This window comes from Electrona antarctica (assembly GCF_951216825.1).
Source record: "Electrona antarctica genome assembly, chromosome: 18".
Classification (NCBI taxonomy): Eukaryota; Metazoa; Chordata; class Actinopteri; order Myctophiformes; family Myctophidae; genus Electrona; species Electrona antarctica.
This window is the reverse complement of record NC_136799.1, coordinates 593,912-666,000: the sequence shown is the minus strand read 5'-3', so window position 1 is coordinate 666,000 and position 72,089 is coordinate 593,912. Positions and strand designations below refer to the sequence as shown.

Here is a 72,089-nt window from a genome sequence, read left to right as displayed (position 1 = left end):
TATATAATACGCTACTGTTAGCTTCACTCCCCGTCCCCCCTCCGATCCTTGTAGCAACGTCATCATAACCACGCGTTGCTTCAGTAAACGATGCATGTTTGTTCTCCGTCTTTGTAGACAGTAAATAAAAGGAGCGAACATTACTCTAAAGATCAGATCGCCTATAAGGCACGCTACAATATAAAATACTTGTACTACATTTGTACTGCACCAACCAACCGATCGACACCAACCCCCCCCTCCAGCCCTTAGCCAGCACCAATGCACCGACCAACACCATTAGCCAGCACCTTCGGTGCTGGCTAATGGCTGGGGGCCATCGTGGTGAGTCATTCTGGCGTCATGATCTGACTAGTAGTAGTAATTATCCAAGCATCTATTTGTAGCGATCATCTTATGATTTCTGATCACTATAGAAGGGCATTTTCTACAATAAGATTACCTCAAAACATTCCGGGTTGATCGTCTTCTTCAATGGTTTCCCGGTATAGCTCATCGGACGACGATGGGGAGACAATGAAAAAAGGAGGGAGGGAGCAGCGAGTCTCGCTGTAAGCACTGGACCAGGGCTACTCCGCCTGGAGAAGGCGACTGGGACGCGTATGGATCAATACTACTACCACAAAACTCGCTCAAATAAATAGTACTGCTTTCAACTTTTTCTGCTAGAAAATCGCTCGGGCGAGACGGCAAACAGGCAAAACAATGAAAACTATGAAGACTCCCTCTGCCCCCACTGTTTACAGGGGGTGGGACCAGCTTCCAATGGCAACACGTACACGTGTGTCACGTGACACGGGTTTTCTGGGTAATGTAGTTGGAATATAAGCTCAGGAATTTAAACAGCGCTTCGGAGCATATTAATATGTTTAGATTCATCAAAAACTGTGAAGACGCCAATTGGCGTCATTGATCATTTACGGAATTCTGATGAAGACGCCAATTGGCGTCTTTCATCTTCTAAGGGTTAAAAACGTTTGCTCTGAAAGAATATACATTTGCGCCACATTTTCATGATTTTTCCAAAATAGCAGACCTACAAGCGACTGCTGCGCTATGAGCTTGTAGATCTGCTATTTTTCAAGTTTAAAATAATGGTAAACTCACATCAGAGCTAAGGAGGAGCTGCAAGGTGAGCGTTGGTGTTTCTGAATGTTTCTAAACTCATCAGAGACTGTAATGAATCTGAATGTTTCTAAACTCATCAGAGACTGTAATGAATCTGAATGTTTCTAAACTCATCAGAGACTGTAATGAATCTGAATGTTTCTAAACTCATCAGAGACTGTAATGAATCTGAATGTTTCTAAACTCATCAGAGACTGTAATGAATCTGAATGTTTCTAAACTCATCAGAGACTGTAATGAATCTGAATGTTTCTAAACTCATCAGAGACTGTAATGAATCTGAATGTTTCTAAACTCATCAGAGACTGTAATGAATCTGAATGTTTCTAAACTCATCAGAGACTGTAATGAATCTGAATGTTTCTAAACTCATCAGAGACTGTAATGAATCTGAATGTTTCTAAACTCATCAGAGACTGTAATGAATCTGAATGTTTCTAAACTCATCAGAGACTGTAATGAATCTGAATGTTTCTAAACTCATCAGAGACTGTAATGAATCTGAATGTTTCTAAACTCATCAGAGACTGTAATGAATCTGAATGTTTCTAAACTCATCAGAGACTGTAATGAATCTGAATGTTTCTAAACTCATCAGAGACTGTAATGAATCTGAATGTTTCTAAACTCATCAGAGACTGTAATGAATCTGAATGTTTCTAAACTCATCAGAGACTGTAATGAATCTGAATGTTTCTAAACTCATCAGAGACTAATGAATCTGAATGTTTCTAAACTCATCAGAGACTGTAATGAATCTGAATGTTTCTAAACTCATCAGACTGTAATGAATCTGAATGTTTCTAAACTCATCAGAGACTGTAATGAATCTGAATGTTTCTAAACTCATCAGAGACTGTAATGAATCTGAATGTTTCTAAACTCATCAGAGACCGTAATGAATCTGAATGTTTCTAAACTCATCAGAGACTGTAATGAATCTGAATGTTTCTAAACTCATCAGAGACTGTAATGAATCTGAATGTTTCTAAACTCATCAGAGACTGTAATGAATCTGAATGTTTCTAAACTCATCAGAGACTGTAATGAATCTGAATGTTTCTAAACTCATCAGAGACTGTAATGAATCTGAATGTTTCTAAACTCATCAGAGACTGTAATGAATCTGAATGTTTCTAAACTCATCAGAGACTGTAATGAATCTGAATGTTTCTAAACTCATCAGAGACTGTAATGAATCTGAATGTTTCTAAACTCATCAGAGACTGTAATGAATCTGAATGTTTCTAAACTCATCAGAGACTGTAATGAATCTGAATGTTTCTAAACTCATCAGAGACTGTAATGAATCTGAATGTTTCTAAACTCATCAGAGACTGTAATGAATCTGAATGTTTCTAAACTCATCAGAGACTGTAATGAATCTGAATGTTTCTAAACTCATCAGAGACTGTAATGAATCTGAATGTTTCTAAACTCATCAGAGACTGTAATGAATCTGAATGTTTCTAAACTCATCAGAGACTGTAATGAATCTGAATGTTTCTAAACTCATCAGAGACTAATGAATCTGAATGTTTCTAAACTCATCAGAGACTGTAATGAATCTGAATGTTTCTAAACTCATCAGAGACTGTAATGAATCTGAATGTTTCTAAACTCATCAGAGACTGTAATGAATCTGAATGTTTCTAAACTCATCAGAGACTGTAATGAATCTGAATGTTTCTAAACTCATCAGAGACTGTAATGAATCTGAATGTTTCTAAACTCATCAGAGACTGTAATGAATCTGAATGTTTCTAAACTCATCAGAGACTGTAATGAATCTGAATGTTTCTAAACTCATCAGAGACTGTAATGAATCTGAATGTTTCTAAACTCATCAGAGACTGTAATGAATCTGAATGTTTCTAAACTCATCAGAGACTGTAATGAATCTGAATGTTTCTAAACTCATCAGAGACTGTAATGAATCTGAATGTTTCTAAACTCATCAGAGACTGTAATGAATCTGAATGTTTCTAAACTCATCAGAGACTGTAATGAATCTGAATGTTTCTAAACTCATCAGAGACTGTAATGAATCTGAATGTTTCTAAACTCATCAGAGACTGTAATGAATCTGAATGTTTCTAAACTCATCAGAGACTGTAATGAATCTGAATGTTTCTAAACTCATCAGAGACTGTAATGAATCTGAATGTTTCTAAACTCATCAGAGACTGTAATGAATCTGAATGTTTCTAAACTCATCAGAGACTGTAATGAATCTGAATGTTTCTAAACTCATCAGAGACTGTAATGAATCTGAATGTTTCTAAACTCATCAGAGACTGTAATGAATCTGAATGTTTCTAAACTCATCAGAGACTGTAATGAATCTGAATGTTTCTAAACTCATCAGAGACTAATGAATGTGAATGTTTCTAAACTCATCAGAGACTGTAATGAATCTGAAAGTCCAGAGAAGTGTTGTGAACCACAATCACTTATTTATTATGCTCTATATGTAAAGTGTCTTGAGACAACTTATCAAATTAAATGGGAGTTAAATGCTGCCATTTGTAAAAAATGGCAAAATATGACTCGTTGAAGTGGGACTCATAAAATGTCCCTGGGACTCATTTCTAAAAGACCATCCCTGCATCCTGGATTCCTGGCACTCATTACACTCACACGCACACACACATGCACACACACGTATTTGAATAAAAGTTAGAATTGTAACAAATTGTTTTATGTGGTCGTGAAATAATAATCTTCCTTCTCTACCTTGCCTCATCTGTCCATCTCTCCATCCTCCTCGTGTGTGTGTGTGTGTGTGTGTGTGTGTGTGTGTGTGTGTGTGTGTGTGTGTGTGTGTGTGTGTGTGTGTGTGTGTGTGTGTGTGTGTGTGTGTGTGTGTGTGTGTGTGTGTGTGTGTGTGTGTGTGTGTGTGTGTGTGTGTGTGTGTGTGTGTGTGTGTGTGTGTGTGTGTGTGTGTGTGTGTGTGTGTGTGTGTGTGTGTGTGTGTGTGTGTGTGTGTGTCCAGATGGCATTAAGGACATGGAGCGTGAGAAGTCTTCTCTACAGTTAGACTCAGAGCATTATAAAGAACAGGTACCTGTCTGTCTGTCTGTCTGTCTGTCTGTCTGTCTGATATTCGCTTAAAAACAAATCATAATTTATGTAATGACAGATCTAGTCATTACGACCACAAATGTCCCAAGAAACTAGCTTTAGTTGACTAAAATCCACATGTGTCCACAGGTCTGTTGTTCCTACATGTATTTAGTTTTAGTAACGTATTTAGTAAATATGTGTACGTCTCTCCAGGTCCAACCATAGATATATATAAGAAAGCTAGATGGCTCACCCGCGCTGCTGGCCAATGGAGAGCGATGTTATAGAAAGGCTAGATGGCTCACCCGCGCTCTGGCCAATGGAGAGCGACGTTGCTACGTGGCGGCCATCTTACCTCGGGGCAGCATAACATTGTGTCTATGGGGCATGTACTTTTTAAATAACCACAACTTGCTCAATTTTCAACCGATTCTCAAACGGTTTGGTTTGTTATAAACGTCAGAGACGTCCGCATACTTATATGCTTTTATACGTTCATATAAAAAACAAAATTAAGCAAAATTAATGTGGATGATAGCCACATTGACAACGTTTGTAATAAACCAACCAGTTTGTAAATCCGGCAAGATTTGAGCGAGTTATGACCGTTTCTGTTTGAGCTGCCATTGAACATACTGTACTGTAGCCCCGAAGTAAGATGGCTGCCGGATGAACGACGTCAGAGACTCCGCCTTAAGCCATCTAGACTTTATATATGTCTATGTGTCCAACGGCTCCAGCAGTACATGTATTTAGTATTAGTAAAGTATTTAGTAAATATTTATTTTGTACATCTCTCCAGGTCCAACGACTCCAGCAGAAACTGCAGATCATGACAGAGATGTACCAGGAGAATGAGCTCAAACTACACAGGTACACACGCACACACACGCCCGTACGCAGGCATGCACGCATGCACGCGCGCACGCACCAGCATGCACACGCACGCACGCACACACACACACACCAAGACAGTGCCACAGCAGAGGGGCGATACACGTGTGTGTGTGTGTGTGTGTGTGTGTGTGTGTGTGTGTGTGTGTGTGTGTGTGTGTGTGTGTGTGTGTGTGTGTGTGTGTGTGTGTGTGTGTGTGTGTGTGTGTGTGTGTGTGTGTGTGTGTGTGTGTGTGTGTGTGTGTGTGTGTGTGTGTGTGTGTGTGTGTGTGTGTGTGTGTGTGTGTGTGTGTGTGTGTGTGTGTGTGTGTGTGTGTGTTAGTGTTACACGTGAGGGAGTTCTGTGTGGAACGGTTAGTGGAATAAGAACTGAAAACCAGGTCAACTTCCAGCTGTAATCCTGGTAAAACCAGGTCAACTTCCAGCTGTAATCCTGGTAAAACCAGGTCAACTTCCAGCTGTAATCCTGTAAACCAGGTCAACCTCCAGCTGTTATCCTGTAAACCAGGTCAACTTCCAGCTGTAATCCTGTAAAACCAGGTCAACTTCCAGCTGTAATCCTGTAAACCAGGTCAACCTCCAGCTGTTATCCTGTAAACCAGGTCAACTTCCAGCTGTAATCCTGTAAAACCAGGTCAACTTCCAGCTGTAATCCTGTAAACCAGGTCAACCTCCAGCTGTTATCCTGCCGCAAATCAACGTCCGACAGAACAGAGACGTGAAGAGACTTCACAACATGACACTAATGATGAGGGTGATTTATCACACCTGGACAGGGCTCTCCAATTTATCACACCTGGACAGGGCTCTCCAATTTATCACACCTGGACAGGGCTCTCCAATTTATCACACCTGGACAGGGCTCTCCAATTTAGGTCGTGCGGTTTTTCGGGTTTTAACGGTTTCGTACGGTTTCATTCAATCTTTACGATCTCGTCGGCCAAACCGTGTCACGTTACGTTGTGCTTCGCGCGCCCATGATTATTGTTTACGGAAGCATTAGAGAGAATGTCTGCGTCAATTCGTCAAAATAACACTAGTTTCCATCCAAGTTGTGTGTGTGTGTGTGTGTGTGTGTGTGTGTGTGTGTGTGTGTGTGTGTGTGTGCGTGTGCGTGTGTGTGTGTCTGTGCGTCTGCGTGCGCGCGTCTGTGTGCCTTACGTCAAGTCACAAAAACACTTGTTACATTAGGTCGGAAAAATCATTGCTGTGAATACTGCCTCTATAGAGCGTCGCAGTCCCGCCCCCTCGAGAGACCCGGAAAATAATTCCCCGTTCATTTTCCTCATAGACTTTTCAAAAAGTATTTATTTAAAGACGAACAAATAATTACAAATGACTTCTTTGTAATTATTTGCTTGGTCCAAAATATTGTGTTTGTTGTCATGATTTGTCACGAGTCGAGTTGGCTTTGTACGACGCTTAAAAGGTCTTTAAATAAATACTTTTTGAAATGTCAACGTTAAGTTCTTCTCTTAGCGCTATGGACCAGAGCTACGCTGTGGAAAACATTGCTGTCAGCCAACTGTCTGCAGTCATTCCTAGTCATTATATTCATATATAATATTAACGTATACGTTGTGTGTGTTGTCAGACTGCTGACGGTGGAGGAGAAGGAGAGGATGCAGAAAGAGGAGAAGTTGACCAAAGCAGACAGAAACATCTCCCTGGCCATGGAGGAACTGACCAACTACAGGTAACTACCATGGAGGAAACATCTCCCTGGCCATGGAGGAACTGACCAACTACAGGTAACTACCATGGAGGAAACATCTCCCTGGCCATGGAGGAACTGCACAACTACAGGTAACTACAGGTACTACAGGTACTACAGAAACATCTCCCTGGCCATGGAGGAACTGCACAACTACAGGTAACTACAGGTACTACAGGTACTACAGAAACATCTCCCTGGCCATGGAGGAACTGCACAACTACAGGTAACTACAGGTACTACAGGTACTACAGAAACATCTCCCTGGCCATGGAGGAACTGCACAACTACAGGTAACTACAGGTACTACAGGTACTACAGAAACATCTCCCTGGCCATGGAGGAACTGCACAACTACAGGTAACTACAGGTACTACAGGTACTACAGAAACATCTCCCTGGCCATGGAGGAACTGCACAACTACAGGTAACTACAGGTACTACAGGTACTACAGAAACATCTCCCTGGCCATGGAGGAACTGCACAACTACAGGTAACTACAGGTACTACAGGTACTACAGAAACATCTCCCTGGCCATGGAGGAACTGCACAACTACAGGTAACTACCATGGAGGAGGAACTCCACAACATGGAGGAGGAACTCCACAACATGGAGGAGGAACTGCACAACTACAGGTAACTACAGGTACTACAGGTACTACAGGAAACATCTCCCTGGCCATGGAGGAACTCCACAACTACAGGTAACTACCATGGAGGAACTCCATCTCCCTGGCCATGGAGGAACTCCACAACTACAGGTAACTACCATGGAGGAGGAACTCCACAACATGGAGGAGGAACTCCACAACATGGAGGAGGAACTGCACAACTACAGGTAACTACCATGTGGAGGAGGAACTACAGGTAACTACCATGGAGGAGGAACTGCACAACTACAGGTAACTACCTCCACAACTACAGGTAACTACCATGGAGGAGGAACTACAGGTAACTACCATGGAGGAGGAACTCCACAACTACAGGTAACTACCATGGAGGAGGAACTGCACAACTACAGGTAACTACCATGGAGGAGGAACTCCACAACTACAGGTAACTACCATGGAGGAGGAACTCCACAACTACAGGTAACTACCATGGAGGAGGAACTCCACAACTACAGGTAACTACCATGGAGGAGGAACTCCACAACTACAGCTAACTACCATGGAGGAGGAACTCCACAACTACAGGTAACTACCATGGAGGAGGAACTGCACAACTACAGGTAACTACCATGGAGGAGGAACTCCACAACTACAGGTAACTACCATGGAGGAGGAACTCCACAACTACAGGTAACTACCATGGAGGAGGAACTGCACAACTACAGGTAACTACCATGGAGGAGGAACTGCACAACTACAGGTAACTACCATGGAGGAGGAACTCCACAACTACAGGTAACTACCATGGAGGAGGAACTCCACAACTACAGGTAACTACCATGGAGGAGGAACTCCACAACTACAGGTAACTACCATGGAGGAGGAACTCCACAACTACAGGTAACTACCATGGAGGAGGAACTGCACAACTACAGGTAACTACCATGGAGGAGGAACTCCACAACTACAGGTAACTACCATGGAGGAGGAACTCCACAACTACAGGTAACTACCATGGAGGAGGAACTGCACAACTACAGGTAACTACCATGGAGGAGGAACTCCACAACTACAGGTAACTACCATGGAGGAGGAACTGCACAACTACAGGTAACTACCATGGAGGAGGAACTGCACAACTACAGGTAACTACCATGGAGGAGGAACTCCACAACTACAGGTAACTACCATGGAGGAGGAACTGCACAACTACAGGTAACTACCATGGAGGAGGAACTCCACAACTACAGGTAACTACCATGGAGGAGGAACTGCACAACTACAGGTAACTACCATGGAGGAGGAACTGCACAACTACAGGTAACTACCATGGAGGAGGAACTCCACAACTACAGGTAACTACCATGGAGGAGGAACTGCACAACTACAGGTAACTACCATGGAGGAGGAACTCCACAACTACAGGTAACTACCATGGAGGAGGAACTCCACAACTACAGGTAACTACCATGGAGGAGGAACTCCACAACTACAGGTAACTACCATGGAGGAGGAACTCCACAACTACAGGTAACTACCATGGAGGAGGAACTGCACAACTACAGGTAACTACCATGGAGGAGGAACTCCACAACTACAGGTAACTACCATGGAGGAGGAACTGCACAACTACAGGTAACTACCATGGAGGAGGAACTGCACAACTACAGGTAACTACCATGGAGGAGGAACTGCACAACTACAGGTAACTACCATGGAGGAGGAACTGCACAACTACAGGTAACTACCATGGAGGAGGAACTGCACAACTACAGGTAACTACCATGGAGGAGGAACTGCACAACTACAGGTAACTACCATGGAGGAGGAACTGCACAACTACAGGTAACTACCATGGAGGAGGAACTGCACAACTACAGGTAACTACCATGGAGGAGGAACTCCACAACTACAGGTAACTACCATGGAGGAGGAACTCCACAACTACAGGTAACTACCATGGAGGAGGAACTCCACAACTACAGGTAACTACCATGGAGGAGGAACTGCACAACTACAGGTAACTACCATGGAGGAGGAACTCCACAACTACAGGTAACTACCATGGAGGAGGAACTGCACAACTACAGGTAACTACCATGGAGGAGGAACTCCACAACTACAGGTAACTACCATGGAGGAGGAACTCCACAACTACAGGTAACTACCATGGAGGAGGAACTCCACAACTACAGGTAACTACCATGGAGGAACTCCACAACTACAGGTAACTACCATGGAGGAGGAACTGCACAACTACAGGTAACTACCATGGAGGAGGAACTGCACAACTACAGGTAACTACCATGGAGGAGGAACTGCACAACTACAGGTAACTACCATGGAGGAGGAACTGCACAACTACAGGTAACTACCATGGAGGAGGAACTGCACAACTACAGGTAACTACCATGGAGGAGGAACTCCACAACTACAGGTAACTACCATGGAGGAGGAACTCCACAACTACAGGTAACTACCATGGAGGAGGAACTCCACAACTACAGGTAACTACCATGGAGGAGGAACTGCACAACTACAGGTAACTACCATGGAGGAGGAACTGCACAACTACAGGTAACTACCATGGAGGAGGAACTCCACAACTACAGGTAACTACCATGGAGGAGGAACTCCACAACTACAGGTAACTACCATGGAGGAGGAACTCCACAACTACAGGTAACTACCATGGAGGAGGAACTGCACAACTACAGGTAACTACCATGGAGGAGGAACTCCACAACTACAGGTAACTACCATGGAGGAGGAACTCCACAACTACAGGTAACTACCATGGAGGAGGAACTCCACAACTACAGGTAACTACCATGGAGGAGGAACTGCACAACTACAGGTAACTACCATGGAGGAGGAACTCCACAACTACAGGTAACTACCATGGAGGAGGAACTCCACAACTACAGGTAACTACCATGGAGGAGGAACTCCACAACTACAGGTAACTACCATGGAGGAGGAACTGCACAACTACAGGTAACTACCATGGAGGAGGAACTCCACAACTACAGGTAACTACCATGGAGGAGGAACTCCACAACTACAGGTAACTACCATGGAGGAGGAACTGCACAACTACAGGTAACTACCATGGAGGAGGAACTCCACAACTACAGGTAACTACCATGGAGGAGGAACTGCACAACTACAGGTAACTACCATGGAGGAGGAACTGCACAACTACAGGTAACTACCATGGAGGAGGAACTCCACAACTACAGGTAACTACCATGGAGGAGGAACTGCACAACTACAGGTAACTACCATGGAGGAGGAACTCCACAACTACAGGTAACTACCATGGAGGAGGAACTGCACAACTACAGGTAACTACCATGGAGGAGGAACTGCACAACTACAGGTAACTACCATGGAGGAGGAACTCCACAACTACAGGTAACTACCATGGAGGAGGAACTGCACAACTACAGGTAACTACCATGGAGGAGGAACTCCACAACTACAGGTAACTACCATGGAGGAGGAACTCCACAACTACAGGTAACTACCATGGAGGAGGAACTCCACAACTACAGGTAACTACCATGGAGGAGGAACTCCACAACTACAGGTAACTACCATGGAGGAGGAACTGCACAACTACAGGTAACTACCATGGAGGAGGAACTCCACAACTACAGGTAACTACCATGGAGGAGGAACTGCACAACTACAGGTAACTACCATGGAGGAGGAACTGCACAACTACAGGTAACTACCATGGAGGAGGAACTGCACAACTACAGGTAACTACCATGGAGGAGGAACTGCACAACTACAGGTAACTACCATGGAGGAGGAACTGCACAACTACAGGTAACTACCATGGAGGAGGAACTGCACAACTACAGGTAACTACCATGGAGGAGGAACTGCACAACTACAGGTAACTACCATGGAGGAGGAACTGCACAACTACAGGTAACTACCATGGAGGAGGAACTCCACAACTACAGGTAACTACCATGGAGGAGGAACTCCACAACTACAGGTAACTACCATGGAGGAGGAACTCCACAACTACAGGTAACTACCATGGAGGAGGAACTGCACAACTACAGGTAACTACCATGGAGGAGGAACTCCACAACTACAGGTAACTACCATGGAGGAGGAACTGCACAACTACAGGTAACTACCATGGAGGAGGAACTCCACAACTACAGGTAACTACCATGGAGGAGGAACTCCACAACTACAGGTAACTACCATGGAGGAGGAACTCCACAACTACAGGTAACTACCATGGAGGAACTCCACAACTACAGGTAACTACCATGGAGGAGGAACTGCACAACTACAGGTAACTACCATGGAGGAGGAACTGCACAACTACAGGTAACTACCATGGAGGAGGAACTGCACAACTACAGGTAACTACCATGGAGGAGGAACTGCACAACTACAGGTAACTACCATGGAGGAGGAACTGCACAACTACAGGTAACTACCATGGAGGAGGAACTCCACAACTACAGGTAACTACCATGGAGGAGGAACTCCACAACTACAGGTAACTACCATGGAGGAGGAACTCCACAACTACAGGTAACTACCATGGAGGAGGAACTGCACAACTACAGGTAACTACCATGGAGGAGGAACTCCACAACTACAGGTAACTACCATGGAGGAGGAACTCCACAACTACAGGTAACTACCATGGAGGAGGAACTCCACAACTACAGGTAACTACCATGGAGGAGGAACTGCACAACTACAGGTAACTACCATGGAGGAGGAACTCCACAACTACTCCAGACTTCCTCTCCAGAGCAACATTAGTGACTTCATTCTCTGGGATCCCGAGGCGTTCTCAGCAGATATTGGAGATATAAACCCTCCAAGTGCCCCAGGGGGTCTCCTCCCTTCTCGGACGTGCATCTAGGACCTCCCTAGGGAGATGCTCAAGAGACATCCTCACACACACACACACACACACACACACACACACACACACACACAGAGACACACACGTCTTGAAGTCCTTAGACTAGTCATTGGTTAGACCAGTCATTAGTCCTACAACCTATCTCAAACCCTCACTCTAACCTCCCACGGGGCAGCACACCTAAACCTATCCTTAACCCTCTCCCAACCCTTAACGCACCCCTCACCAACCTTAATCAGGTCGTCTTAACGCACCCCTCACCAACCTTAATCCGGTCGTCTTAACGCACCCCTCACCAACCTTAATCAGGTTGTCTTAACGCACCCCTCACCAACCTTAATCAGGTCGTCTTAACGCACCCCTCACCAACCTTAATCAGGTCGTCTTAACGCACCCCTCACCAACCTTAATCAGGTCGTCTTAACGCACCCCTCGCCAACCTTAATCCGGTCGTTTTAACGCACCCCTCACCAACCTTAATCCGGTCGTCTTAACGCACCCCTCACCAACCTTAATCAGGTCGTCTTAACGCACCCCTCACCAACCTTAATCAGGTTGTCTTAACGCACCCCTCACCAACCTTAATCAGGTCGTCTTAACGCACCCCTCACCAACCTTAATCAGGTCGTCTTAACGCACCCCTCACCAACCTTAATCAGGTCGTCTTAACGCACCCCTCACCAACCTTAATCAGGTCGTCTTAACGCACCCCTCACCAACCTTAATCAGGTTGTCTTAACGCACCCCTCACCAACCTTAATCAGGTCGTCTTAACGCACCCCTCACCAACCTTAATCAGGTCGTCTTAACGCACCCCTCACCAACCTTAATCAGGTCGTTTTAACACACCCCTCACCAACCTTAATCAGGTCGTTTTAACGCACCCCTCACCAACCTTAATCAGGTCGTCTTAACGCACCCCTCACCAACCTTAATCCGGTCGTTTTAACACACCCCTCACCAACCTTAATCAGGTCGTCTTAACGCACCCCTCACCAAACTTAATCCGGTCGTTTTAACGCACCCCTCACCAACCTTAATCAGGTCGTCTTAACGCACCCCTCACCAAACTTAATCCGGTCGTTTTAACACACCCCTCACCAACTTTAATCAGGTCGTCTTAACGCACCCCTCACCAACCTTAATCAGGTCGTCTTAACGCACCCCTCACCAACCTTAATCCGGTCGTCTTAACGCACCCCTCACCAACCTTAATCCGGTCGTTTTAACGCACCCCTCACCAACCTTAATCAGGTCGTCTTAACACACCCCTCGCCAACCTTAATCCGGTCGTTTTAACGCACCCCTCACCAACCTTAATCAGGTCGTCTTAACGCACCCCTCACCAACCTTAATCAGGTCGTCTTAACGCACCCCTCACCAACCTTAATCAGGTCGTCTTAACGCACCCCTCACCAACCTTAATCAGGTCGTCTTAACGCACCCCTCACCAACCTTAATCAGGTCGTCTTAACGCACCCCTCACCAACCTTAATCAGGTCGTCTTAACGCACCCCTCACCAACCTTAATCAGGTCGTCTTAACGCACCCCTCACCAACCTTAATCAGGTCGTGTTAACACACCCCTCACCAACCTTAATCAGGTCGTCTTAACACACCCCTCACCAACCTTAATCAGGTCGTCTTAACGCACCCCTCACCAACCTTAATCAGGTCGTCTTAACGCACCCCTCACCAACCTTAATCAGGTCGTCTTAACGCACCCCTCACCAACCTTATGTTTAACCAATGACTTGTCTAAACTAAGTATGCACCCCGTATTCCCCTCCCCGCAGGCAGAGGGCAGTAGAGATGGAGGAGGAGTTAGAGAAGACATCTCAGTCCTACCAGACGCAGATCTCTGCTCACGAGAAGAAGGCTCACAACAACTGGGTACGTGCACGCTCACATGCACGCTCACACACACACACACACACACACACACGCTCACACACACACACACACACACACACACACACACCAGGAGAAGTCTTAACTCTTAAGCCAGTCTTAAAGTCCAGAGTAAGGTTTTACGACCAGCCTAACGGGTTGCAACCTGCAGCCACTCGCAACGGAATCCCAAAACTGTGTGTGGAGGTTTGGAATGTTCTAAAACCAGACCAGACTGGTCTACTACAGTACCATGTGTGGGCACCTGGTACTGTAGTAGACCAGTGGGTTTTCAACATCAAGGTCCATTATTTATTCAGCATTTGAGCCACGGACCACCATTTGATGACATTTAAACTCTCAGACCCATTTGAGCCACGGACCACCATTTGATGACATTTAAACTCTCAGACCCATTTGAGCCACGGACCACCATTTGATGACATTTAGCCTCTCAGACCCATTTGAGCCACGGACCACCATTTGATGACATTTAGCCTCTCAGACCCATTTGAGCCACGGACCACCATTTGATGACATTTAGCCTCTCAGACCCATTTGAGCCACGGACCACCGTTTGATGACATTTAGCCTCTCAGACCCATTTGAGCCACGGACCACCATTTGACGACATTTAGCCTCTCAGACCCATTTGAGCTACGGACCACCATTTGATGACATTTAGCCTCTCAGACCCAAAACTAAAGAATATTTTGTTATTGTTGGATATGAGTTTGACCACAATTCTGTATTGATTGGTACCATTAGGAGAGATAACAGGCAAACATTGATCAAAATTGCAATTCTTCTACATTCTCTAATTGTGTCAACTTCTTGTAAATTAAGTAATGTAGATGTTTAACTGTAATTTAACTCTTGGCAGGATAAAATGAAACCGGTTTCATTTTACGCTGCCAAGAGGCAAGGTAAGGTAAGGCAAGGTAAAAAAATATTTTGAAATTTGAAGAAAAAAAAACATTTTCCAGTCTTGGAAAAGGTTTGGAATTTATCAAGGGTTCTGTAAAAAATAGTAGGCTATTGTTGCTACATTGGTTTTGGCGATTTTGTTAATGAAAAACCTTTTTCCAAAACATGTATAACAAATATGTAACATAAGTCGTTATTCACCAAACGGGCAGCATGAATGCAGCCTAATGTGTACCAGAAATAACAGATCTACAAGCTCACAACGTGCTGCGACGCGTTGTGAGCTTGTATATCGTTTATTTTCAGCAAGTGTAAAAACAGTCATTACGACGGCATCAAGGCCCGCCAAAACACATTTTAGTCGACTAAATCAACTGTAGATTTAGTCGACTAAAATCTTATGATATATAGTCGACTAAAACTAGACTAACACTAAAACATTCCAGGTGACTAAAATGTGACTAAAACTAAGTGAAAACTGTTCAAGAGACTATGACTAAAACTAAAATGAAAATCTGCTTCCAAAAACAACACTGGGTAGCAAAACATTTGGCACCACATTTGCTATAGAATTCTAGCATTCTATATTCTATATTGGCACAAACAAATCTGAATAAATATGTATATATAAATAATATATAATAATTCTATGCTTTATTGTTGCTACACTGGCTGTCGTTGGAGTTACTGACTCATTATTGAGCTGAATTATTGTTCTATAGGTCTGGAAATTGGGTTAAATATTCCGGGAAAGGTTTTGGAAATTCATTGGTAAAAATAAAAATAGTGTGGAAATCCTGGAGATAGAGAATAGCAAGGTTAACAATTTACAATGCAGCTATTTACCGTCTGCTAAATGCCTACATTGTAACGTGTGTGTGCGTGCGTGTGCGTGCGTGCGTGTGCGCGTGTGTGTGTGGTCGTTGTACAGCTTGCAGCACGAGCAGCGGAGCGAGACCTGACCGATACCAGGAGAGAGAACGCCCTCTTCAGGCAGAAGTATGTATGACAGGTTGATTAGAGTCACTAATCTGATGATGAACTTGAACGTGAACTTGACGCTGACGTTGGTTGGTCGGAAATTCCACTAAAAGCTGCGCCAGCTCTCATGGTCGTGTACGGCTTGCGTAGATTTATTAAGAAGGCTTTAGTCTTCATGCTGAATCAATTAAAAGTCCCCAAACCTCAGTCATCCTTTTGGTGTTTTAAGCATTATGTTATACTTTTAGCTATTGAAAAATAGCAGACCTACAAGCCCGTAGCGCGGCACCGAGTGCCGCGCTACGGGCTTGTAGGTCTGCTATTTTTTTTTAATCTTGAAAATTCAGAGTGATAGTTTTTAGCTCAAATCTTTGCTTCTGGGGGGTCCCCTGCTTCTGGGGGGGTCCCTGGAACAACATATTTTCAGATGGGGGTCGGCGGCCAATTACATATAATTGTTGGGGTCGTTGACATGAAATAGTTTGAGAACCACTGACAGAAACATGATTTAGAAGACATGTGTAGAATCGTCCTCAGGTCTAAATGGCTTAAAAAACAAATACAAAAAAAAGTACTGTCTCGTTCCATAGCGGTGATGGCACTATTCTCTCTGTGTGTGTGTGTGTGTGTGTGTGTGTGTGTGTGTGTGTGTGTGTGTGTGTGTGTGTGTGTGTGTGTGTGTGTGTGTGTGTGTGTGTGTGTGTGTGTGTGTGTGTGTGTGTGTGTGTGTGTGTGTGTGTGTGTGTGTGTGTGTGTGTGTGTGTGTGTGTGTGTGTGTGTGTGTGTGCTCGCGCAGGATTACAGACACCCAGTTTAAAATGGACACCATCGGTAAAGACCCCTACGCTCTGGACAGCCTGGCTAGACCACTACCCTACAGAGGTACGCAGCACGCACGCACACACACAACACACGCACGCACACACACACACAGTCAGATCTTTTACTTCACTACAACGATGTGATGTGTGTTTTATCACGCGTGACCTCTGACCTCTGCTCCCAGGTGAAAGGTCACCGTACGGCCCCTCCCCTCTGGGACGACCTGGCTCAGACACCCGCCCCTTCCTGTCTCCACCCACCCTGTGTGAAGGACCGCCCCTCAGGCTGTCCCCGAGAGGTACACACGCATGCATGCACAGCCGCGCACACACACACACACACACCTACACACACACACAAACACAAACACAAACAAACACAATATGAGGATTAGGAATACTTGTATTCAGGTTCCATGTAAACAGTTAATACATTTTGTGCATGTAACTGTCTCTCTCCAGCGCCTCGTGGTCCCATGGAGCCCCCTGGTGGCCATGGGGAAGCAGAGCGTCCTCATTCAGACAGTGGCTCCATCTCGCCCACCTGGGAGAGAGACCGCAGGGGACCCCCTCCTCTGGGAGCCCCTCCTCCGCTGGGACCCCCTCCAGGACCCCCAGGTGTGAAAAACAGAAACCCTAACCCTGTGTTGTGTTCGTCGACTAATACTATGACGAAAAATGTTCGTCGACTACCTTTTTTCACTGGCGAAAACTGAATAAAAACTAAATGAAAATGAAGCTATGATGACTAAAACTAAGAATAAATATATTGACAATTTCCTTAACAGATAAAAACTAGACTAAAATGTTATGCTATTTTCTAGCTTGTAGATCTGCTATTTTCAGATCATTACGACGGCATCAAGGCCCGCCAAAATACATTTTAGTCGACTAAATCACCTGTAGATTTAGTCGACTAAAGTCTTATGATATATATTTAGTCAACTAAAACTAGACTAACACTAAGACATTTCGTGTGACTAAAATATGACTTAAATTAAGTTTTATTCCAAAGACTAAGACTAAAACTAAAATAGAAATTTGCTGCCAAAAACGACACTGCCCCTAACCCTGTGTGAGGAGGAGAAATTACCCTAACCCTGTGTGAGGAGGAGAAATGACTGAGTAGAGATGGAGAGAGACCCTAACCCTAACGGACCCTAACCCTGTGTGAGGAGGAGAAATGACTGAGTAGAGATGGAGAGAGACCCTAACCCTAACGGACCCTAACCCTGTGTGAGGAGGAGAAATGACTGAGTAGAGATGGAGAGAGACCCTAACCCTAACGGACCCTAACCCTGTGTGAGGAGGAGAAATTACTGAGTAGAGATGGAGAGAGAGTTGAGTGTCAGTGTTGTCATGTTGTCACCACATGTGTCATCACAGGCTACATGTACCCGGACGGAGGTCCCATGTACAGGAGACCCCCCCCAGGGCCCCCCCTGGGACCCCCAGGGCCCCCCCGGGGTCTGCCCCCCTTCGGGCCCCTGCCACACCCTGCAGACAGAGCCGGTGAGTCCGTCCGTCCGTCCGTCCGTCCTGTCCATATTGGGTTGCGTCAGAAATAAGGTCTAATTAGCCCTTTCTCTAAGTCCCTCCCCAACCCGTCCTCGTCCAATAGGCACGTTAGCAGTGAGGAGACAGGTCAAGCTGTCCTTTTCCCCCATTGAGATGCATGTTTCTCCATATAAATAATCAATCATTTCAGTTTCAGTAGCAAGAGCATCAAAATGTCTTCTAATTCTAGTCAACCAGGCCTGCAGGAGGCTATGCACTGGACTCATTTGCATGACATTATTTAAATAAACTAGAAATACGAGGAAATGACAGAGGGAGAAATCAACTTTTAACGACCGCCCGACCGTAATGCACGGTCAGACTACGGTCATTAGTATTATTGCCATCACCTGGGTGGCTCAGTTGTGTAACTTTCCTGACGTTAAGCTGTGTATGTGTTCAACAACACAGCCATGCAAAATAACACTTAACATAGAATGCACTTCCCATCACAATCAGAACTGCAACCTCACTCCCAATCTTCCGCCAGTCTGAAAACCCACTCCATCATGGCCCGTAGCACTTTCCCTAGCCTTGACGACATTACAGGCATATGCAAAGGCTCAACTTATGTAACTTAGATAGCACTAGAATAGCATTTTATGTAGACATAGCACTTTAAAGTATATAGTATAGTTTCATTATATAGATAATATTCCATTGTTACGTTCTTAGCTTTCGCATGTGTCATGATAACAATTTGTTATGTATGTGATGTATTGCCATGCTTTTTGTTCTTGCTTAATGTAATTCGCTCTCGTCTGCTAAATGCCAAAATTGTAAAGTGTGTGTGTGTGTGTGTGTGTGTGTGTGTGTGTGTGTGTGTGTGTGTGTGTGTGTGTGTGTGTGTGTGTGTGTGTGTGTGTGTGTGTGTGTGTGTGTGTGTGTGTGTGTGTGTGTGTGTGTGTGTGTGTGTGTGTGTGTGTGTGTGCAGAACCTCCTTATCTAGGACCTGGAGACCACGAACACAGAGAGGTAAGACACGTGTGTGTCTAAATCTCTCTTTTATGGAGCAAAGATTACTATTAAAATATTGATCTTTAACATTTCACCATCACGCGTAGCTTTCATGATGTTGTGTGAATGCGTGTGGTGTTGTTGCAGCCCTTGGAGCGGAGGACCCCTCCTGAAGGTCTGGGACCCCCCATGGGGCCCATGGACGGGCCCTTCCCTCGCAGACACCCCTATGGACCCCCGCATCCCGACTTCTACCCTCCCAGGGGCCCGGGCATGGGCATGGGCCCGGGCATGGGCGGGCCCCCCATGATGCCCAGTGAGTATAGCCTGCACTGACCTCTTGCTAAAGGCACAGTCATGGAAATTCCTGGAAATGTATTGAAATTGGAAAAAATACTTTTTTCCAGTCCTGGAAGTTATCAAGGGAAATATGTAGCATGAGTTGTGCCCAGGAAAGGAGAAAAACTGTTAATCCAAAAGGAGTTAATAGCAGTAAATATGAAATAAATGCTTAAACATGTAGCTAGGTGTAATGTTAGAGACCACAGAAGACATGTAAATATGAAATAAATGCTTAAACATGTAGCTAGGTGTAATGTTAGAGACCACAGAAGACATGTAAATATGAAATAAATGCTTAAACATGTAGCTATAGGTGTAATGTTAGAGACCACAGAAGACATGTAAATATGAAATAAATGCTTAAACATGTAGCTAGGTGTAATGTTAGAGTCCACAGAAGACATGTAAATATGAAATAAATGCATGTAGCTAGGTGTAATGTTAGAGACCACAGAAGACATGTAAATATGAAATAAATGCTTAAACATGTAGCTAGGTGTAATGTTAGAGTCCACAGAAGACATGTAAATATGAAAAAGACATGTAAATATGAAATAAATGCTTAAACATGTAGCTATAGGTGTAATGTTAGAGACCACAGAAGACATGTAAATATGAAAAAGACATGTAAATATGAAATAAATGCTTAAACATGTAGCTAGGTGTAATGTTAGAGACCACAGAAGACATACTGTAAATATGAAATAAATGCTTAAACATGTAGCTAGGTGTAATGTTAGAGACCACAGAAGACATGTAAATATGAAATAAATGCTTAAACATGTAGCTAGGTGTAATGTTAGAGACCACAGAAGACATGTAAATATGAAATAAATACTTAAACATGTAGCTAGGTGTAATGTTAGAGACCACAGAAGACATGTAAATATGAGATAAATGCTTAAACATGTAGCTATAGGTGTAATGTTAGAGTCCACAGAAGACATGTAAATATGAAATAAATGCTTAAACATGTAGCTATAGGTGTAATGTTAGAGACCACAGAAGACATGTAAATATGAAATAAATACTTAAACATGTAGCTAGGTGTAATGTTAGAGTCCACAGAAGACATGTAAATATGAAATAAATGCTTAAACATGTAGCTAGGTGTAATGTTAGAGACCACAGAAGACATGTAAATATGAAATAAATACTTAAACATGTAGCTAGGTGTAATGTTAGAGTCCACAGAAGACATGTAAATATGAAATAAATGCTTAAACATGTAGCTAGGTGTAATGTTAGAGTCCACAGAAGACATGTAAATATGAAATAAATGCTTAAACATGTAGCTAGGTGTAATGTTAGAGTCCACAGAAGACATGTAAATATGAAATCAATGCTTAAACATGTAGCTAGGTGTAATGTTAGAGAACACAGAAGACATGTAAATATGAAATAAATGCTTAAACATGTAGCTAGGTGTAATGTTAGAGTCCACAGAAGACATGTAAATATGAAATAAATGCATGTAGCTAGGTGTAATGTTAGAGACCACAGAAGACATGTAAATATGAAATAAATGCTTAAACATGTAGCTAGGTGTAATGTTAGAGTCCACAGAAGACATGTAAATATGAAATAAATGCTTAAACATGTAGCTAGGTGTAATGTTATAGTCCACAGAAGACATGTAAATATGAAATAAATGCTTAAACATGTAGCTAGGTGTAATGTTAGAGTCCACAGAAGACATGTAAATATGAAATAAATGCTTAAACATGTAGCTAGGTGTAATGTTAGAGACCACAGAAGACATGTAAATATGAAAAAGACATGTAAATATGAAATAAATGCATGTAGCTATGTTTTCTCAACTCGCTGTTTCTTTGCAAGACATTTCAGAACAACCAACATGTCAGTTTGAAGCTATGATTCCCTGCTTTCATAATATGAACGAACGAATCATAATATGACATGAAAAAACCAAAATTTAAAGAACCGGTCACAAATGTTACTATAGATCTGACTCTCTCTCTCTCTCTCTCTCTCTCTCTCTCTCCTCAGTGAGGGGGGGTGCCCCTCCTCCTCATATGATGTTTCCTCCCCGCTTCCCGCCCGGCGCCGGCCCCCCTCCCCCTCCTCACTTCATGCGACCTCCCCCGCAACCCGACGGCTTCCCTCCCTACGGCCCACCCAGCGGCCCGACCGGAGGCCCCCCCAGCGAAGGCCCCCCACCACCCACCGGGGACCCCCACCACCGGCCCCCCTCTCCCCCGCACGGCGGACACGCCGCGACGTCGCCTCAACAAGACATCATCTAAGACACTGGGTCTCAAAGTGGGGTCCTTGGGGGAGTTCCAGGGGGTCCCCCAGCTATGTACCCTCTATGGGACTGTAACTCAGAGAGTGTACAAATGGAACCAAACGGACCCGGCTGTGGTTCCATGTGTATACTCGGAGTTAAACTTGCAATTTAAATTGGGGTCCCAGAGATAGAAATGCCATTAAATGGGTGTCCGTAGACCAATATGCAAGTGAAAATGGTTGAGAGTCACTGCTAGAGCTGTAAACATCTTCTGTGGGATAAGTGTCAATTTGGGGTCCTTGACATGAAAACGTTTGAGAACCAATGATCTAAGAAGCGTTTGGCCTTTTAGCTCATTCATTCATTCATTCATTCATTCATTCATTCATTCATTCATTCATTCGAGAAAGTTTTCATTTGTATTTATTTTTCTGCAGGTGGGGCGAATTAAAGGTGGTTTTCTGATTGGTTAAAAAGCGTGTTGGTTCAGTCACCAGAGAGTCCATGTCGGACTGTCGGATCAGGATACTAATTTTATCCAATGAGGAGAGAGAACTCACACGGGGGACAGGATTAGCGTGAAGTGAAATTGTTAAATGATGACGTGAAGAAATAAGAAATGTAAGCTACTCCTGGTTGGCTGGAATAACTTGTTTTAACCAAAAAAAACATCACTTACCCTACCTTTTTAAAAGGGGATTGAATTATCCTCTCCCCTTCAAATCTCCTGTTAAAGTCATTACTACATCATTTCCACTCAGCTTCAATCTCTTATGATCTGTCCCAGAATTCACTTTGAACCAAAACAAAGTACCGCTTTCTGAACTGTCCACAGCCCTCCTCTGAGACACAGTGAGTAGACAGGTTTCTGAACTGTCCACAGCCCTCCTCTGAGACACAGAGTGAGTAGACAGGTTTCTGAACTGTCCACAGTCCTCCTCTGAGACACAGAGTGAGTAGACAGGTTTCTGAACTGTCCACAGCCCTCCTCTGAGACACAGAGTGAGTAGACAGGTTTCTGAACTGTACACAGCCCTCCTCTGAGACACAGAGTGAGTAGACAGGTTTCTGAACTGTCCACAGGCCTCCTCTGAGACAGAGTGAGTAGACAGGTTTCTGAACTGTCCACAGGCCTCCTCTGAGACACAGAGTGAGTAGACAGGTTTCTGAACTGTCCACAGGCCTCCTCTGAGACACAGAGTGAGTAGACAGGTTTCTGAACTGTCCACAGCCCTCCTCTGAGACACAGAGTGAGTAGACAGGTTTCTGAACTGTCCACAGCCCTCCTCTGAGACACAGTGAGTAGACAGGTTTCTGAACTGTCCACAGCCCTCCTCTGAGACACAGTGAGTAGACAGGTTTCTGAACTGTCCACAGCCCTCCTCTGAGACACAGTGAGTAGACAGGTTTCTGAACTGTCCACAGCCCTCTGAGACACAGTGAGTAGACAGGTTTCTGAACTGTACACAGCCCTCCTCTGAGACACAGTGAGTAGACAGGTTTCTGAACTGTCCACAGCCCTCCTCTGAGACACAGTGAGTAGACAGGTTTCTGAACTGTCCACAGCCCTCCTCTGAGACACAGTGAGTAGACAGGTTTCTGAACTGTCCACAGCCCTCCTCTGAGACACAGTGAGTAGACAGGTTTCTGAACTGTCCACAGCACAGGTGTAGCAAAAAATGGTGTAAAGTGCTACTTTAAAAGAATGCCGGAAGGCATTCGTTTTTAATTTAACTTTTATTTACTTGTGTGTAATATGTGTATATGTATAAATGCTATGTGTGTGTAATATGTGTAATATGTATAAATGCTATGTGTGTGTGTGGATAGTACGATCCGAGTCTGTTCTGTACATAGAAACTATTTTGTCCACGACCATTTCTCCCAACGCAAAGCAACGTTTTTTCCTTACAAAACCAAATGATCTCAGCAAATTGTGTAGAAATCACAGGTTCTCTGTTTATGTCTCTTCTCATCAGAAGTCTGGTTGGAGGCCACTAACCAATCAGAAGTCTGGTTGGAGGCCACTAACCAATCAGAAGTCTGGTTGGAGGCCACTAACCAATCAGAAGTCTGGTTGGAGGCCACTAACCATCCACGTTGTCATCGTTTAGAAAGACACCAATCCACTTGAACCCGCAGCAGCGTTCCTGGTCTTAGTCGGCCAACATTCCAGGAACGTATAATAGTTTAGTGTGCAGCGAAAACCGAAGGGGGGGGGGGGCCTACTATAGAGCCCTGGGGAACTCCAGTCATTAATGTTTGCGTCCGTATCCCTGAGCCTCTGAAAGTATCCCGTATCCCTGAGCCTCTGAAAGTATCCCTGAGCCTCTGAAAGGAAGAAGACACGTCCGTATCCCTGAGCCTCTGAAAGTAAGAAGACATGTTTGTGCTGCTTGTAGATCTGCTATTCTTTGGCGTGTGACACTGTTGTATCATAAAGCATAAATTGGGTTGTCATGCTTTTTTTTGTTGGTTTGTTTGTTGTTTTCGTTTTTTGCCTTGGTACTTACAAGAGCAATGTTCTTGCTCTTGTTCCACTTCTGCCCCAAACCGTGGCCGCATATCGTCTCTGTCCAGTGGGAAAACCTCCAAAATGTCCAGAACTTTTTCAAGATTGACATTTTAAAAAAAGCATATTAAAAAGTATCAAATCTACAAGCTCAAAACGCAGTAAAAAAATCAAGTAGGGCTGTTAATTGTTTCGAGAAAAAAATGCAAACGGCAAGTTAGAATACAGAAATAAGAGGTTTTCTGCCTGACGGCAACAATATCCAAGACCAATGGACCTGTCCTGGGCCGGAAGATACTGGACCAAGACCAATGGACCTGTCCTGGGCCGGAAGATACTGGACCAAGACCAATGGACCTGTCCTGGGCCGAAAGATACTGGACCAAGACCAATGGACCTGTCCTGGGCCGGAAGATACTGGACCAAGACCAATGGACCTGTCCTGGGCCGAAAGATACTCGGCTGATTGTACGACCGCAAATAAACATTTTGTTTGTGTTTTGGTTGAAAATCTTGACTTAATTTTGCAAAAACGATAAGTTTAATTCAGTGTCACTGAATCTCCCTCCAATTCACTGTTGCTGCTCTTTCAGCACGGATATAATTAATTGCACGTGTCATTTTGTTTTATTAAGCGTACATTTTGCATCCTGTCAGTCGGTCCCTCTCTCGTAGTCTGGTCAAAATAAATAGACAGAAAATGATGCTCAGATTTGGGTTGAGTTGAGGAGCTGCTGTGGAGAAAAAAAGCTGTGAGCCGTCATTGCACGGCACACGCACACACACATGCACGCACACACACACACAGACTGGAAGAAAACGGTTTTGCTTTACAACCGCCACACATGAAGTAAATGTGAATTTATTGTACAAACAAAAGAAGAAAAAAGTGATTTATTATCTGAATAAAGACCCGGTTTGTCAAACGGTTGAGTTTTCTCTTGTCATTTAATGCATAGGTTCTCAATCTATGGGTTGTGTCCTCAGGTGGGTCAAGGAGGTGGTGGTGTCTCACACTCCACACTCACGGGTCACACACAGGTCACACGGGTCACACTCAGACACTTCTATTTAGCCCAGAGCCTTAGATATGGCTCTGTATTTAGCCAAAGAACAGAACAGGAATTCATCATAAAGGAGAAACATATACAGTGAGGGGGAGAAGGGGTGGGTGGGGATTCAGATTTTACGGGGGCCAGGTTTGAATTGCAGCTGTCCGTAGGTGCCCTTTGAGAGCGGTTTTGAAGGAGTCATGGGATTCACATGTCTTAATGACAGTTGGTAGGGCGTTCCACATTTTGGTGGCATATCTGTGCCGAATCTGGGTTGTACATGGTTCGTTGCACTCCCTCTGGTGTTTTGGGTGTGGAGTGTGGACTTTGTTAACATTAAGGAAGTATTTAGACAGATACATGGGTATCTTAGTGAAGTATTTAGACAGGTCCATGGGTATCTTAGTGAAGTATTTAGACAGGTACATGGGTATCTTAGTGAAGTATTTAGACAGGTACATGGGTATCTTAGTGAAGTATTTAGACAGGTACATGGGTATCTTAGTGAAGTATTTAGACAGGTACATGGGTATCTTAGTGAAGTATTTAGACAGGTACATGGGTATCTTAGTGAAGTATTTAGACAGGTACATGGGTATCTTAGTGAAGTATTTAGACAGGTACATGGGTATCTTAGTGAAGTATTTAGACAGGTACATGGGTATCTTAGTGAAGTATTTAGACGGGTACATGGGTATCTTAGTGAAGTATCTAGACAGGTACATGGGTATCTTAGTGAAGTATTTAGACAGGTACATGGGTATCTTGGTGGTGTATCGAATCTTGTGGACCAGACCCATTGCAAGATGCTGTACTGCCCTGTAGGCTGTAGCCACTGATTAGAAGTACATTTTGGGGAAGGTGCATGTTGGCCCCTAATGATTTGAATCCCTCTTTGCAGAACTTAATTGTAATTTGTATTAAAGGTCCTGCCTATTATTTCAGGCCTTTATTATAAGCACAGTGTCATGAATTAAACATCAGGGTATTCTTTCACTGTGTGAGCTTGGAGATCCATTGTCAGCTGTTCTTATTTCTTATCAATGACAGTACTGTGGAATTAGGTGCTGGATTTTGTGCTTGAAATGTACTGTAATTCTGCAAACTGTTAATAAATTCTTCAATCAATCAATCAAAAAGGATTGGGGTAAAGTGGTGAGGCAGTATTAATTTGTTTAAAAATATATGGTTTTACTCATTTTCTGAAAAAAATATATTTTGTTAAATTAATTTACTGAAAAATGAACATTTTGGACTTAGATGGTTTCTTCCCGAGAGCGAGCAGTGCACACACACACACACACACACACACACACGAAAGCCTGTATTTATAACTGTCACAAATGCCTGTATAAGTTATATCATTCTGGGCGGTTGGTACCACAGAGCCATGTCTATATAAGGCTCTCTGCAGGCCTGTGTATAACATGTACAGTTGTACCACAGTTGTACAGTAAAACAAAACAAAACAAAAAACACACACACAAAAACATCTATTCTATGGACTTTGAGTCAAGGCAATAAAGACATTAATTCATGAATTTATTCAATAATAATTATTGAGCAATCTTTAATATCAAATCATAAAATATTAAACATTGCTAATGAATCTCACTGAAAATAATAAACATTATTAAAATCATTGCATTTTAATACAATGACATAATATTCAAACTATTTAGTCTAGTTAGTATACAGTCAAAACCCCAGATTCCGTACATCACAGTGAAGCCCAAATCAGTTCTGACTGCAAGCTCCATGCTACCGATGCTAAGTTTGCTAACAGGAGTCTATGAGAAACGTTAGCATTGCAGCGCTAGCGATGCTAACAGGAGTCTATGAGAAACGTTAGCATTGCAGCGCTAGCTATGCTAACAGGAGTCTATGAGAAACGTTAGCATTGCAGCGCTAGCGATGCTAACAGGAGTCTATATGGGAAACGTTAGCATTGCAGCGCTAGCGATGCTAACAGGAGTCTATGAGAAACGTTAGCATTGCAGCGCTAGCGATGCTAACAGGAGTCTATGAGAAACGTTAGCATTACAGCGCTAGCGATGCTAACAGGAGTTTATATGGGAAACGTTAGCATTGCAGCGTTAGCCACTTTAGCCAGTAGCCACTCTGAGTGTAAACAAAACAATCACACGCGTTGCCATGGTAACTCGCCTTAAACAGCGTGGCAGGCACAGACAGCGTCACCATGGCAACGTACACAAACTCCTTGTTGACGTGCAACGTCAGCCAGCGTACCTCGGTTCATTGACCAATCAGAATCGATCGTGTCCCTGTGACGTCAGAACCCCTGGCTGTATAAAAGTCTCCTCAGTCCCTCACACATTGTATTCCTCTCAGTGCTCCCTGTGGTGATCAGTGATCAATGATCAATGCCAACCCGTCGCTCTGAATCTGACTCTCTTTGAAAGGAGGAGATTAGAAGCAAAACCTTCACATTGATTTGATGATATGAAAAGTGCTTGTCATCATTAAGTCACAGTGACATCATCATTGGGATACCTGTAGCGAGTAGGTAGTAGTAAACACAGCTATAGATAGGTGAGCTGCCCTGCCTTGTGAAACAGTCACAGATACACATCCAGCCATGACGTCACTGCAGGGTTGTAGCACAGATACACACCCATCCATGACGTCACTGCAGGGTTGTAGCACAGATACACACCCATCCATGACGTCACTGCAGGGTTGTAGCTCAGATACACACCCATCCATGATGTCACTGCAGGGTTGTAGCTCAGATACACACCCATCCATGACGTCACTGCAGGGTTGTAGCTCAGATACACACCCATCCATGACGTCACTGCAGGGTTGGGTTAGCAGTTCTCCTGCCAGTGAAGGACACACAGTACGAGTCCACGCGGACACCTCCAAGACGTACAGCGTCATGGCGTTCAACGCGGGCGACAACGTCGACTGTTCCAGATGGACGCGCGCTCGCATGGAGCGAGAACCGGAGGAGGGGGAGAGGCGTGAGGGCGGCGCGGCGGCTCGCAAGAAGCGGCGGCAGCGCCACAAGAGGACGACGACGAGCGACCTCAAGGTGGAGGACCAGCCCTGGATCCTCAACGTCAACAACAAGGGGAAGGCCGGCAAGAAGAAGTTCAAAGGTCAAAAGAAGCTCGGCGTGATGGGGAACGCCTCCTACTACGTGTTCCGTCGGCGCGACGACGACGGGTCATTCGACGCGTTCCCCGTCCGCGGCGGCTGGTACGCGTTCACGCCGCAGGCGAAACACCGCACGCTCACCGACGAGGAGGCCGAGGCGGAGTGGGCGAGGAGGAACAAGGTGCTGAACCACTTCAGCATCATGCTGCAGAGGCGCCTGTCCGATCGCTGCGGCGAGGAGGAGGAGGGCGAAAAGGGAGGCAAGAGGAAGAACTGCGGCGGAGGCGACCTGCGAATCATCGACCCGGAGGAGGAGGAGGAGGATCCGGGGATGAGCAGTGATGACAGTGACGACAGCAGCATGGGGGGAGATGGCGAGGGCAAGTCCAAGGTGAAGAAAGGGAAGGATGGGAGGAAGAGGAGGAAGGAGAAGAAGGAGAGAAGCGACCTCGACAAGGCCGTGGAAGACAGCGACGATGGAGACTGCGAGGGCCTGGAGGTCGAGTACATGTCGGACGAGAGCAGCAGTTCAGAGGAGGTGGAGGAGGAGGAAGGACCTAACAAGCCTGACAAAGGAGAGCAACTCCCCAAAGGAATTGACGAGGCCTCCGAGAGCGAAGAAGAGAGTGAGGAGGAGGAGGAGGAGGAAGAGAAGGGGAGGAAGACTCCGGTCCAATTGGGTGAGAAGACAAAGGAGAAAAACAGCAGTGGAGAGTCAGACAGCTCAGACGACAGTGACATTGAAGAAGCGGCTTCTGCTCTCTTTATGGCGCCTTCCAAGCGTACGGCGGCGGGCGGTGACCGCGGCGGCTCTAGACTCCCCGGGACACCCCCCCGGTCCATAGACTCCGCCTCCACCGCCTGCTCGACGCTGCGTGGTTTCGCCGCCAGCCAGTCGGAGCAGCAAGGTAAGAAGAGACAGCCTCCGAGTGGCGCCAGCACGGACACGCCGGCTGCCAAGAGGCTGAGGATGGAGCCCGACAACAACAGTCAGGGTCCTGCTGCCTCCTCAGGCTCCTCAGGGGGGATGCAGAGCACGGTGGCCCTGCAGCTGCCCGCCTCTGGCGAACCAACCCCCGCCACCGGCGTTACTGGTGACCTCCTGCAGCTGACGGAGGAGGCGGTGCGTCGATACCTGCTCCGCAAGCCCATGACCACCAGGGACCTGCTGAGGAAGTTCAACACCAAGCGCACGGGCATGAGCGGCACGCAGACGGTCAACGTGCTGGCGCACGTCCTGAAGAGGCTCGCCCCCCAGCGCAGGAACGTCAACGGCACCATGCACTTCTACCTGACCGAGTGAGTGACCCGGTCCGGTCCGGTCGGTGACGGAGGGGCGCTTTGTGGACGGAGCGAGGGGGAGAGGTTTGACGATGATGGGAGGTAGAGAGGACATCATTGTTTTGTTTTCTTGCCCTTCCGTTTGTGTCTCTGGTGGTCGGGACATGGTCTCATCCTAACTATGCAGTCAGTTATGCTGTTTATGAATGTTGTTGGAGGATCTCAAAGTGACCGACTTCTAATAACCGGCTCTGTGCATCACTGAGGACGCGAGGGAGAGGGAGAGACGAGCGGACAGACTGACCGTCGCGTAACCGCTGTTCTAATGGACTCCTTGAGAAGATTGTTGTGGTAGTACTAGTGGGTCCAGAGCTCGAAGCTTTGATCTACAAGACCACAAGGGAATGTAATAATAAGAATACATTTGATTTGTAAGGGAATGTCACCTCCTTACTGAACTCGAAAAATGTTCGTCGACTACATTTTTTCACTGACGAAAACTAAATGGAAACTACATGAAAACTAAGCTACGATGACTAAAACTAAGACTAAATATACTGACAACAAATAAAAACTAGACTCAAATGTTAGGAAGGGACTAGTGGACAAGAGATCCAGCATAAGTCATTTTACAATTAGTTCCATGCTGAAAATAGCCGATCTATAAACCCACAAGGGGCTTGTAGATCAGCTATTTTCAGCAAAAATTACGGCATCAAGGCCCGCCAAAACACATCTTGTTCGACTAAATCAACTGTAGATTTAGTTGACTAAAATCTTATGATATTTAGTCGACTAAAACTAGACTAAAGACTAAAACATTCCGGGTGACTAAAATGTGACTAAAACTAAATGAAAACTATTCAACAGACTATGACTAAAACTACAACACACTGTGTGTCAATCACAATAACATTTATTGTCACATCACGTGGTATAACAGGTGTAAATTAACACGGTTCGAATAGGTTTGAGTTTGAATCTTTATTTCGGTCATTTAAACAAAACAAAATGGTTGTTAAGCAATTTACATTGTTTAGTCAACATGGCGACTATTTTAGTCGAAAAGGTATGGGCTGAAGCATAAAGCTTATTTTGCCCACCTTTTTATAGGCGATGGACATGGACACGTTGTGAGCTTGTAGATCAGCTAAATGAGAAGGAGAGGTTGCACATCTGCAATGGTTTTCAGTGGAGTGGAGTGTTAAACCCAAATCCAGTATACATCAAAAAATAGTAATTAAAAAAAAAGGTATAGCACATCCAAAAAATATAATAAATGGTGGACAAAGCACTCACATATCCAAGGAACTCTTGCGTGTTTTGGCTATGCAGCCTTCATCAGAGCATTCACAAATTGAACATGGTGGACCCTCTTGTAAACAAGTGTAATGCTTAATTGGGTCGTCCACTCACAGTTAACAGCCTTTGTATTGAGTTTGTGCTTGAAATGTACTGTAATTCTGCAAACTGTTAATAAATATTTCAATCAATCAATTCACTTGATGTGAATTTCACAAAATCAAGTGAATTCAAGTCAATTTATACAAAATTAAGGGTCAGAGTTCACCTACAGCTGAAATTAAGGGTCAGAGTTCACCTACAGCTGAAATGAAGGGTCAGAGTTCACCTACAGCTGAAATGAAGGGTCAGAGTTCACCTAAATGAAGGGTCAGAGTTCACCTAAATGAAGGGTCAGAGTTCACCTACAGCTGAAATGAAGGGTCAGAGTTCACCTACAGCTGAAATCTCAAGTCAATCAACAAGGTCCAATGACCAGTGGTGGAAAAAGTACTCAATTGTTTTACTTAAGTAAAAGTACCAATACTGCAATTTAGAACTACTTCGTTACAAGTAAAAGTACGGAATTGAAAATGTACTTGAGTAAAAGTACAAAAGTATCGGCATCAAAATGTACTTAAAGTACTAAAAGTAAAAGTAGATCTAAAAGTAAAAGTAGATCTACAAGCTCACAATGCGTCGCGACGCCAAAGGCCTGTTGTACTTCATCCATTCTGTTTTACAGATACTTTGAGAACTATCTTTAAAGCTTTTTTATGTTTTACAGATACTTTGAGAACTATCTTTAAAGCTTTTTTATGTTTTACAGATACTTTGAGAACTATCTTTAAAGCTTTTTTATGTTTTACAGATACTTTGAGAACTATCTTTAAAGCTTTGTTTGTTTTACAGATACTTTGAGAACTATCTTTAAAGCTTTGTTTGTTTTACAGATACTTTGAGAACTATCTTTAAAGCTTTGTTTGTTTTACAGATACTTTGAGAACTATCTTTAAAGCTTTGTTTGTTTTACAGATACTTTGAGAACTACTGTATCTTTAAAGCTTTTTTATTTTGGCAACAATAAACCATCTTCAGCCAATTACGTAGCTCCACTGAGACTGAGCAGCATCACTAGAGAGAGAGAGAGAGAGAGGTAGAGAGTCATCAAGCTATAGTACATGGCCATGGATAACATGACCCAGCAGCAGCAGAGGTCATCAGATGCTGACCTCGACATCAGGGGGTGTCCTCACTGTTTCGTCGCCATCAAGGGCATCCTTGATGGCACCGTGGCGGGCGGCGGCCGTATCACTGACACCATGTCCCGGTCCCGGGACGCTATATTGGCCCACGCCATCGCAGGCTGCCCGTACGCTATCGCCATCTCCCCCGTCTTCCGCGGGAGATTCTTCTGCAGGCTACCACCCGGCCAACGAGGGAGCAGAGAGAACAGCATTGTGGGGTTTCTGACCTCGATTGGAGCCGCACGAGGGAGCAGAGAGAACAGGATTATTGTGGGGTTTCTGACCTGCATGGGAGCCATCTTGGGGATAAGCCTGGGGCTGTGTTGTGTGTTTGTGGCCAGGGCACCTCTGTGGGTCAGCGGACTCTGTGGGTTTGCGGTCTGTGCTTTTGCGGTATTGTGTTCAATCGAGATTGAACACAATATGTCACTGCTGACTAAATCCATGCTGAAGAAATAGAAATAGAGTGATACATATAATAGTGGTTGTTTACATCACAAGATCACAGATTTATTTAAAAAAAGAAAATGAATTGTTAGTATCTCGTTATCCCATGTTTGTCTTGTCCTTGTTCATTTCATTTCAATTGTGTGTCTATACACTACAGTAATTTGCTTTGTCTTTTGTGAAAGTTTTGCTTAATGTTCTTGCTTATATATAATTTCTTGATCACTTTTTTGTGTCCTTTTTGTAAAATGGAAATACCAATGAACAGATTGAATAAAAAAACATTGATTGAAATATTTTTGATTGATTGAAAATGTTATTCACAGTATGCAGAATGGGTACATCTCACACAAAAGAACCAGAAAAAGCACAAAGACTTGTTTACATATAGGGTCCTCCATGTTCAATTCATTCATTAAATGACGTACAAATATACACTTCTATGAAAAAGGAAATCATATATACAGTTAAAAAGGTTAAAAAAAGGAAAAGACAGTATATGGAAAGGAAAATAAGGGCCTTTGTCGCCCTCATGTGGACAAAGGTCTTCAATATAAATCCTGTTCAGTCAGTTCAATGCAAAATTAGAAACGAGATGAAAACTATTCAGATCTACAAGCTCACAGTGAGATGCATTGTTAGCTTGTAGATCTGCCATTTTAGGCGCACCATCCTAAAACTAAAAGTTTATCATGATGATCATTTCCTGGTGATTTTTCTCTATCACTAAACACGAGTGAAATTCACCCGAACACCTGCCTGTTGAAACCAGGGATGTGGGCAGGGAAACAAACCTACCTTCTATGATGTCACTGAGCATCATGAAGGTACTGAAAGACCCGCCCACCTCTGACATCAGCAACATTATGATGTCACTGAGCTTCATGAAGGTACTGAAAGACCACCCACCTCTGACATCATTATGATGTCACTGAACATCATGAAGGTACTGAAAGACCCGCCCACCTCAGACATCACAACATTATGATGTCACTGAGCATCATGAAGGTACTGAAAGACCCGCCCACCTCTGACATCAGCAACATTATGATGTCACTGAGCTTCATGAAGGTACTGAAAGACCACCCACCTCTGACATCATTATGATGTCACTGAACATCATGAAGGTACTGAAAGACCCGCCCACCTCAGACATCACAACATTATGATGTCACTGAGCATCATGAAGGTACTGAAAGACCCGCCCACCTCTGACATCAGCAACATTATGATGTCACTGAGCTTCATGAAGGTACTGAAAGACCACTCACCTCTGACATCATTATGATGTCACTGAGCATCATGAAGGTACTGAAAGACCCGCCCACCTCAGACATCACAACATTATGATGTCACTGAGCATCATGAAGGTACTGAAAGACCCGCCCACCTCAGACATCACAACATTATGATGTCACTGAGCATCATGAAGGTACTGAAACTAAGACCCGCCCACCTCAGACATCAGCAACATTATGAAAATTAGGTTTGATTGATTGATGAAGTAACAGTTTGCAGAATTACAGTACATTTCAAGCACAACTCAATACAAAAACTGTTAACTGTGAGTGGACGACACCATAAAGCATTACACTCGTCTACAATAGGGCCCACCATTTTCAATTCATCAAAACATTAGACATACAAATATACACTTCCAAAAACAGGAAATCATAGACGTCTACCTACCTGGGTTTAGTGTTCTATAGGGTTCTATAGGGGGGTACTATAGGGGGTTCTATAGGGTTCTATAGGGGGGTACTATAGGGGGTTCTATAGGGTTCTATAGGGTTTAGTGTTCTATAGGGTCGATAAGTATCAATACTGCAATCCATCCAATGTAGTCAAATGTAGTAAAAGCCCGGAATTCAACATTTAGCCTACTTGAGTAAAAGTACAAAAGCATTGCTATCAAAATGTACTTAAATTAACAAAAGTAGAAAGTATATCGGTATAGTCATCTATATGCAGAATGTCAAAAGTTTTCAAACGTATAAAATGAATAAAGATCTTTTGAAAATAGCACATCTACAAGCTCACAATGAAATAGCACATCTACAAGCTCACAATGAAATAGCACATCTACAAGCTCACAATGCGTGGCATTGCTATAGGGCTGAAGTTCTTAATGTATGTTTTTGGCAATAATAATCAAAATCTATTCTACAAAGTAACTATAAACTAACGTTTTCAAATAAATGTAGTGGAGTACATTTATTGGGCCGTCCACTCACATGACATCATCATTAGGCAGATTTTTTTTTAAACAAGATTTGTTTTAAAATATATTTAGATTTGTATTATCGTGAGAACGATGGCTTCAACTTTTGCATTGCAACTTTTCAGGAAAAGAAAGCCTGCCGTTTCTATTAGCTTGGATTCACCATCGATGATGTCACTGGTGGACAGGTTTCTGAACTGCCCACAGCCCTCCTATGAGACACAGACAGAGTAGGACAAAATTGTGGTATTTTATCATGAACATTAGTTATAGGAAGATAAGTTGAAAAGTGGTGAAGTGGTCCTTTAATAAATACTTCAATCAATCAATCAATCAATCAAAAAAGTAAAAAATCTAGTGGAGTAGAAGTACAAAGTAGGCCTACTGAGTGAAAACTGGAAATACCACCCGGGTCAAGGACCTCCTGGTTGGGGGGGCGGGGGGGGGGGGGGAATCATCAAGAGAAATCAGATCTACATGAAAATCACTCAAATCAGCGTATCCAAGTTGTGGTATAACTTGGATAGCTCCATTATGTTTATTTGGACTCAAGTCTTTTGTACTTGTTTTTTGATTTGTCTCAAGGGTTAAGTTATTATTGTTAAACATCTGCACACACACACACACACACACACGCACACACACACACACACACACACACACACACGCACACACACACGCACACACACACACACACGCACACACACACACACACACACACACACGCACACACACGCGCGCACACACGCACACACGCACACACACACGCACACACATGTACTTGTTTTTTGATTTGTCTCAAGGGTTAAGTTATTATTGTTAAACATCTGCACACACACACACACACACACACACACACACACACACACACACACACACGCACGCACGCACGCACGCACACACACACACACACACACACACACACACACACACACACGCACACACACACGCACACACCTCCCTGGAGGAGGAGGAGCAAGAGCGGGGAAGGTACAAGGAACGGGAACAGGAAGCAGAACAGGAACTTCAACTTGGTCATTGTAGTTCTTTTCGCCACACTGTTCCACTCACACTCAGAGAAAGATGGCGGTGGTGGCGGTGCGGAGTCTGCAGGACCAGCTCGAGAAGGCCAAGGAAAGCCTGAAGAACGTGGACGATAACATCCGCAAGCTGACGGGACGAGACCCCAATGAATCCAGGTGAGGAGACGGTGTTTAAACACGGGGCCGTTTTATCCGTTTATTTAGGCCAGCAGCAGCATGTCGTCTCAAGCTAAGGCCGGGCTAGCCTGTAGCAGTAGCCTGCTTAGCTAGCGGCGGCTAACGGTTAGCATTAGCATTATGCTATCTATGTGTCCACCGCCCAGCCCGGGGCAGCGCGTGCTGCTGCCCGGACCCCGGGCCGCTCGAGCGCTGCCTCGAGCCGAGAAGAAGCGGTTGAAATGATTCATGCTTGATCAGTTTTGTCAGATAATGTTTTTTTTAGCAAAGCCATTTTATAATGCATGAAAGCACACACACAAAAACGACGTTTAAAATGTGTGTATTAGGTTGTATTGTATTAATTCTAAGGCAGGGACCTGGATGAATGTTTTTTTAGGAATGAAGGAGGCCTGGTTTATTGATGCTGCGTCCAAAAAGAACAGATCTACAAGCTCACTGTTTGGGCTGAGCCTCTAAGCTGCTGAAATAGTGGTCGAATTAAACTAACTAACTTGGCTTCTTTCTGCTTGCAAGATCATTTAAAAAGGATACACAAAGTCAGTAATAGAATGTGGAGTAGAATGAAGTAGAATGCCTTAAACATGCTCCAGGGGTTTGATAATGAAGAAGTGTCATTCTTCTCTAGGGACATTCAATGGGATAAATTAAGATGATTGCATCAGTGTTGAATATAATACACAACTATTACAAATAAAACTAGTCACACAAAGTTACCCACCAGGGGAAATGTTGCATGGCATGGACCTCGGGTTCATTTGGTAGCACACCGTACTGGAAGTATCTGGTGGTTACTTTAGAGCAGCGGGGCATGGGCCTATGCCCCTAAAACACACATCATTTAAATAAAATATTAGAATCATTTGGAATCTGACACTTGAATTAAGGTGACTTGATTGACTGACATAAGAAATGGCCTGTTAAGCCACAATGCACAAACATCTGTAGCTTTACAAAGTTATATACAAATAATTAATTATTCCATTTCCCCTCTTATTTCCTATTCCAAGTTTGTGTTGCCAACACCGGCACCGCTATTCCAAAGCCCCCTCATGTACATTTGGAAACAATTTTCAGCAATGGGATAATATTTTTTTTGGTGGGTAGATCATTTTGAAAGGTCTGGCGATTTCATATCCTCCTTGAATTCGGTGAGAAGACAACTCCAACATAGAATCAGAATCACTCTTTGTCAAATCACATTACAAGTAGGTGGGTGAAAAACGTGGTTGTGCTGGCATAATAATATGACAATTGTGGTTGAATAATAATATATAAATGTCATGAATGAAATGTACGAGTATAAATAACGGAGTCCCTGCGACATACTAGCGTCATGTCCAGGGGGTGTACTTGTACATCAAGCTGCCTCACGCTACAGAAACAGGAGATAGGCTCCTGCCCCTATGGGCCTCATGGCTCGGCAAGGCTACTTACTATTAATCTACTTTGATCTGACAGCCGATTCTACAAAGGTCTTCCAAATCATGACACTTTTCTGAAAACCCTATGTTTCTATATCAGTGGTTCTATGATCTGTATGGTCGCCGACCCCCATCTGAAAATGTTGTTCCAGGGACCCCCTCCCCCGGAAGCAAAGATTTGAGTTAAAAATGTTCGCTGATAAAGAATATATATATATATTCAAAGATTTGTGCCATATTTTCACTATGAGCTATGATCTGCTATTTTTCCAATAGCTAAAATATAACCTAATGCTTAACAAATGAATCAGTTCAGTCTGTGCATCAGACTTGGCTCGGGTTCAGCAGTCTAAACGTTGAATGTGTCTAATGGCAGAGCATTCCATATTGTAGACCAGTGGGTTTTCAACCCTTCATGTCAAGGTACATTATTTATTCTACATTTGAGCCACGGAACCACCATTTGATGCCATTTATCTTCTCAGACCCAAAACCTGTCTTAGAGTATTTTGTCGTCGTCAAATACGATTTTGTCCACAATTCCATAATTATTTAAATAAGTTTACTATGTGTAGTTCTGTCCAGACCGGGTGAACTGTTTATAATTAAATAAGTTTATCTGTGTTGTCCAGACCGGGTCAACTGTTTATAATTAAATAAGTTTATCTGTGTTGTCCAGACCGGGTCAACTTCGCCGTCTCAGCGGCCCATTGGCAGCAGGCCCAGGTGGAGGTAGAGGCAGAGGACTCAACCTGCTCAGGTATATTTGTGTGTGGACCACCTGGTACTGTTCTGTGTGTGCGCAGTGATGCAAATAGACTGCATCCTTAAGGGCCTTGCAAACGTAAAGCGAGGAACGCAGGTGTTTGCCTGGATCAACACTGGTCTCCTCCAGGTCTGCTCAAGAGGGGGCGCAACAACGCAAGCGTACAAAAACTATCAACTGTAGTCCAGGGTTTTCAGAAGGTGATTTATCATAATGGGGGAAAATGAAACGGGAACAGTTTCCGGTGTTTATTTCTGAGGACAAACGGTTTGTGTACACTGACATTCACCGATGGCAGTAGCACAAAATGTATGCATACATTTTTGCGTTGGTTATGTGCAGCCCACCCAAGCTGTACATTTTGAACATGTATTTTTTTTCCCCCTGGCACAAAAGGGGGGGGGGGGGAAGTATCAGCTAAATTGTTGTTTTAAACATGGGTCTATATGTACCTGTACTTATCCTTAACATTTCTCCAATTAGTAAGAACTGTTCACAGCCACCAATGCAATTTTTTTTAACATAGATTATCATTCAATAAGTTCCTCACCCAGTTTCTGGTTGTTGAGGTGTATTCACATCAGGTGTGACAATCCCATTATTTGTTTAATCCGTGTCATCGCCAACCCTTTTGTTCGACTGGATCTCTTGCTAGTGTCTGGGTTCTCTTGCTAGTGTCTGGGTTCTCTTGCTAGTGTCTGGGTCGCCTAATTAACAAATGAAAAGATAATTAACGGCCCATTGAAACCCATTCATTCTGTGAAACTACAGTACTCAACAAGGTGATACGGGTTTATTCATGTCGGGTTGAGCAGCTTTATGGGGAAATGGAGCCCAGGTACAACACACAGCTTTATGGGGAAATGGAGCCCAGGTACAACACACAGCTTTATGGGGAAATGGAGCCCAGGTACAACACACAGCTTTATGGGGAAATGGAGCCCAGGTACAACACACAGCTTTATGGGGAAATGGAGCCCAGGTACAACACACAGCTTTATGGGGAAATGGAGCCCAGGTACAACACACAGCTTTATGGGGAAATGGAGCCCAGGTACAACACACAGCTTCATGGGGAAATGGAGCCCAGGTACAACACACTGAAGTCACAACAAACCAGTGACATTTTCTGTACAAGATGCAATGATTAGCATTTAGCAAAATATAATCACAAGAATAGACGGGAAACTGAGGACATAAATTGGTAAAACGTCTCATTTATTATTAGTATTTGATATATATATATATATATATAGGATGTGTTCATTAAGAAGCCGACATATTTAAGAGGTTAACGTTTGTCTTTCCGTCCTGTCCTAGACGTGGTCTCTCAGACATGGGAACTGGCGGCCCCCCTGCCAAGCAGAGAGACATCGAAGGAGCCCTGCTCAGGTAACGTGTGTGTGTGTGTGTGTGTGTGTGTGTGTGTGTGTGTGTGTGTGTGTGTGTGTGTGTGTGTGTGTGTGTGTGTGTGTGTGTGTGTGTGTGTGTGTGTGTGTGTGTGTGTGTGTGTGTGTGTGTGTGTGTGTGTGTGTGTGTGTGTGTGTGTGGGAGAATATAAAGGAGACACAGTGAAGGTCTTAGTTTCAACCCATTTAGACTTGATGCAGATTCTAAAAATACCTTCTAAATCTCACCTAAGTTTTCTGGGATAACAAACATGATGATGATATGTGTGTTGTGTAACTTGCGTTTTGTTGTGCCGGTTGGCCGTGGACCAGCGAGTTGATGTGTTGTGTACCTTGTGGTGTTGTTTACCATATCTAGCACTTTTTGTAGATTTGGATAGCATTTGATACAGACTTTATAGCCTGTTACGGCACTAGAATTGCATTGTATGTAGTCGCAGCACTTCATAGTATATATGTATAGTTTTCATTATATAGATATTCCACTGTTACGTTCTTAGCTTACGCAGGGGGTTCATGATAACTACTTTTTATGTATGTGATGTATTTCCATGCTTTTTGTTCTTGCTTAATAATGTAAATTGCTCTGGATTAAGAGCGTCTGCTAAATGCCTAAATTGTAATTGTGCAGGTTGGCCGGGGACCAGCGAGCCAGGAGAGACGTGCGTCACGACAGCGACGCCGAGGATGATGACGATGTCAAAAAGGTACTGGAGGATGAGAACTGATTGTTGCTCTAATACTTTGCCCATATCTAGTACTTCACCCATTTCTAGTACTTCCAGGCAGTGTGTTGACCTGTTTGTCTCGTGTGTGTGTCAGCCGGCGTTGCAGTCGTCAGTGGTAGCTACCTCCAAGGAGAGAACACGCCGAGACCTCATCCAGGACCAGACCATGGACGAGAAGGGCAAGCAGAGGTACTGTAGACCTGTCTTAACCCATTTAGACCTGAGGACGATTCTACAAATGGTCAGTGGTTCTCAAACTATTTCATGTCAAGGACCCCTAGAATTAAATATTTGGCCACCGACCCCCATCTGAAAATATGTTGCTCCAGGGACCCTCCAGACGCAAAGATTTGAGTTAAAAACGTTCGCTCTGAAATAATATATATTCAAATATTTGCCACATTTTCACGATTTTTCAAAAATAGCAGACCTACAAGCTTGTAGATCAACGACCTCTGCATCCACGGGATGCACTACTGTACTATACTGTTTTTTTTATTCTAGTTTATTTTGCTAGCTTTAGTTAGAATAATCATTTCTTCTTCTGTTTTCTACTTGAATATAACCACATATAAAATGAAATGGGAGTTAAATGCTGCAATTTGTAAAAATGGCAAAATATATCTAAAAGACCATCCCTGCACCCTGCATTACATTGAAAACCTATTTACATCACTGATACTTACTAAAGGTGGCCTTACACTAGCCGATAATCGGGCATTTTTGACGCCCGGGGGGTGCCCGACTCAATCGCGCACCCCCCGCGCGCGATCGGGATCGGCCCGATCAACATCAAGAATGTTTGATATTTGCTCGACCCCGCTCCGATTATCCTGTAGTGTGTGGTGCTGTCAGATTTAAAATGCCCGATTATCGGCTAGTGTAAGGCCACCTTTAGGCCCATGGCTCTCAGTGGAGCATAGGCCTTATGTGGGGACCGCATGGCCTCCCAGTGGAGCATAGGCCTTATTTGGGGACCGCATGGGCTCCCAGTGGAGCATAGGCCTTATGTGGGGACCGCATGGCCTCCCAGTGGAGCATAGGCCTTATGTGGGGACCGCATGGCCTCCCAGTGGAGCATAGGCCTTATGTGGGGACCGCATGGGCTCCCAGTGGAGCATAGGCCTTATGTGGGGACCGCATGGGCTCCCAGTGGAGCATAGGCCTTATGTGGGGACCGCATGGGCTCCCAGTGGATTATAGGCCTTATGTGGGGACCGCATGGGCTCCCAGTGGATTATAGGCCTTATGTGGGGACCGCATGGGCTCTCAGTGGAGCATAGGCCTTATGTGGGGACCGCATGGGCTCCCAGTGGATTATAGGCCTTATGTGGGGACCGCATGGGCTCCCAGTGGATTATAGGCCTTATGTGGGGACCGCATGGGCTCTCAGTGGAGCATAGGCCTTATGTGGGGACCGCATGGGCTCCCAGTGGAGCATAGGCCTTATGTGGGGACCGCATGGCCTCTCAGTGGAGCATAGGCCTTATGTGGGGACCGCATGGGCTCCCAGTGGAGCATAGGCCTTATGTGGGGACCGCACGTAAATCCGACTGAGCATTAGTTCAACCTTATGTAGCTCTGTCACGGTTACAAATTTAAGTTGACGATTAATTGTCGCACAATTAAATCTGTTGTAAACATGTGTTGTGTTGCTGCTCGCAGGAATCGGCGTATGTTCGGCCTGCTGATGGGAACCCTGCAGAAGTTCAAACAGGAGTCCAACGTCGCTACAGACAGAGTGAGTAATGATGATAATAAACCTTTAAACAGCAGTCCAACGTCGCTACAGACAGAGTGAGTAATGATGATAATAAACCTTTAAACAGCAGTCCAACGTCGCTACAGACAGAGTGAGTAATGATGATAATAAACCTTTAAACAGGAGTCCAACGTCGCTACAGACAGAGTGAGTAATGATGATAATAACCCTTTAAACAGCAGTCCAACGTCGCTACAGACAGAGTGAGTAATGATGATAATAAACCTTTAAACAGGAGTCCAACGTCGCTACAGACAGAGTGAGTAATGATGATAATAAACCTTTAAACAGCAGTCCAACGTCGCTACAGACAGAGTGAGTAATGATGATAATAAACCTTTAAACAGGAGTCCAACGTCGCTACAGACAGAGTGAGTAATGATGATAATAAACCTTTAAACAGCAGTCCAACGTCGCTACAGACAGAGTGAGTAATGATGATAATAAACCTTTAAACAGGAGTCCAACGTCGCTACAGACAGAGTGAGTAATGATGATAATAAACCTTTAAACAGGAGTCCAACGTCGCTACAGACAGAGTGAGTAATGATGATAATAAACCTTTAAACAGGAGTCCAACGTCGCTACAGACAGAGTGAGTAATGATGATAATAAACCTTTAAACAGCAGTCCAACGTCGCTACAGACAGTGAGTAATGATGATGATAATAAACCTTTAAACAGGAGTCCAACGTCGCTACAGACAGAGTGAGTAATGATGATAATAAACCTTTAAACAGGAGTCCAACGTCGCTACAGACAGAGTGAGTAATGATGATGATGATGATAATAAACCTTTAAACAGGAGTCCAACGTCGCTACAGACAGAGTGAGTAATGATGATAATAAACCTTTAAACAGGAGTCCAACGTCGCTACAGACAGAGTGAGTAATGATGATAATAAACCTTTAAACAGGAGTCCAACGTCGCTACAGACAGTGAGTAATGATGATAATAACCCTTTAAACAGCAGTCCAACGTCGCTACAGACAGAGTGAGTAATGATGATAATAAACCTTTAAACAGCAGTCCAACGTCGCTACAGACAGAGTGAGTAATGATGATAATAAACCTTTAAACAGGAGTCCAACGTCGCTACAGACAGAGTGAGTAATGATGATAATAAACCTTTAAACAGGAGTCCAACGTCGCTACAGACAGTGAGTAATGATGATAATAACCCTTTAAACAGCAGCCCAACGTCGCTACAGACAGAGTGAGTAATGATGATAATAAACCTTTAAACAGCAGTCCAACGTCGCTACAGACAGAGTGAGTAATGATGATAATAAACCTTTAAACAGGAGTCCAACGTCGCTACAGACAGAGTGAGTAATGATGATAATAAACCTTTAAACAGGAGTCCAACGTCGCTACAGACAGAGTGAGTAATGATGATAATAAACCTTTAAACAGGAGTCCAACGTCGCTACAGACAGAGTGAGTAATGATGATAATAAACCTTTAAACAGGAGTCCAACGTCGCTACAGACAGAGTAATGATGATAATAACCCTTTAAACAGCAGTCCAACGTCGCTACAGACAGAGTAATGATGATAATAACCCTTTAAACAGGAGTCCAACGTCGCTACAGACAGAGTGAGTAATGATGATAATAACCCTTTAAACAGGAGTCCAACGTCGCTACAGACAGAGTGAGTAATGATGATAATAAACCTTTAAACAGCAGTCCAACGTCGCTACAGACAGAGTAATGATGATAATAAACCTTTAAACAGGAGTCCAACGTCGCTACAGACAGAGTGAGTAATGATGATAATAAACCTTTAAACAGGAGTCCAACGTCGCTACAGACAGAGTGAGTAATGATGATAATAAACCTTTAAACAGGAGTCCAACGTCGCTACAGACAGAGTAATGATGATAATAAACTTTAAACAGGAGTCCAACGTCGCTACAGACAGAGTGAGTAATGAGTAATGAGTGTCTTCTAAATCCTGACAGTTTTCTGGTATGTTTCTATGTCAGTGGTTTTCAAAATATTTCCATGTCAAGGACCCCCAAAGATTATATGTAATTGGCTGCTGACCCCCATCTGAAAATATGTTGTTCCACGTGACCTCCCCTGAGGCAAAGATTTGAGTTAAAAACGTTTGCTCGGAAAGAATATATATTCAAAGATTTGCGAGCGAACTCCCTGGAAATAAAAACATCTGTGTTTCCGAGGCTAGTCTGGTGTAGTAACTCTTCCCTGGTTCTTCCAACAGCAAAAGCGTCGTGTGGAGATCGAGCAGAAGCTGGAGGTGCAGGCGGAGACAGAGAAGAAGAGGGTGGAGAGTGAGAGGAGGGAGCTGTTTGAGGAGCGGCGATCCAAACAGACTGAGCTGAGACTGCTGGAGCAGAAAGTAGAGCTGGCTCAACTGGTGAGTTATGGAGTTCTGACCAGGAGTGGACCAGCCACAGCACACACCTGGTCAATAGTTCTAACGGGAGCGTACCTATGTTCCCCAGGTTCTTTGTTCTTTTTTGGTACCTATGTTCCAAAAAAGGTTCTTTGTTCCCCAATAAACCTAAACCAGAAACCTAACCTAGTAATTCTAGTAAGATAAAGTATTTTAGCAACTTAGTCTTAGTGTTACTTTTAGTAGCAAATTCTGATTTAAGCTCATAGTCTTTGAACAATCCATTGAACTTTAGGCCTGCCTTTAGGCTACTTAAACTATCTAGTCTTAGCCAACAAAAAATGAACACTGGCATAAACTAAAACATAATTGCTCAGACTCTTCTTCAACAAAGATTCTTCTTCTGCAAACATTCTTTGTTCTGTACTTATACATACAATTGTATGGTACAAAACACTGAAGTCCTTAAAACCTAACGCTAACCCTAAACCCTAAGGTAAGTGGGGAACATGGAACCTGGGGAACATAGGGATGACGCCGTTCTAACCAGCACCTTAGATATAGACAGAGTTACGCAAACTGCGTTCACTTCATAGGGCTTCAGTCCAATGGAGGCTCTCCTACATAGACTTCTATTGGTCACTTCATGGGGCTTCAGTCCAATGGAGGCTCTCCTACATAGACTTCTATTGAGAATGGGGACAACCAACTGGGACAAGTCCTGGACCGGAAGTAGGCAGAAATGCATTGGACTCAGGGCAACAGCCCAGCTTTAAATCCCTTTATTTTAGATTGTTTTGTAGTAATCGTACAACATAAACATTACAGAGACTTTAGTTGTTACTGTACAATACTTTAAAAATGTTGTCATGTTGCACACATGCTTAAAATAGCTCTTATTTGCGCCACCCTCGTTGAAAACAATGTATTTCCAACTCCAGCTTGTCTCAGTTCAGGCTACATGAACAGCGCTCGGTTTCCGCCCCCCTCAATATCGTAACTCTTCTATTAGACGGCTCTGGTTCTAACTAACTAAACTAACCTCTCTGTTTTAGCAAGAGGAGTGGAACAGCCACAACACTCACCTGGTCATAAACTAACCTCTCTGTTGTAGCAAGAGGAGTGGAACAGCCACAACACTAACTAACCTCTCTGTTGTAGCAAGAGGAGTGGAACAGCCACAACACTCACCTGGTTCTAACTAACTAAACTAACCTCTCTGTTGTAGCAAGAGGAGTGGAACAGCCACAACACTCACCTGGTTCTAACTAACTAAACGAACCTCTCTGTTGTAGCAAGAGGAGTGGAACAGCCACAACACTCACCTGGTTCTAACTAACTAAACGAACCTCTCTGTTGTAGCAAGAGGAGTGGAACAGCCACAACACTCACCTGGTTCTAACTAACTAAACGAACCTCTCTGTTGTAGCAAGAGGAGTGGAATAACCTCTCTAACCTCTCTGTTGTAGCAAGAGGAGTGGAACAGCCTCTCTAACCTCTCTAACCTCTCTGTTGTAGCAAGAGGAGTGGAATAACCTCTCTAACCTCTCTCTAACCTCTCTGTTGTAGCAAGAGGAGTGGAACAGCCACAACACTCACCTGGTTCTAACTAACTAAACGAACCTCTCTGTTGTAGCAAGAGGAGTGGAACAGCCACAACACTCACCTGGTTCTAACTAACTAAACGAACCTCTCTGTTGTAGCAAGAGGAGTGGAACAGCCACAACACTCACCTGGTTCTAACTAACTAAACGAACCTCTCTGTTGTAGCAAGAGGAGTGGAACAGCCACAACACTCACCTGGTTCTAACTAACTAAACGAACCTCTCTGTTGTAGCAAGAGGAGTGGAACAGCCTCTCTAACCTCTCTGTTGTAGCAAGAGGAGTGGAACAGCCTCTCTAACCTCTCTAACCTCTCTGTTGTAGCAAGAGGAGTGGAACAGCCTCTCTAACCTCTCTAACCTCTCTGTTGTAGCAAGAGGAGTGGAACAGCCTCTCTAACCTCTCTCTAACCTCTCTAACCTCTCTGTTGTAGCAAGAGGAGTGGAACAGCCACAACACTCACCTGGTTCTAACTAACTAAACGAACCTCTCTGTTGTAGCAAGAGGAGTGGAACAGCCACAACACTCACCTGGTTCTAACTAACTAAACGAACCTCTCTGTTGTAGCAAGAGGAGTGGAACAGCCTCTCTAACCTCTCTAACCTCTCTGTTGTAGCAAGAGGAGTGGAACAGCCTCTCTAACCTCTCTAACCTCTCTGTTGTAGCAAGAGGAGTGGAACAGCCTCTCTAACCTCTCTAACCTCTCTGTTGTAGCAAGAGGAGTGGAACAGCCTCTCTAACCTCTCTAACCTCTCTGTTGTAGCAAGAGGAGTGGAACAGCCTCTCTAACCTCTCTAACCTCTCTGTTGTAGCAAGAGGAGTGGAACAGCCTCTCTAACCTCTCTGTTGTAGCAAGAGGAGTGGAACAGCCTCTCTAACCTCTCTGTTGTAGCAAGAGGAGTGCAACAGCCTCTCTAACCTCTCTAACCTCTCTGTTGTAGCAAGAGGAGTGGAACAGCCTCTCTAACCTCTCTGTTGTAGCAAGAGGAGTGGAACAGCCTCTCTAACCTCTCTAACCTCTCTGTTGTAGCAAGAGGAGTGGAACAGCCTCTCTAACCTCTCTAACCTCTCTGTTGTAGCAAGAGGAGTGGAACAGCCTCTCTAACCTCTCTAACCTCTCTGTTGTAGCAAGAGGAGTGGAACAGCCTCTCTAACCTCTCTGTTGTAGCAAGAGGAGTGGAACAGCCTCTCTAACCTCTCTAACCTCTCTGTTGTAGCAAGAGGAGTGGAACAGCCACAACACTCACCTGGTCTGGTTCTAACTAACTAAACGAACCTCTCTGTTGTAGCAAGAGGAGTGGAACAGCCTCTCTAACCTCTCTAACCTCTCTGTTGTAGCAAGAGGAGTGGAACAGCCTCTCTAACCTCTCTAACCTCTCTGTTGTAGCAAGAGGAGTGGAACAGCCTCTCTAACCTCTCTAACCTCTCTAACCTCTCTGTTGTAGCAAGAGGAGTGGAACAGCCACAACACTCACCTGGTCAAGTACATCCGCACCAAGACCAAGCCTCACATCTTCTACGTCCCTGGGAAGATGTGCTCTGCGTCGCAGAAGCTCCTCACGGAATCCACCAAGAAACTAAACGGTGAGTGAGCGAGCAGCGCCGTCTGGCCACGCCTCCTCTGAGCAGCGCCGTCTGGCCACGCCGCCTCTGAGCAGCGCCGTCTGGCCACACCTCCTCTGAGCAGCGCCGTCTGGCCACGCCTCCTCTGAGCAGGCGAGGATGGAGCGACCCTTCCGACCGCGATATAGCCAATCTGGAGCGTCTGCCACTTGCATGGCGACGTCTCCTGAACCGATATAATAAAAACTAAAACAATAAATACTAGCGTGTAGATCTCCACCGTAGACATGTTATGAGCTACTTTCTGTTAAGACATTCTGTGCAGGTGATTATTTTTTCACACGTGTCAGAGTTTGGAAGCGCTCGTTTTGAACGTCCTGCTGCCTCCCTGCATTATGTGACATTTAGTACGCCACGGGGCCGTTGAGTGATTTCCAACGAGCGCTTCCAAACTTCAAATATTTGTATATTACTACAGGTAGTTCTTCTGACCAAGCAATTGGTTGAAATCCAGCCGTGTTGAAATGAGCATGACGGCACACCTAGCCGTTAATAGAAGATTTGAGAACGGATTAATCACATTATAAACCTCATCAGTTGTGCTGATTAGTGATTAGACAGAGTTTAGTCAGAGCAGCAGCATTATTGGCTTCTAGAAATGGAACAAAAAGGCAGGTATACACTACTATATTATATCAGTTATTATGGAGCTACTTGGAGAGACAAATATTTTCTGAGGTGGTAAAAAGGTTGGGAACCAATGGTCTAATTAACCTGTGTCTCTGTGCAGCTGTGTTTGAGGAGAGGCGCGAGGCGTTCGCCGAGCACCTCAACAAGATGGAGTCTCGGCCGCGAGGCCGCCAGCAGCAGCAGCTGAACCGCGAGGCCAACAACACGTTGAAGACGGAGCAGCACCAGGAGGGTAAGCAGCCTCTAGGACTAGGGCAGGTAGTCAAGGTCACGGGTAACATGGAGGAGGAAGAGGAGGAGGAGGAGGAGGAGGAGATGGAGGAGGAGGCAGAGCAGGAGAGGAAGGAGAAGGAGGCAGGGAGGGAGAGGATGGAGGTGGACAAGGAGGCAGGAAAGGAGACGAAGGAGGCAGGGAAGGAGAGGAAGGATGCAGGAAAGGAGAGGACAGAGAAGGAGGCAGGAAAGGAGAGGAAAGAGGAAGAGAAGGAGGTGGGAAAGGAGAGGAAGGAGGCGGGAAAGGAGAAGGAGGTAGGAAAGGAGAGGAAGGAAAAGGATGCAGAGAAGGAAAGTGAGAAAGAGGAGCAGGACAGGAGGAAGGGGAAGGGGGAGGAGGAGGTGAAGGGGGAGCAGATGGAGGTGAGCGAGCAGGCCAGTGAGACGAAGCAGGGAGAGGGGGAGGGAGGGAGGGAGGAGAACAGGCCAGCAGGAGGAGACGTAGAGATGGAGAGGAGCCAGGACTCCACAGACCTCCTCCAGGGGAAGGAAGTGGAGCGCGCCCCCCCGGCCCCCCAGGATGATGCCCCCCCATCGGACCCCCAACCCAAAGCCCAGCCCGTCGTCGCTGTGATCCCCTTACTGGGGGGTGGGCAGCGGGAGGAGGAAGCAGCATCGGAGGAGACCCCTGCAGCCCAGGAGGGGGTCTCTCTCCCTCTCCTCTCCGCCCCCACACCGGCCCCTCAGCCCTTCCTCGTCCTCCCCGCCCTGCCCCCTGGGCGCCCAGAGGAGATGGAGGAGGAGACCACCACCACCTCCGACGGTCCTGGCCAGGACGCCTCCAACCTCGACCCCCTCCTCGCCCAGACCCCCGCCGCTGCAGAGCCCAGTCCCCTAAACAACCTCCTCCCCCATGGTACCGCCTCCGTCGTCCCCCCTGGTACCGCCTCCGTCCCCTCTGGTACCGCCCCCTCCGCCCCCCCCGCCTCCAAGGCCACTGGGGAGGCAGCAGCAGCAGCAGCAGCGGAGGAGCAGAGCAGAGGGAGGAAGAAGGAGAAGAGTCGCAGCTCGTCGTCGTCCGGAGGCTCGTCCTCCTCGACCTCCGGCTCTTCCTCCTCCTCCTCGGGCTCCTCGCGCTCCTCTTCCTCCAGCTCCTCCTCTTCCTCCTCCTCGTCGGGGAGCAGAGAGCGGAGAGGAGGAGGAGGAGGAGGAGGAGGAGGAGACGCAGGTGGTGGTGGTGGTGGCGGTGGGAGCAAGCGACGACACCACAGCGACCGTCGCGGCCGCGACCGCAATTCCTCAGAACGTCACCGCAAAAAGGGAGGAGGAGGAGGAGGAGGAGGGTCGGAGAGGAGTGCTCGCCGTAAGAGAAGCAGCGGAGGAGGAGGAGGAGGAGGAGGAGGAGGTGGGAGGGACTCTAAGAGCGGCAAGGAGAAGAGGAAGGGAAGGGGGCGGGGCTCCAGGGAGCGCAAGGACCGAGACCGCAAGGACAAGAGGCGCTGACGTCTCGATGTCGCGTCGCTCTGCCGTCGAACCGAACCGTTTGGTCACCGTGTGACGGCTTTATACCCAACGCAGTGATGATGACGCTCAAACGTATTGATTTCAAACGTGGCATGCTTTAGGCTGCAGACCCCCCACTCCCCCCCCACTCCCCGTTTCATACGGTTTCCATCTCTGACACGCCAATCTGAATCTATTCCATATCAATCCTCTTTAGTGTTGATTTAACTCAGAGAGTTTACTGTCCTTCGGCTTCATAACACCATGTCTGTTCTCTCCTCCGCCAACATAGCACCGTAACATTTAACTCAGAGAGTTTACTGTCCTTCGGCTTCATAACACCATGTCTGTTCTCTCCTCCGCCACTAGAGCACCGTAACATTGTCCAACACAAAAACATGTTTTTTTTCTTTCTTTTTTTAAAGAACACTGGTAATTTGTCCCCGTTTTACTAACGGGGGGAGTAATGAATGTCCTTGATTTTACCGCTATTGACACTTATCTCTGCTATCTATTGATTCAGCAGGATTTCTGTGTTTTACTATGTTTGGGGGGGTTAATCGGACAATCTCTACAAAGGTAGGGCATGTCAAAAGGTTGTCATTCTCTCCACTGTGTCCACACGTACAGAAATAACAGAAGGGGTGGCACGTGGAGTCGTCAAATGTCACACGGTTTCACCACGAGATTCAAATCTGTATCTGCCTCGTGTCGTTCTCTGGAAGGTGGTGATTAATCGGTCTTGTATCTCCGGAAGGTGTTTAAGATGGTCGGGCTTCTCAAACGATTCGTTTCACTGCCGTCTTAAAATCTCTCAACGCGTGCGTTCTGTTTTCGGGGCGAACAGTCTTTTGGTTTAAAAGTGAGTCCAACGTATTTGATCTTCCTCCCAACATTTTATTATAATTTTTTTTCATTTTGACGTTCTTTCTAGTGTCGCTCGCGGCGGCACACCGGTGGGAATTGGATGTCTTGTCGTCTCGTTGACTTTGTCTTTGGGATTAATATACGGGCCGAGTCGGTTGTGTTCGTCTCTGTAACGGAATAAGTCGCCGAGGTTTATTTGGCGTCTTTAGTTGCTGTGAAATTGTGCAAAAATAATGCTCTGCAAGGTTTTCATTATCTGAGCAATGTTTCGACTAGGCCTTCCTCCTTGTTCTAGGTAAGATGATGAAATGTACTGGCTTCTGGAAAGGATTATTCCCTTTTTTTTTACCAATAAAAATTGGCTTAAAGTTGATCATAATGGAATTTGTCTTGTGTTTTCTTTGTTTTTTTTGTCAGAATGATTGTGTTAACCTGCTAGGTTTCAAGGTTGTACTTTGTTGTTACATCTTGAGTACAGGTACATACGAGGAAAGGGCCTTAATTAAAATATATTTTTTTTATCCCATGATTTTGTAACCCATTTTTCACCCCTGTGTCAATTATCTAATGTGATCCTGGGCTCTACACACCCTCCGCCAACCTAGTCCCCATATATGGGGGACATGGGGAGAGCAACGGACTTGAACTCATGCTTCCTTCATGCCTGAGTGTCCAAGTTGCTCCTTGGTTGCTTCCCTGGTTGGACCAAGGACTGTCTAAAGAGGACGAGACGTGAAGACCGTACGGGCGATGCCATGTTGCTTATGGTGCTCCATGGAAGGAAAGAAACATGCGCAGTTGAGACCAAGGAAGCTGAACGCGGAAGTGTTGGCTGCATATAGCCCATTGCGCATGTTTCTTTCCTTCCATGGAGCACCATAAGCAACATGGCGTCACCCGTACGGTCTTCGCGTCTCGTCCTCTTTAGACAGTCCTTGGGTTGGACGTAGCTGGTTGGAATAACGTGTTCCTGCCACACGAGGAACGCTTTTTATTTGAAGCCACTATTTTGAGACAAATATCTCATCCAATACTTTGCAACAACATCACCTTGAGCTGACTGGTTTGATCCAAATATGATCATTCCCTTTGTACCAGCAACCAATCATGAAAATAGAGGGTGGATTTTCAACCAGCAAAACGAGCTGTCATTGGCTAAACTAAACTTCTAAATGTGTATTTTGAATGTTTATTTTTGCATTAGTTTGAAAGAACATGTTTAGGAAGCAAAAATAGCAGCAATCTCAAAATTGAAATTTTTCACCTGCCATTTCTCGCCTTAATAAAAAAATAAAACATTTTAAAATAAAGATGCCAGTGATCATCCTCTCCTGTGGCTAAAGGTTGCCTCGATTGGTTCTGAAATCAAGGTTGCGCTTTATTGTTACGAAACGTATTTTTTGTTTGGCTTCCTTCCAATCCACTTTATTTATAAAGCACATTTTTTTTTATACAACAGAGTTGAAACAAAGTGCTGTACACAAATACCAAAATATCAAAAACGATACATAAACCAGGCAACATAGGGACATAACGCAGTGGAAGCAGCAACTCAGAACTCTAAATCAGTATGTTCAAATGCCAAGGAGTACTAGTAGTGAGTTTTCAGACGGGATTTAAACACAGGCAAGGTTTGAGAAGCTCCAACATGAGGTGGAAGTTCATTCCACAGTGTGGGTGCTACAACGGAAAATTACCTATCCCCCAGGGCGGGATTTCAACTTGATTTAGGGATCTTGAGAAGTGACTGGTCAGTCGACCTCAGGGCCCTTGTCGATACTTTGGGAGCGACTTCAATAATAAATCCCACTTTTGTCCACATGAGGGCGTCATAGGCCGTTGAATATAAACGGATAGACGTAAACCAAGACTTACATTTATCACACTATTAGTTCAGTGGACCAAGTGAACCAAATGGGCCCTAACGGGTCCACATGTACACATTTGTACAATGCCATTAAATGGGGGTCCGTAGACTAATATGCATGTCAAACTGGGGGTCCTTGAAATTAAACTTATTTGAGAATCACTGCTAGATCCGTAAACATCTTCTCTTATGGGGGTCCCTGGCATATCTCTTGAAATGGGGGTCTGTGGGCTAATTAGTGTCAATTTGGGGGTCCTTGACATGAAAAAGTTTGGGAACCACTGCAGTACGACTGCTATTGTATTAACCATGGTTCACATGACGCTCGTACTTCACAAGCATGATTGATGATGAAGTATATTCCATTATTGATTGATTGATTGAAGAGTTTAACAGTTTTGGAGAATTACAGTACATTTCAAGCACAACTAAATACAAGACTTAACTGTCTGTCGATGAGTCCATAAAGCATTACACTTGTTTACAATAGGGTCCACCATGTTCAATTCATCATAACAATGAGAGACGTACAAATATACACTACTATATAGCCAAAAACAGGAAATCATCATAGAGGAGGTAAAAAGGGGAGGAAAAAAAACATACAGTGAGGGGAGATTGCAGCCGTCTGTAGGTGCCTTTTGAAATAGGGTTTGAAGGAGTCAAGGGATTCGCATGTCTTAATGACTGTTGGTAGGGCATTCCACATTGGTGGCATAGGAGCGAAATTAATTTAGTCCCTTGTTCAAATTGTTTGTGCCGAATCTGGGTTGCACATGTTTTGTTGAACTCCCTCTGGTGTTGTGGGTGTGGACTACGTTGACCTTAAGGAAGTATTTAGACAGGTACATGGGTATCTTGGTGGTGTATGATATCAAATCTTGTGGACCAGACCCATTGCAAGATGCTGTACTCTGTCGTCAATCCTAAACCATTCCAGCCAAAGTGGGCAGGGGTGAGGTGGGTTCGGGGAGTGAGGCCAAGTAGTAGCCTGACCAGTTTGTTTTGGGAAGTCTGGAGCCTTGTTTTAAGGGCCTTTGAGGTGCTGTGGTACCAGGAGGTGCATGCATAGTCGAATAAACCTTGTACGAGGGCTCCTGTTAGGGTCTTCAAGGTGTTTTTGTTGACCAGTGAGGAGATCCTGTATAGGAGTCTTGTTCTTTGGTTGACTTTTTTTATTCCTTTGTTGGCCATTTTTATCACGGAAAGATTAGCCTCCAGGATGGAACCTAGGTAGGTAATTTCATCTTTTCGTGTGATAATATTGTCACCCACTCTAACCAAGAAGCCATCTGCCTTGCTGAGATTACTATTAGATCCAAAGAGAATGGATTCAGTTTTTCCCAGGTGTAAAGATAGTTTGTTATCAGCGAGCCAGGTGCAGATTCTACCGAGTTCAGAGCTGAGGGCCTTTTCAACCTGCAGTTTGTTTGTTCCTGTCCGAGACTAGCAGTGCTGAGTCATCTGCGAACAGGAACAAGTTGCAATCACAAGCTGTCATTTACATTAGGAACAGTAAAGTCCCTAGTATGCTTCCTTGTGGAACGCCACAGATCACTGGGAGGTGGAGGGTTCACCTCCACCATCTGTTCTCTCCCCTCCAGGTAGGATTGCATCAAGCTCACTGATGTGCTATCAAAACCAATTGCTTTTAGCTTGTTAACCATTTTATGTTGGACATAATAGTGAGGAGAATATTTTTTTGCTGCATCACATACAATTCAAATTGAATTGAATTATAATTCAATTCAAAGGGCTTCATTGCCATGAGAAATCATACCAATGCCATTTGCCAAAGCAAATAAAAAAAGCACAGACACAGCATCGCCCTCCCGTGGCGCATGGTGGTATGGCAAAAATACCAGCGATTTGGACGAAACCAAAAAGGGACAAAATAATCGCTTTAATATAGAAACATAATTAATCAATAAGAAGATAAACATGACCGATTCATATTATCATGTCCTTTTGCATCGCAGAGAGCGAGGGTCAAATCGGTTCCGAAATGAATCAATGACGCATACCCCCCCCCCCCCCCTCCCCCCCATGGTATGGTCCATGGTATGGTCCAGCATTGGAGTCGTGGTCAGCAGTGTTGCCACGTCTGCCTATTATAAGAGACTTTGGGCTTGTTTCTAAAGTGTAGTAGTTTAGTTTTGTTGCTTATTTCTGTGGTTCCCAAACTTTTTCATGTCAAGGTAAGGACCCCCCAAATTGGCACTAATTAGCCCGCGGACCCCCATTTGAAAAGATATGCCAGGGACCCCCATAAGAGAAGATTTTTACGGCTCTAGCAGTGATTCTCAACCCGTTTAATTTCAAGGACCCCCAGTTTAACATGCATTAGTCTATGGACTCCCATTTAATGGCATTTCTATCTCTGGGACCCCCAATTTATATTGTAAAATCAATGTTAATTAAACTCTGAGAGTGTACAAATGGAACCAAATGGACCCTAACGGGTCCATTTGTACACTCTCAGAGTTACAGTTGAAAATAGCTGATCTACAAGTGTAATTCTAGTTTAATAATTGTATGGTGTCGTCCACAGTTAACAGTTTTTGTATTTTCCTCCGGGGTGGAAAGCCTGGTGACGCGAGGTTAGTTTTTGTATTGAGTTGTGCTTGAAATCGAAATGTACCCATTCTGCAAACTGTTAATTAATAAATACATCAATCAATCAATCAATCAATCAATCAATCAATCAATCCAAGCGTTGTGAGCTTGTAGATCGGCTATTTTCAAATAGCCCCCAGCCCAGCCAGGCTTCTTTTGGGCTTGTTTTCATGGACCTGGTTGTCGTATTTCTCTCCCACAATCTGGCAACATTCACAGTGGAGTCAGGCTGCTCTCAGATCAGATCAGAGGCTCTGGTTCAGAGCAGAAGCCAAGGCGGTGTGTGTGTTTTCATCTCCATGTCGTTGTTGTTGGAGAGCAAGAGCACAACAACACACACACAACAACCACAAGAAGAAGATCTAAACAATTATTAAGGATACAAAAAAAAACAGACCATTTCTCAGGCGCGATTCCACCCAATTCAGCTGGGCTGGTGGTGGTTCTTCTTCTGGTTCTGTAACAACAACAACAGACCCAGGGAGAGGCGTGTGTTTCGGGCAGAGGAACCCCAGTGAGAGGCGTGTGTTTCGGGCAGAGTAGCCCCAGAGAGAGGCGTGTGTTTCGGGCAGAATAGCCCCAGTGAGAGGCGTGTGTTTCGGGCAGAGGAACCCCAGAAGAGACTCAAGAGAGGCGTGTGTTTCGGGCAGAGTGACCCCAGTGAGAGGCGTGTGTTTCGGGCAGAATAGCCCCAGTGAGAGGCGTCTGTTTTGGGCAGAGTGACCCCAGTGAGAGACGCGTGTTTCGTGCAGAGGAACCCCAGAAGAGAGGCGTGTGTTTCGGGCAGAGTGACCCCCAGTGAGAGGCGTGTGTTTCGGGCAGAGTGACCCCAGAAGAGACGCGTGTGTTTCGGCCAGAGTGACCCCCAGTGAGAGGCGTGTGTTCCGGGGGGGTGACTCCATGGCTCTGTGCGGAGGCGGCGGTGTGGGAGCCATGGCTCTGCCCAGCGAGCTGATCGTGCACATCTTCTCCTTCCTCCCGGAGCGGGACAAGCTCCGGGCCTCGGCCGTGTGCTCCCGCTGGAGGGAGTGCCTCTTCTACCCGGCGCTGTGGACCGAGCTGCGGCTCCGGGTGCGAGGCGGAGGCGGTGGAGGCTCCGAGGACAACAACAACCCGAGGCTGGAGTTCCTCTTGCGGAAGTTTGGCTCGTTCGTGCGGGAGCTGCAGCTGGAGCTGGCCCCGGCGGACCCCCGGTTACCTGTCGGAGGAGGAGCCCCCCCGGCGGCGGCGGACCCCCCCCGGCTACCCCCGGTGGAGGGCTCCTCCAGGCCGGACCCCCGGTCACCACCCGGAGGAGCCCCGGTGGAGGGCTGCCTCGGCCCGCTGTCCTCCTCCTCCTCCTCATCCCGGGGGCCCGGTGGTGGTGGAGCCGGGTCGGGGACCACCACCACCTCCTCCCCCGGCGGCGACAGTACCACTCCGACCCCCGGCGGACCCCCGGACAGCCCCTGGCCGCCGCCCCGGTGGAAGGACGCCATGGACGGCTACCTGGAGCAGCTGCTGGGCGTGCTGAGCAGCATCCGCAACAACAGGTTCGTCACTTTGATCTTATTTATTTTATTTTATTTTATTATTTCCTATTCCACCTCTTCTTATAAATTAGCCCTGTCGTCCCCTAAAGAGCACAGAAAGAACATGTGTTTTTTATTTAAAAAATATATATTGATTCATAAAAGTTTCAATGCTACTCCTTGTTGCATTTTCCCAATATTTTCTAATTTATTTGGACAATTAAATAGCCTCTAGAATAGATCTACAAGCTCACAAAGCGTTGCGTCGCGAGCTTGTAGTCCACCCCCCCCCCCCCCCCCACACACACACACACACACAATGTAATTTCCATAATCATAATGCTAATAATAATAATACCATTTTAACTATACAATAATGAATTATCCATAAATGTTTACACTGTGACTATAGTTGGTGCGTAGCTGCTATGCTAATGCTAGCATACCTTAGCATAGCATGGCTAAAGCTAGCTGGCTGTAAACAAACCGTGTCATTAACAGTTACGTAACGAGGTCGTGTCTCTGCAGGACCGTTATGTTATGTATGTACAGTAACGGTACAGTACAGAGTACAGTACATTAGTAGCAGTACAGTACAGTACAGCAGTGGTTTTCAACCTGTTTCCATTATCAAGGTCCATTATTTATTCAGTATTTGAGCCACGGACATGTTTTGATGAATTGAACATGGTGGACCCTCTTGTAAACAAGTGCAATGCTTCATTGGGTCGTCCACTCACAGTTAACAGTTTTTGTATTAGTTGAAATGTAGGCCTACTGTAATTCTGCAAACTGTTAATAAATATTTCAATCAATCAAGGACCACCATTTAATGACATTTAGCCTCTCAGACCCATTTGAGCCACGGACCACCGTTGGATGACATTTAGCCTCTCAGACCCATTTGAGCCACGGACCACCATTTGATGACATTTAGCCTCTCAGACCCATTTTAGCCACGGACCACCACATTTAGCCTCTCAGACCCATTTGAGCCACGGACCACCATTTGATGACATTTAGCCTCTCAGACCCATTTGAGCCACGGACCACCGTTTGATGACATTTAGCCTCTCAGACCCATTTGAGCCACGGACCACCATTTGATGACATTTAGCCTCTCAGACCCATTTGAGCCACGGACCACCGTTTGATGACATTTAGCCTCTCAGACCCATTGAGCCACGGACCACCATTTGATGACATTTAGCCTCTCAGACCCATTTGAGCCACGGACCACCATTTGATGACATTTAGCCTCTCGGACCCATTTGAGCCACGGACCACCGTTTGATGACATTTAGCCTCTCAGACCCATTTGAGCCACGGACCACCATTTGATGACATTTAGCCTCTCAGACCCCATTTGAGCCACGGACCACCGTTTGATGACATTTAGCCTCTCAGACCAAAACTAAAGATGATTTTGTTGTCGTTGGATAAGATTTTGTCCACAATTCCATTCTGTGTTGATGTTGGTGCCATTAGGGTAGATAACAGGCAAACGTTGATCAAAATAACAATTCTTCTACATTCTCTAATTGTGTAGACTTCTTGTAAATTATACTTAAGTAATGCAGATGTTTAACAATAAAATAATTGATCGGTTAAAATGAAACCAAATGGGAACCATATGGACCCGTACAGATCTATAAGGGTCCATTTGGTTACCAACTCTATCATTTATCTGGGGGACCACCTGGAACGCCCCTCAAGGACCACTGGTTGAGAACCACTGCTGTACAGTGTAAATACTGTAGTTTACATTAGCATGGTGATGTAACAGCTGCTTTTTATTATCTAGTAATCCTGTAAGCTCATAAAATTGATAAAAACGTACTCTATGATGGAAGTATTCACTTTGTAAGTAATCAAACTGATCTTCCCTGTATATTTCATATGTAGTGGTGTAAAGCAGTGGTTCCAAAACCTTTTCATGTCAAGGACCCCCAAATTTGGCACCAATTAGCCCAGCGGACCCCCATTTGAAAAGATATGCCACGGACACCCCATGAGAGAAGATGTTTACGGCTCTAGCAGTGATTCTCAACCCGCTTAATGTCAAGGACCCCCAGTTTGACATGGATTAGTCTATGGACCCCCATTTAATGGCAGGTCCCAAGAAACCTGATCGGAGCATCACTAGTACTTTCTAGTACTTTTGTAAAATTTTGAAGTAAAGTAAAGTTTGAATACAGATTGTACCGTAGTACTTGTTCTTCCATCACTGCTCTGTACAAAGTATTCCATTTTAAATAGCATTCAAAGAGCTTCTCCATGATTGATTGATTGATTGATTGGATTTGATTGATTTAAAACAGAAAACAAAAAAGCACAGTAAAGTACAGTTCAACACAAGGTCTGCTGCTAAGAGGATTTTAAACCCAAGAATGCGCTACGGCTTGTTTCCATTGAGGTCCTTCATATTCAATTCATCATATATTTTGGGCCCGCTTTGGATTGGAAGCCTCCCGTGACACGGCTGTTTTGTGGTGTGTGTGTGTGTGTGTGTGTGTGTGTGTGTGTGTGTGTGTGTGTGTGTGTGTGTGTGTGTGTGTGTGTGTGTGTGTGTGTGTGTGTGTGTGTGTGTGTGTGTGTGTGTGTGTGTGTGTGTGTGTGTGTGTGTGTGTGTGTGTGTGTGTGTGTGTGTGTGTGTGTGTGTGTGTGTGAAGTCCAAATAGCTTGCCTGCGTTTTTCTTTTGTATACAGTCTCGTGTCCCCCCCCCCCCCCCCCCCCCCCCCAGCCCAGTCAGTGTAGCTAGGCTATGTAGCGTTGCATTGGTTTTACACACACACACACACACACACACACCAACAACAATGCTGCCCTAGCTCTATCCCTGGAGAGAAACAGTGAATGCTGCTTGGTTGGGCTTTGAATTGCTGATATCAGCGATTGAAGCTTTTGATTATGTATGTATGTATGTATGTTTTTTCCTCTGTTGTGTCCGAATGTGTCGTATATTCTCATAGTGTACTATAGTCTAAAACAGCGGCCGCTTTCTTGTGTAACTTTATGTATTCAACAACACAGCCATGCAAAATATTGACAGCTACGAGGTGTCGTAAGCTTGCCATCCTTAGCAACGGTTGCTAACCCATTTAGGCCTGACGTCGAAATTTAAAAAAAACCTTCTAAATCCTCCAGTTTTCTGAAATAAATATTTTCACGATTTTTCAAAAATAGCAGACCTACGCACGCACGCACGCACGCACGCACGCACGCACGCACACCATCACTTCTCTTCTCCTGGGTTCTTTCTAGGTGTGTGTGTGTGTGTGTGTGTGTGTGTGTGTGTGTGTGTGTGTGTGTGTGTGTGTGTGTGTGTGTGTGTGTGTGTGTGTGTGTGTGTGTGTGTGTGTGTGTGTGTGTGTGTGTGTGTGTGTGTGTGTGTGTGTGTGTGTGTGTGTGTGTGTGTGTGTGTGTGTGTGTGTGTGTGTGTGTGTGTGTGAGAGAGAGAGTGCGTGCGCGCGCGTGCGTGTGCGCGTGCGCGCCGCGTGCGTGTGCGCGTGCGCGCGCGTGCGTGTGCGCGTGCGCGCGCGTGCGTGCATTGTTGGAAGCCTTCCAGAAGCACGTGGCTGCTACTGTACTGTCTCTCTCTTACTGCTGAGAGCGCTGAAATGCACACACACACACACACAGAGCGCTGAAATGTGTCCGTCACGTCAGCGCAGGTCAGTCAGGGTTTGGTAACTCGTTAACTCATCATCTGCATCACCTTAGCTTTTAAACACCATGACCTTAAACTTTAGCTGTGGAAAAAATAGCAGATATACAAGCTCATAGATGTACAAGCTCAAAATTGTGAACATGTTTTCAGATCTTTGAATATTACATTCTTTCACAGCAAACGTTTTGAACTTGTATCTTTGTTTCTGGGAGGGGGGGTCCCTGGAATAACTTACCTGGAATATTTTCAGATGGGGTCGGTGGGCAATTACATATTTGTTGGGGTCCTTGACATGAAGTAGTGACTTTTAGGATTTAGCAGACATTTGTAGAATCTGGTCTCACTCTCAGTGCTCAATGGGTTAATAATAGGGATGTCCCGACACACTTTCTTTTGTTCCCGATCCGATCCCGATACCACCATTTCTGTGTTAGCCGATACCGATACCAGTGATCTGGTGTTGGGTTTATAGCTATCTAGCTATATATCTGGTGTTGTGTCTATAGCTATCTAGCTAGGTGTTGTGTTTATAGCAGACTCCTCACTCAAATGTGCACTTGCAGTTTGGGCAACTCCAAAGCAAGCTCCACATTCCTTGGACTCTGGGTTGATTTTGACAGCAGAGAATATTGTTGTCGTTGGATAAGACTTTGTCCACAATTCCATGCTGTATTGATGTGGTACCATTAGGAGAGATAACAGGCGTTGATCAAAATAACAATTATTCTCCATTCTCTAATTGACTTCTTGTAAATTAAGTAATACAGATGTTTAAAGGTATTTATGTATATGTTTAAAGGTGGGCTTCAGGGACCCCCAGGCCCCTATACATCAGCTATGTCCGTGACCTTATACTCTACATCCTTTATGGGTCCGTGGCCTTATACTCTACATCCTTTATGGGTCCGTGACCTTATACTCTACATCCTTTATGGGTCCGTGGCCTTATACTCTACATCCTTTATGGGTCCGTGGCCTTATACTCTACATCCTTTATGGGTCCGTGGCCTTATACTCTACATCCTTTATGGGTCCGTGGCCTTATACTCTACATCCTTTATGGGTCCGTGACCTTATACTCTACATCCTTTATGGGTCCGTGGCCTTATACTCTACATCCTTTATGGGTCCGTGGCCTTATACTCTACATCCTTTATGGGTCCGTGACCTTATACTCTACATCCTTTATGGGTCCGTGGCCTTATACTCTACATCCTTTATGGGTCCGTGACCTTATACTCTACATCCTTTATGGGTCCGTGACCTTATACTCTACATCCTTTATGGGTCCGTGACCTTATACTCTACATCCTTTATGGGTCCGTGGCCTTATACTCTACATCCTTTAGGGGTCCGTGGCCTTATACTCTACATCCTTTATGGGTCCGTGGCCTTATACTCTACATCCTTTATGGGTCCGTGACCTTATACTCTACATCCTTTATGGGTCCGTGACCTTATACTCTACATCCTTTATGGGTCCGTGGCCTTATACTCTACATCCTTTAGGGGTCCGTGGCCTTATACTCTACATCCTTTAGGGGTCCGTGACCTTATACTCTACATCCTTTATGGGTCCGTGACCTTATACTCTACATCCTTTATGGGTCCGTGGCCTTATACTCTACATCCTTTAGGGGTCCGTGGCCTTATACTCTACATCCTTTAGGGGTCCGTGGCCTTATACTCTACATCCTTTATGGGTCCGTGGCCTTATACTCTACATCCTTTATGGGTCCGTGACCTTATACTCTACATCCTTTAGGGGTCCGTGACCTTATACTCTACATCCTTTATGGGTCCGTGACCTTATACTCTACATCCTTTATGGGTCCGTGACCTTATACTCTACATCCTTTAGGGGTCCGTGGCCTTATACTCTACATCCTTTAGGGGTCCGTGACCTTATACTCTACATCCTTTATGGGTCCGTGACCTTATACTCTACATCCTTTATGGGTCCGTGACCTTATACTCTACATCCTTTATGGGTCTGTGGCCTTATACTCTACATCCTTTATGGGTCCGTGACCTTATACTCTACATCCTTTATGGGTCCGTGACCTTATACTCTACATCCTTTATGGGTCCGTGACCTTATACTCTACATCCTTTATGGGTCCTTGGCCTTATACTCTACATCCTTTATGGGTCCGTGGCCTTATACTCTACATCCTTTAGGGGTCCTTGGCCTTATACTCTACATCCTTTATGGGTCCGTGGCCTTATACTCTACATCCTTTAGGGGTCCGTGACCTTATACTCTACATCCTTTATGGGTCTGTGACCTTATACTCTACATCCTTTAGGGGTCCGTGGCCTTATACTCTACATCCTTTATGGGTCCGTGGCCTTATACTCTACATCCTTTATGGGTCTGTGACCTTATACTCTACATCCTTTATGGGTCTGTGACCTTATACTCTACATCCTTTAGGGGTCCGTGACCTTATACTCTACATCCTTTAGGGGTCCGTGGCCTTATACTCTACATCCTTTAGGGGTCCGTGGCCTTATACTCTACATCCTTTAGGGGTCCATGGCCTTATACTCTACATCCTTTAGGGGTCCATGGCCTTATACTCTACATCCTTTAGGGGTCCGTGGCCTTATACTCTACATCCTTTATGGGTCCGTGGCCTTATACTCTACATCCTTTAGGGGTCCATGGCCTTATACTCTACATCCTTTATGGGTCCGTGGCCTTATACTCTACATCCTTTAGGGGTCCGTGGCCTTATACTCTACATCCTTTAGGGGTCCATGGCCTTATACTCTACATCCTTTAGGGGTCCATGGCCTTATACTCTACATCCTTTAGGGGTCCTTGACATGAAAGGGTTTCAGAACCACCGGCCCACATCCATTCATCACACCCTGCTCTCCCAGGGTTCCATTACTGTTGCTCCACCAGACTGTAATGACCTGCATGTCCTCCCCTCCCCTCCCCTCCCCTCCCCTCCCCTGCATGTCCTCCCCTCCGCCACAGCTTACAACCAGGGGATGGTTGGTATTAAGACATGTAATGACCTGCATGTCCTCCCCTCCGCCACAGCTTACAACCAGGGGATGGTTGGTATTAAGACATGTAATGACCTGCATGTCCTCCCCTCCCCTCCCCTCCCCTCCCCTCCCCTCCCCTCCCCTGCATGTCCTCCCCTCCGCCACAGCTTACAACCAGGGGATGGTTGGTATTAAGACATGTAATGACCTGCATGTCCTCCCCTCCGCCACAGCTTACAACCAGGGGATGGTTAGTTATTGGCACTACGAACGAAGACACTGTTTTGCAAATGTAGACCTTATATTTAGTCATGGAGATGTTACGACATGGCGTGTCTGACAGACAGCCAGGGTGGTTCATAATGCATATCCACACCTCACTCACTGTGTGTGGGGGTGTGCCTGCGTGCGCGCGTGTGCGTTCTGTGATCTCTGTGTGCCAGTCAGGCCTCCCGGGCATTTGGTCTGGCTCATCAGAGCTGACATGAGCCCTGTGACACCACGCACGCACGCACGCACGCACGCACGCACGCACGCACGCACACACACACTGCTGGTTGCAATTTCATCATGGATCAAGGTGTGTGTCAAGGCTGTCAAGATTACAAATTCAGTATGACGATTAATGGTCTCACTAATAATTGAGCCTTCGCTAAAGCCCAGCGATTGTCCAAAAATAGTTTAGCAACCATTGCGAAGGATGGCATGCTGTCACCACCTCAAAGCTGTCAGTGTTGTTTTGACTGAATGTTGTTATATAGAAACATGTCTCTGTTAACATTCTCCTATATATAAACGTGTCTTTAAACTTCTCCTAGACTGGAACTCACCTATGCTTTCTATGGCATAGGCAGCTCCCGGCTAACTTGACTCCGCCAGATGGGGCAGCAGAGAGTACACTGGGTTCCCCCCTCCTGCTCCCATCTGGGAACTCTCAGGCAGACTAGATGCTCCGGCCACCAAACGGCCTGGCCAATCAGCGGCAGCTAGAGGCGGGATCAAGGCAGGACTGTGTATGCCTTGATCCCGCCTCTTCCCAGATGGGAGCAGGAGGGGGGAACCCAGTGTACTCTCTGCTGCCCCATCTGGCGGAGTCAGGTTAGCTCCAGGCAGGATCCGCTGGGAGAATCTAGACGCAGCTGCAGGACATGAGACTAATTAATTAGAGCGACAGAGAAAGAGAGAGGAGTGTGTGTGTGTGTGTGTGTGTGTGTGTGTGTGTGTGTGTGTGTGTGTGTGTGTGTGTGTGTGTGTGTGTGTGTGTGTGTGTGTGTGTGTGTGTGTGTGTGTGTGTGTGTGTGTGTGTGTGTGTGTGTGTGTGTGTGTGTGTGTGTGTGCGCGTCAATTTAACAAACGTGCAGGCGATCAGAAATCAGCAGAGAGAGAGAGAGAGCGACGTTTGCGCTACTGTATGCCAAATTGAAGTGGACTAGTCTGACCCAGACTTTTTTTTTCTCCCTGGAAATCAAAACGTCTGGGTTTCCGAGGCTAGACCTCCCCTGTCTCTCCCGTACAGAAACCTGTCTCTGTGTAACATTCTCCTATATAAACCTGTCCCCTGTCTCTCCCGTACAGAAACCTGTCTCTGTGTAACATTCTCCTATATAAACCTGTCTCTGTGTAACATTCTCCTATATAAACCTGTCTCTGTGTAACATTCTCCTATATAAACCTGTCCCCTGTCTCTCCCGTACAGAAACCTGTCTGTGTAACATTCTCCTATATAAACCTGTCTCTGTGTAACATTCTCCTATAGAAACCTGTCTCTGTGTAACATTCTTTTATAGAAACCTGTCTCTGTGTAACATTCTCCTATATAAACCTGTCTCCTGTCTCTCCCGTACAGAAACCTGTCTCTGTGTAACATTCTCCTATATAAACCTGTCTCTATGTAACATTCTGCTATATAAACCTGTCTCTGTGTAACATTCTCCTATAGAAACCTGTCTCTGTGTAACATTCTCCTATAGAAACGTGTCTCCTGTCTCTCCCGTACAGAAACCTGCAGAAGTTGAGTCTCTATGGAGACACGTGTGTCCTTCAGGAGGAGGGAGTGGACAGCTCCGGTCTGGACCAGATCCACCACGGAGACAAGAAGATCAAAGAGTAAGACCCTAAACACATCCCTAACCACACCCCTAACCACACCCCTAACCACACCCACCTAGACTAGAAGATCAAAGAGTAAGACCCTAAACACATCCCTAACCACACCCCTAACCACACCCCTAACCACACCCACCTAGACTAGAAGATCAAAGAGTAAGACCCTAAACACATCCCTAACCACACCCCTAACCACACCCCTAACCACACCCACCTAGACTAGAAGATCAAAGAGTAAGACCCTAAACACATCCCTAACCACACCCCTAACCACACCCCTAACCACACCCACCTAGACTAGAAGATCAAAGAGTAAGACCTATCTATATCTTCCAGTGGTGTTTTCGTCGACTAATACTATGACTGTTCGTCGACTACTTTTGTCCACTGACGAAAACTAAATTAAAACTAAGCTATGGTTACTAAAACTAAGGCTAAATATACTGTTTCGTCAACAAATAAAAACCAGACTAAAATGTTAGGAAGGGACTAGTGGACAAGAGAGCCAGTATAAGTAATTTTACAATTAGTTGCATGGTGAAAATGGCAGATCTACAAGCTCGCAACAGGTCACAGTGCGAGGCGTTCGGCTTGTAAATCGGCTATTTTCAGCGTGTGTGTGTGTGTGTGTGTGTGTGTGTGTGTGTGTGTGTGTGTGTGTGTGTGTGTGTGTGTGTGTGTGTGTGTGTGTGTGTGTGTGTGTGTGTGGTGTGTGTGTGTGTGTGTGTGTGTGTGTGTGTGTGACACACACACGCACAGGCACAGGCACTGATGGCACAGGGCACCACGCATGGCACCGTCCTTGAATGTGCTAAACATTATGTGGAGACAGACAGACAGACAGACAGACGGTGTGACAGACAGACAGACAGACAGCAGTTCTTTAACATTATGTGGAGACAGACAGACAGACAGACAGACAGACAGACAGCAGTTCTTTAACATTATGTGGAAACAGACAGACGGTGTGACAGACAGACAGACAGACAGACAGACAGACAGACAGCAGTTCTTTAACATTATGTGGAGACAGACAGACGGTGTGACAGACAGACAGACAGACAGACAGACAGACAGACAGACAGGAGTTCTTTAACATTATGTGGAGACAGACAGACGGTGTGACAGACAGACAGACAGGAGTTCTTTAACATTATGTGGAGACAGACAGACTGTGAGACAGACAGACAGACAGACAGACAGACAGACAGACAGACAGGAGTTCTTTAACATTATGTGGAAACAGACAGACAGACAGACAGGAGTTCTTTAACATTATGTGGAGACAGACAGACGGTGTGACAGACAGACAGACAGACAGACAGACAGACAGACAGACAGACAGACAGACAGACAGACAGACAGACAGACAGACAGGAGTTCTTTAACATTATGTGGAGACAGACAGACGGTGTGACAGACAGACAGACAGGAGTTCTTTAACATTATGTGGAGACAGACAGACAGACAGACAGACAGACAGACAGGCAGGAGTTCTTTAACATTATGTGGAGACAGACAGACGGTGTGACAGACAGACAGGAGTTCTTTAACATTATGTGGAGACAGACAGACTGTGTGACAGACAGACAGACAGACAGACAGACAGGAGTTCTTTAACATTATGTGGAAACAGACAGACAGACAGACAGACAGACAGGAGTTCTTTAACATTATGTGGAGACAGACAGACGGTGTGACAGACAGACAGACAGACAGACAGACAGACAGACAGACAGGAGTTCTTTAACATTATGTGGAGACAGACAGACGGTGTGACAGACAGACAGACAGGAGTTCTTTAACATTATGTGGAGACAGACAGACAGACAGACAGACAGACAGGCAGGAGTTCTTTAACATTATGTGGAGACAGACAGACGGTGTGACAGACAGACAGACAGACAGACAGACAGACAGAAGTTCTTTAACATTATGTGGAGACAGACAGACAGACAGACAGACAGACAGAAGTTCTTTAACATTATGTGGAGACAGACAGACAGACAGACAGACAGACAGACAGACAGACAGACATACAGACAGGAGTTCTTTAACATTATGTGGAGACAGACAGACAGACAGACAGACAGACAGACAGGAGTTCTTTAACATTATGTGGAGACAGACAGACAGACAGACAGACAGACAGACAGGAGTTCTTTAACATTATGTGGAGACAGACAGACGGTGTGACAGACAGACAGACAGACAGACAGACAGACAGACAGACAGACAGACAGACAGACAGACAGACAGACAGACAGACAGACAGGAGTTCTTTAACATTATGTGGAGACAGACAGACAGACAGACAGACAGGAGTTCTTTAACATTATGTGGAGACAGACAGACAGACAGACAGACAGACAGACAGACAGACAGACAGACAGACAGGAGTTCTTTAACATTATGTGGAGACAGACAGACGGTGTGACAGACAGACAGACAGACAGACAGACAGACAGACAGACAGACAGGAGTTCTTTAACATTATGTGGAGACAGACAGACAGACAGGAGTTCTTTAACATTATGTGGAGACAGACAGACAGACAGGAGTTCTTTAACATTATGTGGAGACAGACAGACAGACAGACAGACAGACAGACAGACAGGAGTTCTTTAACATTATGTGGAGACAGACAGACAGACAGGAGTTCTTTAACATTATGTGGAGACAGACAGACAGACAGACAGACAGGAGTTCTTTAACATTATGTGGAGACAGACAGACAGACAGACAGACAGACAGACAGACAGACAGACAGACAGACAGACAGGAGTTCTTTAACATTATGTGGAGACAGACAGACAGACAGGAGTTCTTTAACATTATGTGGAGACAGACGGTCATGAACTGAGAACAACAACAGGAGTTCTTTAACATTATGTGGAGACAGACAGACGGTGTGACAGACAGACAGACAGACAGACAGACAGACAGACAGACAGACAGACAGACAGACAGACAGACAGGAGTTCTTTAACATTATGTGGAGACAGACGGTCATGAACTGAGAACAACAACAGGAGTTCTTTAACATTATGTGGAGACAGACAGACGGTGTGACAGACAGACAGACAGACAGACAGACAGACAGACAGACAGACAGACAGGAGTTCTTTAACATTATGTGGAGACAGACAGACAGACAGGAGTTCTTTAACATTATGTGGAGACAGACAGACAGACAGGAGTTCTTTAACATTATGTGGAGACAGACAGACAGACAGACAGACAGACAGACAGACAGACAGGAGTTCTTTAACATTATGTGGAGACAGACAGACAGACAGGAGTTCTTTAACATTATGTGGAGACAGACAGACAGACAGACAGACAGGAGTTCTTTAACATTATGTGGAGACAGACAGACAGACAGACAGACAGACAGACAGACAGACAGACAGACAGGAGTTCTTTAACATTATGTGGAGACAGACAGACAGACAGGAGTTCTTTAACATTATGTGGAGACAGACGGTCATGAACTGAGAACAACAACAGGAGTTCTTTAACATTATGTGGAGACAGACGGTCATGAACTGAGAACAACAACAGGAGTTCTTTAACATTATGTGGAGACAGACGGTCATGAACTGAGAACAACAACAGGAGTTCTTTAACATTATGTGGAGACAGACGGTCATGAACTGAGAACAACAACAGGAGTTCTTTAACATTATGTGGAGACAGACGGTCATGAACTGAGAACAACAACAGGAGTTCTTTAACATTATGTGGAGACAGACGGTCATGAACTGAGAACAACAACAGGAGTTCTTTCACAGAACAGAAGCTCTTTCATTAGTTCAAACTCCGTCTTCCGGAAGAGACAGTAAGAAGCAAGCAGAGGAAGAGACAGTAAGAAGCAAGCAGAGGAAGAGACAGTAAGAAGCAAGCAGAGGAAGAGACAGTAAGAAGCAAGCAGAGGAAGAGACAGTAAGAAGCAAGCAGAGGAAGAGACAGTAAGAAGCAAGCAGAGGAAGAGACAGTAAGAAGCAAGCAGAGGAAGAGACAGTAAGAAGCAAGCAGAGGAAGAGACAGTAAGAAGCAAGCAGAGGAAGAGACAGTAAGAAGCAAGCAGAGGAAGAGACAGTAAGAAGCAAGCAGAGGAAGAGACAGTAAGAAGCAAGCAGAGGAAGAGACAGTAAGAAGCAAGCAGAGGAAGAGACAGTAAGAAGCAAGCAGAGGAAGAGACAGTAAGAAGCAAGCAGAGGAAGAGACAGTAAGAAGCAAGCAGAGGAAGAGACAGTAAGAAGCAAGCAGAGGAAGAGACAGTAAGAAGCAAGCAGAGGAAGAGACAGTAAGAAGCAAGCAGAGGAAGAGACAGTAAGAAGCAAGCAGAGGAAGAGACAGTAAGAAGCAAGCAGAGGAAGAGACAGTAAGAAGCAAGCAGAGGAAGAGACAGTAAGAAGCAAGCAGAGGAAGAGACAGTAAGAAGCAAGCAGAGGAAGAGACAGTAAGAAGCAAGCAGAGGAAGAGACAGTAAGAAGCAAGCAGAGGAAGAGACAGTAAGAAGCAAGCAGAGGAAGAGACAGTAAGAAGCAAGCAGAGGAAGAGACAGTAAGAAGCAAGCAGAGGAAGAGACAGTAAGAAGCAAGCAGAGGAAGAGACAGTAAGAAGCAAGCAGAGGAAGAGACAGTAAGAAGCAAGCAGAGGAAGAGACAGTAAGAAGCAAGCAGAGGAAGAGACAGTAAGAAGCAAGCAGAGGAAGAGACAGTAAGAAGCAAGCAGAGGAAGAGACAGTAAGAAGCAAGCAGAGGAAGAGACAGTAAGAAGCAAGCAGAGGAAGAGACAGTAAGAAGCAAGCAGAGGAAGAGACAGTAAGAAGCAAGCAGAGGAAGAGACAGTAAGAAGCAAGCAGAGGAAGAGACAGTAAGAAGCAAGCAGAGGAAGAGACAGTAAGAAGCAAGCAGAGGAAGAGACAGTAAGAAGCAAGCAGAGGAAGAGACAGTAAGAAGCAAGCAGAGGAAGAGACTGTTGAAGGAATGGTTTTCAAATGGTTTTTACATTGAATAGGTTTTCAATGCAATGAGTCCCGGATGCAGGGATGGTCTTTTAGATGAGTCCCAGGGATGGTCTTTTAGATGAGTCCCAGGGATGGTCTTTTAGATGAGTCCCAGGGATGGTCTTTTAGATGAGTCCCAGGGATGGTCTTTTAGATGAGTCCCAGGGATGGTCTTTTAGATGAGTCCCAGGGATGGTCTTTTAGATGAGTCCCAGGGTTGGTCTTTTAGATGAGTCCCAGGGATGGTCTTTTAGATGAGTTCCAGGGATGGTCTTTTAGATGAGTCCCAGGGATGGTCTTTTAGATGAGTCCCAGGGATGGTCTTTTAGAAATGAGTCCCAGGGATGGTCTTTTAGATGAGTCCCAGGGATGGTCTTTTAGATGAGTCCCAGGGATGGTCTTTTAGATGAGTCCCAGGGATGGTCTTTTAGATGAGTCCCAGGGATGGTCTTTTAGATGAGTCCCAGGGATGGTCTTTTAGATGAGTCCCAGGGATGGTCTTTTAGATGAGTCCCAGGGATGGTCTTTTAGATGAGTCCCAGGGATGGTCTTTTAGATGAGTCCCAGGGATGGTCTTTTAGATGAGTCCCAGGGATGGCCTTTTAGAAATGAGTCCCAGGGATGGTCTTTTAGATGAGTCCCAGGGATGGCCTTTTAGAAATGAGTCCCAGGGACATTTTATGAGTTCCACTTCAACAACGTTAGGAGTCATATTTTGCCATTTTTTACAAATTGCAGCATTTAACTTCCATTTCATTTTATATGGTTATAATGTGGTTATATTCATTCAGAAAACAGAAGAAGAAATGATTATTATAACTAAAGCTAGCAAAATAAACTAGAATAAAAAACAGTACAGTAGTACAGCAGTGCATCCCGTGGATGTAGAGGTTGTTTTATTGCGTCCCTTAACTAATCTCTGCAAGCAGAGGAAGAGACTGTTGAAGGAATGAAGAGACACTAAGCAAGCAG

General features: G+C 45.1%; 3 protein-coding genes across 4 annotated transcripts in view; all 3 read left to right on the top strand.

Annotated features, from left to right (window-relative positions):
* Window positions 1–28,426: 28,426 nt before the first annotated feature.
* LOC306942653 (general transcription factor IIF subunit 1-like) lies at window positions 28,427–30,043 on the top strand (the record flags this gene model as incomplete). Its single annotated transcript, XM_079528661.1, has 1 exon — window positions 28,427–30,043. One exon carries the CDS (start codon window positions 28,427–28,429, stop codon window positions 30,041–30,043), a length of 1,617 nt encoding a protein of 538 aa, XP_079384787.1.
* Window positions 30,044–36,253: 6,210 nt separating this feature from the next.
* On the top strand, window positions 36,254–51,708 carry pnn (pinin, desmosome associated protein). 2 transcript variants are annotated; one of them, XM_079527959.1, is made up of 10 exons: window positions 36,254–36,416; window positions 38,541–38,621; window positions 39,948–40,019; window positions 40,668–40,743; window positions 40,859–40,953; window positions 42,430–42,505; window positions 44,757–44,912; window positions 47,939–48,077; window positions 48,847–49,235; window positions 49,269–51,708. In XM_079527959.1, the coding sequence occupies exons 1-10, from the start codon at window positions 36,301–36,303 to the stop codon at window positions 50,460–50,462; spliced, it is 2,394 nt and encodes a 797-aa protein (XP_079384085.1). In that variant the 5' UTR covers window positions 36,254–36,300; the 3' UTR covers window positions 50,463–51,708. The 2 variants fall into 2 exon arrangements, with proteins under 2 accessions (XP_079384085.1, XP_079384084.1); XM_079527958.1 differs by having other exon boundaries at window positions 48,847–51,708.
* Window positions 51,709–56,048: 4,340 nt separating this feature from the next.
* fbxo33 (F-box protein 33) overlaps window positions 56,049–72,089 on the top strand; it is a 28,319-nt gene continuing 12,278 nt past the window's right edge. Inside the window, 2 exon segments of the mRNA XM_079527275.1 lie at window positions 56,049–57,344; window positions 65,996–66,103. Of these exon segments, the coding sequence (XP_079383401.1) occupies window positions 56,713–57,344; window positions 65,996–66,103 (740 nt within the window). The 5' untranslated portion in view covers window positions 56,049–56,712.

Coding starts and splice junctions, on each gene's coding strand:
- pnn (XM_079527958.1), top strand. CDS start 36,301: ATGGCGGTGGTGGCGGTGCGGAGTCTGCAGGACCAGCTCGAGAAGGCC. Junction 36,417..38,540: donor CGAGACCCCAATGAATCCAG/GTGAGGAGACGG, acceptor TGTGTTGTCCAG/ACCGGGTCAACTTCGCCGTC. Junction 40,020..40,667: donor ATCGAAGGAGCCCTGCTCAG/GTAACGTGTGTG, acceptor GTAATTGTGCAG/GTTGGCCGGGGACCAGCGAG.